Consider the following 72,089-nt stretch of genomic DNA (forward strand, 5'->3'; position numbering starts at 1 on the left):
CAGGATCTGTAGAAAACTTTTTCAAAACCTGGCAGGATCTAATTAATAACATTTTAGAATAAGCATTTAAATTGAGGAAGCAGGTTCTCTCCCTTCTTTCACTCCATTCATCTTTATTCATTTAATAATTTTTTCTATTTTCTTATTTTTACTAGCTTAAAGTTTTACTTTGCTGGCCTAGCTGTCATTCTCAGGGGTGGGGGTTGATTTGTTTCGAACCTTTTTTTGTAAAACTTGAGTTATTTGTATGGAATGCTATTTGATTTTAATAAAATCAATAAAATAAAATAAAAAATAGAAGTGCGAGGTTACAGCATGAATCTAAAAGAGACTGCAAGATGACCAAAACTTCATGAGTCAGAAGAAGAAAGAAGGACAAAGCTAGAGCATGAAGCTGAAAGAAAGCAACTCTGTCACCAAAGTGAAACTGCCAAGGAAAGACAAAACGACAGAAAAACTCGCTTAGCCGCTGATAGATAAGGGGGGCGAACACGTCCGCAAAACGAAACCACCAACTTTGCATTTCAATTTTTTTCTGATGATTTCAATAGTTTCTAGGTTTCCTGGGTGTTTAATAGCATGGGCTTACACAGCTAGTGTTTAATATTATCTGTTGTTGATAATTGATTGAGTTATTTCATCTACTGATACCTTTTATACTGAAATATGCTGAATGTCATGGCACATTGCTGAATTTGAACACTTACAGTATTTCTAAATAAAGTTTAAATGACAGCATCACAGAAACATGATACTATGAATTTCATATAGTGCTCCTGCCATAATATTAACACACAGTTTAGTTAAACTGTAAAAAAAAGCCACCAGAAAGCATATGCATTGGGCTATTAACAAGGATCTCCAAAACAGAGCACTCTAAATCAGATAGTGACTACTGATAAACAGATTGATTTACATGAAATTGAATTTCCTACAAAACTCACCTAAAACATTTGTGAAATAAATCGTGTTTCGGTTTCAGTGAAGTTTGTGCAATTAACACAAGAAAAAAAGGTGTAAGATCCTGCCTGGAGTTGTTTTCATGCATTAATTCTACATATCGTTTAGTATTTAAATAACAATTTCTACAGAAAAAAAATCACTGGAAGTGTGGATATCTTTAGCTAGGATAAGGTGGTTGGTTGGTAACAGCAGGCGTGGAATAGTGAGGTGGTTGGTATCAGAGACTTGACATGTACTGATGTACTTGACATGTGCACCGTGATGCATTTTACTGTGTCTTTGTGTGGAAAACATTCAGCCTGTCACATTTTTAAAAAAGTGTATTGCACTCCTTTGCTGTGATGTGAACAAGAGGCATAAATCGAATTTATTTTACTGGTTTGGTACAGGTTAATCCTTTATGCAGCTGCAGAAAAGAACACAGATAAACACAGAGGTGTAAATGAGGACTATTCCACCAAAAAAAAAAAACAACTCTAGCAAGTATCACATTTTGCAGTTGTGAAATGCCATATGAATTAAATGTTTGTGTCAGTTTTGTGAAACTGTATGAAAATCAGAACTTGACCATTTTGCTCATCAGTAAACAGTAGCCTTGATTGTTAGTTAATTTTATATCATTTGTTCTTTATTTAACATTGATGCTAAAGTTCCAAGAATATTGACATGATAAAAGGCTACACAGTATCCAATCCAAGAGGAACCCCAAAAATCAAACCCGTATCCCACTGGTCCTTTCATTCCACCCTAACACACTCTCTCTGTTTCTTTCTCTCTCACAAGTCATTAAGTAAATTTTCCCAGTTTTAGAGTTTGAGCCTTTTTAGCCCTCCCTTGATCTCCTTCTGTTGACCACAAACTTCTCATCTGCAATTCACTTCACAGAAGTGAGCCACAATCTCCAACAGCCACTTTGAATTGTAACAGGAGAACTGTGTCACTTGCAAATATGTTACCAACAATATCCTTGCATTTGGTCCATCTGGTAAATGTATTATTAAAGAAAGGGCTTCTTGCCAGTTTAAATTTTACTGCACTTCTTGTAGGACGTTTCTAGGGATTTAGATAGGTGAGCATAGAGACGGCTGGTAGATCATTTCAGGGAGCATGTTCAAGTTGTTAAGATCAAAGAGGTTAAAGAGTCTATTGTAGAACACCAAAGAGAGTTATAGATGTGTAACCCTTTAGGTAGCTAAAGAGTTCACTCTGCAGCTTCAGCTGATGGCTCCTATTTCTCCAAGCTGGTTTGAGAGTTCTTCTTCAAGATAATGTTCCTCTACATATAGACGGGGGTATTGTTGAACTGAAATCACTAAAGTACATTGAGACCAAATTCAGGTATTTAAATAAAAAACAAAGGATTTACTTTATCATTGCCTCTAAACTTTATTCTTTTTTATGGCTGTAGAATCACTGGAAGTCCTTCAATTCATTAAATACAAGGATAGCAAACCCTGTGGCCTGGCGGACATTCCCAAACAAATGTTAAAAACTAGTGGTGAGGAACTTGCTTACAACTTTCAAAATATCATTACCAAAATATGTAATGGTGTAATTAAGATGAAATTCTACCAAAATTTTCAAGAAGGATCCAAATCATAGAGTGAAAAATACTTGTGGCATTGCCTCACTCACCCTCTGGGAAGCAGACCGAAATCTATTGCCAGAAACATTTTCTTGACTTCCATCAATCTTGTTTAATGAATTCAAGTTCAGACGGGGTGGAACGCATGACAGCACGTTTTATATTATGGTTGCCATAATCTAACCACACAGCATCATATCAAATGAGGCAGAGCTAACTCAATTTCCCATCAGTCTGTGGCACCTGACATCTTTTACTTTTGTGCGGGGGCTATTGGATGAAATCTGCTGTGGCACATTATTCACTGTAAATAAGATGATGGCGATGCAAAGGTTTTTTTTTCCGATTTCCCAGAAGCTGCAGCATTATTTCTTTAGGAATTTGAAATACAAAACCCTCCTATTGCTCTTAAGTATTATGGGTCTTTCCAGGATTTCAGGATATCAGGATGGTCATTTGAATTGTCTGCAAAGAAGTTACCATCATGCAGAACATGCTCTTATGAACACAGATCTTCATCGGACATTCTGTTTTACAGTACGATAAATGTATACTATTTCCATAGGGTTGTTTACTTGGGCATTTTCCATACCTCATTGACAATTATTAGTCATCAGCTGGTATCCTGGACTGTGTTTGTGGATTTATTTTGTTTTTGTTGATATTATAAGGGTGGGTGGTAAAATGTTTGCATATATTATATAAATAATTTACTCAATACCATATGGTTGGACTTTCTCCCAGTGTGGTGTATAAATGTGTATATGCCCGGTCAGGCTGTGTGGTGTGTCCTACCAATACATCATAGTAAACAAGTAACTGGGTAAATCAGTACTCGTATTAGTGCCTTTTGGACTACTACAGTGACCAAACCCTTCCAAAAATAATTACATGTAATTGCAAGTATTTTTGAATCAAAATATTACATCTAATAGAGTAGCATGGTGGTGCATTGGTAGCACTGCTGCCTCACAGTAAGGAGACCAGGGTTCACATGCCAGGTCCTCCCCGTTTGGAGTTTGCATGTTCTCATCATGTCAGTGTGGGTATCCTCCAGGCACTCTGATTTCCTCACACAGTTCAAAGACATGTAGTTTAGGTGGATTGGTAATACTAAACAGGCCCTATTGTGTGTTTGGTGAGTGTGTGTATGTTTGCCCTGCAATGGACTGTCACCCTGCCTGGGGTTTGTTTCTGACTTGTACCTTATGCTGTCTGGGATTGGCTATAGCAACCCCTGCGACCCAGTTCAGGACTAAGTTGGTTAGAAAATGGCTGACTATTCCTACTAATATTAATACATTTTAAAATATGTTATGATATACTTTCAGGATAAATATAATATTTTGCTCTATACTCAAATATGTTGTAAAATATGTAAGTTAATGCCAATTTTTGTATTGCAATATATTTTTCAAAATACAGAAATCTATTTCCTGTATATTTACTAGACTAGCAATGAAAATGTCCATTAGGTATCTCAAAAGTGTTTGTTACTTTGTGGCATATGCCAGACAAAATTGCATTGCGACACAGCATGAATTATAAACCCAGCATTAACAGAGTAGAAGTAATTAACACGATTGTAAACTGTAATGTTCTCAGTGCAGTACTCTGCATATTGTAACGAATAGGTAATTTCAAATAATTGTATCTTAAGTGCTTTTTTAATTCTTTAATATGCTAAGCTATAATTTTGACTGCAGTGTGTTGCTTTGTATTCTGATATGCTGATATGCTTAATTTTTCACTAAAATAACTTTTGCATAAGGACTGATCCTCTAGTATTCTAGGAACTAATTTTTAAGAGATACACATTTAACAAAATTTCTGCCAACTGCTTCAACAATTTTTTTATCCCATAGTAAAACCCATTGAAGCTCAACCTGTGTCCCTTTAGAGTATCCATCCATTTTCTAACGTGCTGAATCCGAACACAGGGTCATGGGGGTCTGCTGGAGCCAATCCCAGCCAACACAGGGCACAAGGCAGGGTGCCAACCCACCGCAGGACACACACCCACCCACCAAGCACACACTAGGGCCAATTTAGAATCGCCAATCCACCTAACCTGCATGTCTTTGGACTGGGGGAGAAAACCGGAGTACCCGGAGGAAACCCACGCAGACATGGGGAGAACATGCAAGCTCCATGCAGGGAGGCTAACCCGGGTCTCCTAACTGTGAGGCAGCAGCGCTACCACTGTGCCACTGTGCTGCCCCCTTTTTGTTTGATTGTTTCAGTGTTGAATAAATAGCAGACTACTGGATATGCTGGGGCAGATACCTACGTGAATGACTTTAAAAAATCAATTAAATCCATTGCAAAGACTTTACTTTTTTTCAGGTATACAGGTATGCAAAATATTTAAAAATATCTTTGTTACAATATATTACTTGAAATATATGATTAATCAGTTTCAGATGTTACCTTAAAAAGATTTATTTAAACTTACATATATTTTATTTTACAATAAAATATATGACAATGTATTTTTTGGGTAATTGCAATATGTTTCATTTTTGTAAGGGAAAACCACTAAATGGTAGCGCTCATAGGAATAAGCAGACAAAACACTGGTGCCCAAAAGGAAATAAACACTGAAAATTGCATTAACGTCACCAAAATGACAATGAATAATACAAACAAATGAAAGCAAAATGAATAGCTCAAGCAAACAAAAGCAAAGGTAGTAAACAAATTAATAATGCAATTCCGGAACTACAAACATGAGTTTTGAAGCTCAGCAGATTCTAAGAGAAATACCAGGAGCAGCTATACATTTCTTTCATTGACCCGACAAAGACCTTAAACTTCATCAGTTGGGAAGCCATCTGGAAGATTCTGTCTCGGCTTGAATGTCCTACCAAATGTATCACTATCGTGAGGCTTCTGCATGGCCACATGATGACAACTGTCCTTTACAACGGGATGAAAAGAGACTCTTTTGCCACTCAAGCAGGTGGTGTGACGGGGTTGTCTCTTAACACTGGAACATTTTATAATTTACCTCAATATTATTCTGCTTCTAATTGCCAACCACTTCACCTGTGGCACCTTTTATGACTTTCCCATTAAAGTGAGCAAAAAGGTATTATTTTACTAGAGCAATGTAGAGATTTGATTAAGCAGATCCAGAGGATGAGTAGTCTGGATAGATCAGAGAGTTCTAAAGGCTAAGAAATCAGAAAGTAAAATAAATGATGCAAGCAAGTGCAACTTAATAAACAAGACCAAAAGGTATCAAAAACTACCTTGAAAAGAAATTACCATGGAAATATTTTTTCTGCAAGCCTGTCCTTTTAAATAAAATTCAGAGAAAGACCATGCATTACATGGTTTCATATACACAAATATGCAAAAACGATACACCCCTAGTGATGTGTGGCATCACAGAAAGCAAGTATAAAATACTATAGCAGAAGATGTCATAATTGTGTGCCGGCAAACATGTAAGCCATTATAAATAAATAGTAAAAATAACATTTAAATGAAAGAATGGCAGGATACAGGACTGAACAAAACTTTGATGGAAAGCGCTACTACCTATATATACTTACGACTAAGTCTAAATTGACTAACATAGTATTCATCTACCTTCAGTATATAAATTACTGTACCATTTTTGACCACTTCACGGATGAAATCTAGGCCATTCTGAGTCTCTTCACTGAGGCTTACAAGAATCTAGGACTTTCTCTCAATATAGGGAAACCATGATCCTGGTTTCGCTCAGTGTTCTTGGTCAGGTAAGAGAGCCCACAGTGTTCAGCATCTTTTGGGATACCCTGAGAGTTGTTAATCATTATCAGTACTTTAGCAAGCAAATGTCCAGAATAGAAGGAGGAATTCAACATTGCACCATTTGCACCACCATATAAACAAAGCTCATACAGACACAGAACAAAAATGCAAACTCAATCCAGAATGAGGCCATGCCAGCTAATAAATGCTAAATTTAAAATAAAGTGCTATTTTTGTAAAATTTTCATTCAGAAAGCACTCAGTGAGTAGTGTGCACGATACTGCATAATAGATCTGCTGTATGCAGGACTCTGAATGAACTGTGTGAAGCATATGACACACTATTCTCTAATTGTATTTTTCTTTGTTAGAAAAAAAAACAACAGTGATAAAAATACCAAAGGAGGGAAGGGAGGATGAAAATGCTGTTCCTTTTCTTTGCCCTTTTCCTTCCTCTGACCTCTTCCTTGACGCGAATAGGAATACTGCATTAGGTTCCCGCGGTAAAAAAGCATGCAACGTCTCCCGTCTGAGATGGTATCTGTCAGGAGCAGCGCTCTAAGCTGATATCTTCCTTGATCTCACTCAATCCAGGGTCACTTATTCTCTTCCCAGCTGTTTACAGAGTAGCACCGCAGGAGCCATCTGATCAGGGCAAATCACAAGGCTGCTGATGGACCGTCGTACAGGGCAGGCTTCTGGGCCAAGTCTCAGCACTATCAAGGCAAGACAGAGTGGAGCCAAAATACTGATAGAGATATGCACACTGCAGATAAAAATAATGAAATAATCCAAATATGCCATTGTGCCCTGTGTATAATGCAAAAAGCGATAGATTAGCATGAAATTGTCTTTTTTTCAGTACCAGAAATGTGTTTTCATAATGATTACAGCATAGAAATAATTGTTAAGATTGTTAAATTTAATTCTTTGGGTGTAGCAGCTATGAGTTCTCAAAAGTATCTGTAATGAACTGAAAAGTATTTTCTTCACCTACTATTACATTTGATAAATCCCATATTGACATCATTCTAGTTTCAGTCAGTATTTAAACTATGTTTACCTTTTTATTTTACCTTGTCAGGAGGATGAAAATTGGTTTGTGTATATAACATTTTTTAGATTGGATTCAGTCACATAATACTAATATGAAAATGTCATCAAGCAAGTCTAATGGCCAATCTGTCATGAGCCCAAACACAGCCAACTGCACCTGTTACATCTCTGCAGTTTGCCCACTTTCGGAGCGTGGGAGTATTGGAGAGGAGATTGCTGGGGGTGGTGGTGTGCGCCTGGAAAGGATATTTTAGGAAATCATATTAGGTTTCACCTAGTCAGTCTATAAGCAGGGAAAATTGTCTTCATGAACACTGGACTGACAGCAAATTACAGCCATGAATAGGTGACCTTAAGCCTCTTACTAGTTTAAAATGCACAAAAAAAATGTATGTTACTTTTTTGTAAATATGTATAAATTGATTACAGGATATTATAAACCTGTATTTCTTTTTTGAATGTGCCTCTTCCAATACAGGGCAATACAGAGCTATAGTTAGAACTGAGCAAAAGGCACTAACCATTCTGGATGAAGTGCCAGACCATTTCAGAGCATATTAACAAACTCAAATACCCAAAGGGCCAGTATAAAATAGTTAATTCATCTAACCTGAAACTCTTTGGAATTTGTGAGACTGGAAGAAATTGGAATATTTTATAAAGGGAATAATAAAATTTGGAATAAACCAGGAAAGTTCATACAGACACCTGCAATTTGATTTTAAAGTTATGGCTCTGGAGAAACAGCAGAGCTATTCACTGCATACAGGGTCATGGGGGTCTGCTGGAGCCAATCCCAGCCAACACAGGGCGCAAGGCAGGAAATAAACACCGGGCAGGGCGCCAGCCCACGGCAGAGCACATACACACACACGCACACACATGCACACACACAAAGCACACATTAGGGACAATTTAAGATCATCAATGCACCTAACCTGCATGTCTTTATACTGTGGGAGAAAACCGGAGCATCCAGAGAAAACCCACGCATTTCAGGTGTGAAATGGTACTGCTAATTGTTTCCCTCCCTGTACTGTTCTACAAGTAAGTAATCTTTGAATTTTCTGTGCCTGCTATAATATTATCCTGAAATTCTGTATGTACAGTATTTTGTGTTGAATTTCCCAGTCCCTATTTTCCTGATTTTTGGCGCACTATTTGGAAGACCTGCTGCTCAGTTCTGATGAAAACACAATTAATACTGAGTAGATATGAGTGAAATGATTCACATTAAATTTAATTTGTGGTGATGTGTGTTGTGGTTGTCAGATATGTATTGTGTTTGTATTGCTAAGAAGATGCTCATTTTGCCAATTACAATGACAGTCTTGGCCACACAATCTTAAAGATGCATTGGAGACAGAAATGAAATTCAAAGCTCTAAGACATCCTCATCTGCAGGAGTCAAGAAATAGGAGTGGGCAGTTGATAGGTAAGGGTTGGGGACAAGTGCTATAGTGAGTGTTATTGTGCTCTTTCTCAGGTGGTTAAAGGAGTTTTAGGGTGTCATAGGATACAGCAATTCTCTTCTAAAGTTCCAATACTGAAAGTACTTTGGTTTGTATCAACTGAGGACTGAGTGGCATGCACTTCAAAAACAACCAATTAGATTAGATTAGATCACAATTTTGGATGATCCGCTGTGGCAAACCCTAATGGGAGCAGCCGAAAAAAGAAGAAGAAGAAGATCAACTTTATTAATCCCATATAGCATATAGCAGCAGAAACCTAAAAACAAGTATAGAGACTCACAGGACAAATAAGACAACCAATCAATTAATCAATAAATAAATACATACATAAATATACAAATGTTAATTGTGCAGAAATTGTAAAATTAACATAACGAGTACTTCGGGTGGGAGCATTGAATTGCTGGATAGAAGCAGGTGGAAGAGATCCCCAGAGTCACACTGTGACAGAACGAGTCTTTGGCTAAAATTGTTCCAAGAAAGCACGTCCTGGAGGGGACTTTTCATGATGGTATCCAATTTTGCCAACATCCTCTTTTCCACAATAGCTCCCGTTGTATCCTGGGTTAGCCCTGTGATGGAACAGGCTTTAATGATAATTACCTCCCCAGTCCACTTTAGTAGACTCAAACATAAAGTCATCAAGATTTTTTCTGGTCCATCAAACCCGGCTTATCCTCTAAAAAATGGCTCAGGTCAGTCAGGAGTACAACTACCATAATAGCACTTAGTGACGACCTGTCAACTGCAAGAACTTAATGCCTCAGTGGCTAACAATGATTAGTTGAATGGATCTAATTATTTTTGTGAAAATTACTGTTTTTTAGGACTTTTTCAATACATATGCGTTTGTATGGATTTCAACAAATCAGATTCCTTGCAAGTGATGTTGTTAAGTCAATATTCACTTTTATTAAAGGATGCAGGGCTAATATTTGGTGAAATTATGAGCATACAGGAACCAGTTGAAGAAGCTGAATTAAGAATCTGTCTTCTGTTTATATAGAATTTTTTTTTTTTTATTAATTTTATTGCAATCCATACAAAGCAATCAAGTTTTTACAAATAGAAAAACTGAATTAAGAACAGATCGATCCCCACCCCTGAGAGAGAGAGCAAGCCAAACGCGTGAAATTTAAGGCTTGTAAACATACCTAAATTAATAAATTCTCTGTGCTTTATGAGCTTATTTTAAAATATTACTGATTAATTCCTGCCATGTTTTGAAAAAAGTCTGCACAGATCCTCTAACTGAGTATTTGATTTTTCCAATTTCAAATAATATAACACATCGGTTTCCCACTGACTTAAAGAGGAGAGTTTGGGTTCTTCCAGTTTATCAGAATAAGTCTGCGTGCCAAAGTGTAGCGAATGCAATCACAATTTGTTTGTCTTTCTCCACTTTAAGCCCCTCTGGAAGAACCCCAAACACAGCTGCTAATGGGTTAGGAGGGACTGTGAGTCCAAGGCTATCTGTAAAGTAATTAAAAAATTTTGTCCAGAATAATGTTAATTTGGTGCAGGCCCAGAACATGTGACCCAGTGAGGCTGGGACTTGGTTGCAACGTTCGCAGGTTGGATCATGCCCTGGAAACATTTTGGAGAGTTTTAGTCGAGACAGATGTGCTCGATATATAATTTTGAGTTGTATAATTGTATGCTTTGCGCATATGGAGCTTGAGTGAATTCTCTGCATTGCTACTTTCCACTCCTTTTCTGATATATTAATTGAGAGATCTTTTTCCCAGTGTCCTCTTGGATCTTTGAAAGGAGGGATTGTAAAATGATTGTATATATTGTAGAGATGGAGTCTAAGTCCTTGAGATTGAGCAATATTTTTCCAGCATGGATGAGGGTGCAAGATGAGGAAAATCTGGAAGGTTCTGTTTAACAAAGTTCCTGATTTGAAGATAGTGAAAGAAATGTGTAGCTGGAATGTTAAATTTGGAATGTAATTGTTCATAGGATGCAAAGACGTTGTCTATATAAAGATCTCTAAGCAAGTTAATTCCAAATTTTTCCAGATATTAAAACTGCATATGTTTGTGAAGGTTGAAAGAGGTGGTTCTCTTGCAGAGGTGCCACAGATAGAAGCTTCTCCGTCTTAAAATGCTTTCTACATTGGTTCCAGATTCTAAGTGAGTGGAGCACAATTGGGTTATTTGTATATTGCCGATAACGTGTGTTTATTGGAGCACAGAGCAAGGAATACAAAGAAGTACTGCAGGATTTTACTTCTATTGCGGTCCAAGCCTGTGTATGTTCTTCTATTTGTGTCCAGGTTCTTATCACCTGTATATTTGCTGCCCAGTAATAAAACTGGAAGTTAGGTAGAGCCATGCGCCTTCTGCCTTTTGTCTTTGTAGGGTCGCTCTTTTGATGCGTGGATGTTTTGAATTCCAAATAAATGAGGTTATTGTTGAATCTAATTGCTTAAAGAATGATTTATTAATGTATATTGGGATGTTTTGAAATAAAAAAGGAGCTTAGGAAGAATATTCATCTTAACAGTGTTAATTCTTCCAGCTAGTGTGAGATGAAGGGTTGACCATCTATGCAAGTCTTGTTTAATTTTTTCCATGCAGACGGCGAAATTTTGTTGATAAAGAGCTTTATGTTTACTTGTGATGTTTACCCCTAGGTATTTAAACTGTTCTGCAATGATAAAAGGTAGGGTATCTAATCTAATATTATATGCTTGAGAATTCACTGGAAAGAGTACACTTTTATTCAGATTAATTCTGAGACCAGAGATCTTTTGAAATTCTGTGAGTGCTGCTAAGACTGCAGGCACAGAATTTTCTGGGTCCGAAATATACAGTACCATATCATCTGCATATAATGAGATTTTCTGTTCCAGTCCTTCTCTGCTAATCCCCTTTATCTGATCAGTATTTCGACAATGTATTGCCAGTGGTTCAATGGCAATCGCAAACAGCAGTGGTGACAAGGGCATCCTTGTCTAGTGCCACGCTCTAGTTTAAAGTAGTCTGAGCAAATGTTGTTGATGCAAACTGAAGCTTCTGGCTTAGTATACAGTAATTTAATCCATGCACAAATGTTCAGGCCAAACCCAAACTTCTTCAATGTAGTAAAAGGTATTTCCATTCAATCATGTCGAATGCTTTTTCTGCATCCAATGATAATAATATTTCTGGGGTGTTTGATTTAGTTGGTGAGTATATTACATTAAACAGGCGTCGAAGATTTGAAGATAAGTGTAGGCCCCTAATAAATCCAGTTTGGTCTTGTGATATTACCGAGGGATGCACTTTCTCCATCCTTCTAGCTATGATTTTAGAGAGTATTTTAACGTCGTTATTCAGAAGTGAAATTGGTCTGTATGATGCACATTGTAATAAGTCCTTATTTTGTTTTGGAAAACAGTGATTAGTGCTTGGCGAAAGGTTTGTGGAAGAGATTGGTTATCTCTGGCTTCTGTAAATGTTGCTAATAGGAGGGGAGCTAGCTGAGCAGAGAATTTCTTGTAAAATTCTGCAGGGTAGCCATCAGGGCCTGCTGCTTTCCACCTTGGAGTGACTTTATAGCATCTAGTAATTCTGATAACGCCAGAGGTTTATCAAGTTCCTCCACACTAAAAGCGTCTATTTGTGGTATCTGTAATGTATCCAGAAATGCATTAGATTGTGTATTGTCTTCTTTAAACTCAGTAGTATATAGGGATTTATAGTAGTCTCTGAAAGTGTGCATTATATTTTTGTGTTTGACGATTTTATCTCCATTCGTGTTGGTGATTACCGAGATTGCGTTGCGCACTTCTTGCTTGTGAATTTGTTGAGCTAAAAGCTTATTAGCTTTCTCTCCATGTTCATAGTAATGATGTCTGGATTTGTAGATTAGTTGTCAAGAGGTTTAATTCCGAATGTAGAGCCTGCCTATAGAATTATTTTGATTATTGTTAAACATGTGTAATTCAGTTTAGGTCAAAGTATACGGTGCAAGGCAGGAATCAACCTGGGATGAGGCATCATGAAACTTTCCCACTGTCACTTATATGAAGCCAAATTAGGGTCACTGTCTCTGGTATTCACTTTTTCTTTTATAATATTTAATTGTTTTATTGAGATTTACAGTAGCTACTGCTGTTTTCCTAAATCATTATTTAAAATGTTTCTATGTTATTTTCTTTTGTTGATATATTGGTGACCCTACTTTTAATTATATGTTAAATTAATTAAGTTTCATAATGGATGTGAAATCTATATATCTGCTCCATAAGACTTTTTCTCACATGGACAAAGCTGGCTGCATTGAAAGAGTTATGTTTTTGATTTCTCCAGTGTTTTCAATGACATCCAGCCATCTCTGTTAAGGAAGTGTGGTCAGAGATAAGCAGGTGGATGAGCCTACAGTGACATGGATAATGGAAAATCTGTGCGGCAGACGGCAGTTTGTGAAGAAGGACTGTGTCTCTGTGTGTGTGACACTGGAGCACCACAGGGAACAGTCCCGTCTCCTTTTCTCTTCAGTTTGTACACATGAGTCTATAAATATAGTACCAGTCATGTCATTTGCAGAAATTCTCAGATGATTCTTAACTTATGGGGTTTATCAATAAGGGGAGGGGGTTGAAGCAGAGTATAGGAGTCCGGTGGAAAATGTTGTTTCTTGGATGCAGAAAGAATTTTCTACATCTCAACATCAGCAAAAGCATGGAATTAACTATTGACTTTTAACCATACCAAAGACCTCTACACCTGGTTGCTGTTCTGGGAGTCGAGGTAGAGGTGGTGTGCTTGGGATAACACATCAATAACAGGTTGAACTCGTCTCATAGCACAGAGAAACTATATAAGAAAGGGCAGAACAAACTGTTTTTCCTTAGGATACTGTCATCTTTTAAGGTGGGTAATAACATCCTTCACATCTTCTAAAACTGTGATGGCCAGTGTGATTTTCTACACTGGTTTGGGATGCACCAGTAATATTACTCAACAGAGGCCCTCTAAATCAACAAGCTAATTAAAAGGGCAAGCTCAGTTATGGGATGCAGTCTGGACCCCCTGGAGGTAGAAGCAGAGTGTGTATAACTGGACAGTGTTAAGTCCAGTTATAGGCATCGGGTCTTCGAAATCGTAAACTTGATAAGCAGAAGATCATGAGATGGAGGGTTTAGAAAAGGAACTATTAATGATTACTGTATATGATTATATCAATAGAATAGGGCTCTACCCAGCCACACTGAATTAAAGCATGCTGACTTTGAACACGAATCAATGAAAATATTATTTTGCTAAGCCTTGGTGTATTTTTTAGTTTAAGTAGAAGTCTTAACTTGCATTTGCATATTTAAAAATGTAATTTAAAAATTTAAAGTTTTTTTGAGTGTGCACTTTTCGAGTACGATGGAGGTCATACTACAAATCATCAACCCCGATTTATCAAATTCTGTGCTTTGTGTAGTGTTTAATGTAATATTTATTAGTGATTAAAATAAAAAATGCACACTAAGTACAGAAATATTTCTTACATTCTGAGAATGTTAATACTGCTCGTAACAACGAAGTCTGCGATGACTACAATTACACTGATACTTTTAAATGTATATTGTATTGATATGATTTACTTTTTAGGTAAATGATATTTAAAAAATATTAGCTGTTAATGCATGCCATTTTAAAATAGTTTAAACATTAATGCTCATGATTTATCTATCTATCTATCTATCTATCTATCTATCTATCTATCTATCTATCTATCTATCTATCTATCTATCTATCTATCTATCTATCTAATGACCTTATGTAAAAAGCCAGGTTTTGCCCTGGGAACAAATAAAGTTCTGTCTAATCCAATCTATCTATTCAATCTTATATAAAAAACAAAATAGGAGTTCTGAAAGACTTACTACCATATTGGTAAAGTGAGTCATTTTTGTTGATTAGCTGATCACTGGTGTCTACTAGTCACACTGGTCTTGACTGGCGCAACAGACAAGAGTGGACAAGAGGCAAGTCAGAGGCATGTGCACTGTTGTTCTTCTATGACATTTTAATTCCTAGAGATGAAAAGAACAAACAGGTAAGCTGCTGTGCAACTTTCATATCTGTATATCATTTTTTTGTAGTTACTACTTTAGTTATGTATTAGAGAATTTATAATAAGACAACTTTTTGGTGTTCTAAACAACTACAGACTGCGCCACTCCTATTCAAATGTCCATTTTCAACACCTGATGTACCCCAGTTAGCTAAAGAAACATAGAGCTGCACACTATGGCAAGTCACTAACTGTTCCTAGAACTCGCCTGTACTCCGTGGGAGGAAGCCAAAACCCAAAAAGGGAAACGAGCAAACACAAGATAATCAGGCAAGTTTAAGCCTGCCTAGAGTCAAAATTGAGCCAGAGATAGTATGAGGCAGCTGCTGCATTTCTTCGTTAATATTTCAATCATTTGCACAACTTTCTTGTTTTTATCTCCTAGGTTTACAGATGAAAAAATACTAAGCTCATTTATTCTACAGCTGGGCTCATGAAAGGCACATACAAATCTGCTGAATGTGGCAGTGCCTCCCTTTTTACACTCTAAAATATCTCAACCACTGATAAGCGTCCCAATGCACTTACTTGACCCTGCACCCCAGCTCAATTTGACTGTCAGCTGCTACAATAATTATCACCAAGGGCATATAATAAATATAAGAATGTGACAACACCAGGGTCAACTCCTGTTATCAGCACCACAGACCTCTGGAAAGCAGGCCAGACTCCTCAATCAGGTATCATTTACACGTCCACTGCTGCTTCTAGACACTTCATGTGGGAAACTGGGGCAGAGTTGTGATTGCTGTGCCCCAGGCCTGGAAAATACCTGTCATCAGGGCCTTCCTAGTTGCCTGAAGAATTTAATTTCTTTTTGCCTGACTAATTAAAGTAAAAAAAAAAATTGGAGGTTTATTTGAAATTTATGAATGACGGTATAATGATTTATGACTCACTACATAGGCATTTTACTTAGAAAGTGCCCCCCACCCCCAATGTTAAAATAAGTATAAAACACCAATAGCTTAACACTGAAATACAGTAAATATTTAATGATTGCTCTGTTTGAATTAAAAAATACAGTAATGAGTATTGTGTTGCCATTTGAGGTGAATTTAGTTTATAAAATCCATAATTTCCCAAAATAATCCACCTTTGATATGCAATTATTCAATAATGACTGATTTTCAACTGATTTCACACCTGTCAGAAATTGCTTGAATTCAAGGAACACTGAAGTAAGTCAATAAATGTAAAGAAAAGAGGGATTTAATTATCAGGAAAGAACATACTGAACAACAAAATGAAAAATCACAAAAATGAAAAATCACAAAGGTCCTAATGCCACACAGAGTCTTACTACAGTCAATTGCCATGACTCTCACCACTTACCCACAATTCTTCAAGTAATACTCCACTGTTCACTTTACTTTAACACAGATACCTTCACCCCACCCTAATCTTCTGTTTAATCTTGCCAGCTGAGTCACCCCAAGACACTAAATTTAGCAGCTGGGACATGGCTTTTTAAGCACCAGGCACAAACTACATCCAGTTATTTCATGGGAATTACACTGCCAAATCTTAACCATTATTCAATGGTATACCCCACCCAAAAATGATAATGTGTGCTACTCACCACTCATTGTTTGTAGTAATGACAACAACATTTTTTAATCTCACGTTTCCATGGAGAATGGAGATAACAGAATTCCTCAAAGAATGGGCTTCAATGGGAATCCAGCATGATCAACAAGAAACAATATCAAAAACTCCATGAAAAAATCTCAAATTTCTTGTGTCCTAAAATCCAAATGTGCAGTCTCCAGTCAATACTTGCAATGTCCCAAACATGTATTTTTGCTACAATATTGTTAAAGGAGTATTCCACACAAAAATTTGTTATTTTAAAATGTTATTTATCCTATGTAGTTTGTAATGGCGACCAAAACAAAATTTTAATCTAATATTTTCATTGAAGATTCAAGTTGAATGGCACCCAGCGGTGACCAAATGTGGACATCGGCAACCGATGTCTAAAAAGAAAAAAAATTCTTACATAACTTTTGTTGTATAATATACATGTCCATTATCAAGTCCTATGCCCAGAACGTTCAAAATACATGTATTTCTTAATAAAATATTGTTAATGCTTACTTGCAGTAAAAGAAGACACATGTGCTGTATATGTATATATGCAGGTGTGTGCCTGAGTAAGTCCCTAATGAACACTTCTATCAATGTTCCCTTTAAGTAGTTGTAAACCTGCCGCGCAGTCATTTTGTAATCCTGCGATTGTCAATGATTATCAGTGATGTCACCCTGTGAAGTGAGATGAAGGCGGCAGACTGTCATTTACATGCTGGCGTGTGTAAATAACCAGCGAGCCACATTAGCTAGCACATTTTATTTCGTTGAGTGACCAGTCGCTGCACTTTCTAATGTACTTCACTCAGTTCGCTTTCTCTAGACATACAGTACTGTAGTGCGTTAAATTAACAGTTTTCGTGTCGATTTTGTTAAATTAACAGTCTCTATGTCGATATTTTAAAACGTTGAAGTGAAAAACATGTACAACAAGTGGTAAAGAAATGCAAAATAAGAAAGCGCAAGATTCATTTAAGCCTGAATGGTTAAAAGTAAAAGTAACCACAGTTACGCCAGATTCAAGGAATGTTGCGGTTGAATTAGGTTGCATATACGAATACCCAGATGAGAATGGACTTAAGTGTAAGTTCTGTGCTGCAAGTTCAAGTAATGAGGCTAACAAAGACAATGAATATGGCACCGGAAAGCGTTGGGATACATGAAAGCTGTAAAAGACATTTATCGTTACGTATTCACTTAGAAAATGTTGAAATTTTGTACAATCGCTCACATGGAATTGACCTGAAACGTCTACTGGTTGAAACAAGTACTGAGTGAGAAGAACGAATTGAGCATAATGAGCACCAGCGATCAAACGAGGAACAAGTTCGAATCTTAATGGATAAGGTCCTTCTTGCCATCAGGATGAACGCTCCGATGCTGTCAGTGCAAATGATTCATGACCATATGGGAAAATATGTTTCTATACCAGAAAGTTGGCAAAGTAAGAACTACATCTTTGAGTTTGTTGAAGCAATCAACAAAGTGATTGCAAACAACATATTTATAGAACTTCGAGCTGCATCGTTTCACACGCTCATCGTTCATGAAAGTACTAACATAACAGTACATAAAATTGCTAATCCCCTACTTTAAATATCGTCCAACAAATTTGTGTGATTGCAAAACCATTTTTGGTGGGATCATTCAGCTAACAGCATGTGATGCTTCAGCCCTTGAGGCAGCAATAAGACAATACCACACTGATCATCGACTCGATATGAACTGCATGGTTATGATAACGTCAGATGGGGCATCAGTTATGTTAGGCCGTTGGAAGGGATGGTTCCTCATCTTGCTGAACAGCACTGTGTTGCTCACCGAGAAGACTTGGCACTTACTGATTCTTGAAAGGATGTTAGTTTGTTAAAAATATTGAGATTCTGTTGCGTACTGTTTATACTTTATTTAGTCGATCTTCAGTAATTAGTCGATCTTCAGTTAAAAAAGGTGCACTTGAGGAATTGCAAATGTAAATGATATGGATGTCATTTCTTTTCAACCAATTCATCATGTTCGTTGTTTGTCACGTCACTTTGCTGTCAATGCTTTTATTAAAAATCTTGATGTTTTAGCTGTATACTGTGAAGAACAAGTGCAAGATCGCAATGATCCTGTTTGTAATTATGTTTTGAAATCATTACGAGATCCACTGTATCAGATTGCTCTGTATACAGAAAATGATGTTTTAACTGAATTAGCTAATGTATCCATGTTATTACAACGAAGTAATTTATCACCAATTGAAGCACATCAATTTAGCTTTTTTAAAATCTGTAAATTGGAAGCACAATATCTGGGTGAGAATGTTTACTGGAATGATAAAGCCAATCACATTTTGAGGTAAAATGAAGGCATTGACACAAGACAAATCACATAGTTCACACGATCAGTCTGTGACCACTTAAAGGTAAGATTTCCAGTGGATGTACTACAATTTTGGTCAGCTTTTGATCCCATAGGTTTGAAAAACTGTGCTTTTGATTTTGAAGTCAAAGAGATAAAAGAATTGTGCGTAAAGTATAAAGATTTGTTACATACAACAAATGATGAGTTGATTATTACTCAATACAATGACTTCAAATTTCAGATCAAAGAGAAACTGAAATCTGGTAGCATAAATTCACTACCTGAAATTGCAGGAGTAACTTTAAGTGATAAACAATTTAGCTCACTCACAATGTTAAATCGATATTTGCTGTACTTTTCAAACATCCAGTGCTGATTGTGAATGAGGTTTTAGCCTCATGAATAGGGTTAAAGTGAAAACACGAGGCTTGACCTTACTCATTTGGATCATTTTATGCGAATAAAATTATATTTAAATGCTGGAAAGACTGTGGATTTGCACAAAATGTATAACGTGTTGAAGGAATGTAAAATTAGACGTGAAAAGTTGTAATAACCACCTTGTTAATTGTATCAAGCCAGATTTTTAACTGTATCATATATAAAACTGTTGTGTTTTATTGTGTTTCAATACTCTAAGAGCATGGTTGATACTGTATTATCGTTATGTTATTAACAGTGTGATTATTGGTAGTGCCACTGCCACTTAATTGACTTACATTGCGTTAGTTATTATACTACATGACTTGTCTTTGTAGTGTAATACTCAAGTCAGTTATACTGACAGCTTATTGGCTACATGTATTTTGTTTGTATTTATGTTTCTCTATAACTGGGCGGTAAATGAATAAAGCTTCATACATATTATATTAATTTATCACAATATAGGCCTTCATCACATATTTAAATTGCAAGCCTAAAAATACATATTACCTTGCACAAGTCATTTCAGAGCACCACCCACACAAAATATATTTTGCACACATGCCCTTGTTCCTTAGAGGGAACATTGACTGCTGTGCCATTCAAGGTTGCACATGCTGTTCTGGGTTCAATGATGGATGTATATGGAGGAATTAAATAACAGCATGGTGTAAAGTTTCCACAGATATATTACATTTATTTGCTTAGCAGATGCTTTTATACAAAGCAACTTACTAAAGAGGTCAACATAATCAAGTAAACATCACAAGACAGGCTATAAATTGATCTTTACAAGTGAAGGGCTCAGAACAAAATACAGCAACTACAATTCCCAGGTTGCAAAAATCTAACAGTTCAGTTAGACAGAAATTCTCTGAACAAGAGAATCTTCCAATTTTCAATTGTAACTTCTCTCATGTTTTTCTCTCATGTTGTGTTCCAGGTCTCCAGGTAACCTTATTAAGTAATTCATTAAACAGACTTTTGAGTTGTCATTGAGTACTAATTTTTAAATTACTGGAAAAATTCAACTGTCTACATTTAAAATGTCAATACTGCAATTTAAAACTTCCTTACTATCACATTTAAGATAGATTTAATATATGTCACATGATGTGAAAAAACAATGCCCATGCAAGCAGCCTCAATTTGATTTTCAGCCAAATTATAAAGATGTGCTAGATATCTCTTCTGCCTTTGACATGGTCAACCACCAGATCTTCCTTACTGCCTTCTCTGACCTTGGCATCACTAGGACTACCTTCAGGAAGTTTGAGCCCCACCTTTTGGGTAGATCCTACCGTGTGTCATGGTGAAGGAGATATCAAGGGCATACAAGGCAAGCATGGGGGGTGCCTCAAGGATTGGTGCTGTGCCCTTTCCTTTTCTATCATTACACCTCCTCACTAATTACTATAATCTTGTCCGATGGTTTTTCTTATGAGTGCTATGCTAATGATACACAGCTGTACCTCTCGCTCCCTCAGAGAAACACACAATGTCATCTAGAATGTCTGCCTGTCTCACTGATGTTGCGAACTGGATGAAGGAACACAGTCTACAGCTCAACCAGGCAAAGACAGACCTTCTTGTCACCCCAGTTTGTCCATCTATTCAACACCCCATCCCTGTTCAGGTTGGCTCATTATTGCTAACACATACCAAGTCTGTATGCAACCTTAGGGCATAAATCAATAACCACCTGTCCATCAAATGACCATGTTGCCAAAGCCCCTTCATCATCTACAAGATCAGGTCATATTTTACAGAGTATGCAGCACAACACCTGGTTCAGGCTGACTTGTGAAGTCTGGGCTACTGCAACTCTCTATTGGCAAAGTACCAGCATGTGTCACAAGGCTGATGTAGAAAATTCAACCAACCTAGATATAAAATAATAGGTTTGTATCCTTAATGCTTATTTACAAAGTAGTCAAAAAATCAGGTCATTTATATATGGAGACACTTGTGAGGTCCTATTCTTCTTCTTGACAACTTGTTCTGCTGGTGAAAGACTTCTGGTAATGTCACTTCTGAATGGCATCAAATCTCAATCCAGAATCTTTTCATGTGTAACTCCTAGCTGTTGGAACAAGATGCCCACCTCCATTCAAGCGTCTGACTCAATGTGTTTAAGAAGCATTTGAAGACTCTGTTGCTTGCTAAATTTCTGTCTAAGTTAGTTTTTTGTAACCTAAGAATTATAGTAGCTTGTATTTTATGCTGAGCTCTTCACTTGTGATGATGAATTTGAAAACTTGTCCTATAACATTTGATCCTAAACAGTCACCCAGACAGATGTTTACTCGATTATTGTAACCTCTTGTAAATGTGGCACTAAACCATCCTATTATTTAATTTCTCCATCTATTATTCAAGCTGCAGTAGCAGGAGTAACTGTGAAGATAGATAGATAGATAGATAGATAGATAGATAGATAGATAGATAGATAGATAGATAGATAGATAGATAGATAGATAGATACTATATTAATCCAAATGGGATATTCACATAATCCAGCAGCATACTGATACAGAAAACAATATTAAATTAAAGAGTAATAAAAATGCAAGTAAAAACAGACAATAACTTAGAATAATGTTAACGTTTACCCTCCTGGGTGGAATTGAAGAGTCACATAGTGTGGGGGAGGAACGATCTCCTCAGTCTTTCAGTGGAGCAGGACAGTGACAGCAGTCTGTTGCTGAAGCTGCTCCTCTGTCTGGAGATGATATTGTTCAGTGGATGCAGTGGATTCTCCATGACTGACAGGAGCCTGCTCAGCACCCGTTGCTCTGCCACGGATGTCAACCTGTCCAGCTCCATGACTACAATAGAGCCTGCCTTCCTCACCAGTTTGTCCAGGCGTGAGATGTCCTTCTTCTTTATGCTGCTTCCCCAGCACACCACCGCGTAGAAGAGGATGCTCGCCACAACTGTCTGGTTGCAGATGTTGAAGGACGCCAACCTTTCAAGGAAGTATAGTCGGCTCTGACCTTTCTTACATAGAGCTTCAGTATTGGCAGTCCAGCCCAATTTATCATCCAGCTGCACTCCCAGGTATTTATAGGTCTGCACCCTCTGCACACAGTCTCCTCTGTTGATCACGGGGTCCATGAGGGGCCTGGGCCTCCTAAAATCCACCACCAGTTCCTTGGTCTTGCTGGTGTTCCGGTGTAAGTGGTTTGAGTCGCACCATTTAACAAAGTCCTTGATTAGCTTCCTATACTCCTCCTCCTGCCCACTCCTGATGCAGCCCACAATAGCAGTGTCGTCACCGAACTTTTGCACGTGGCAGGACTCTGAGTTGTATTGGAAGTCTAATGTATATAGGTTGAACAGGACTGGAGAAAGTACTGTCCCCTGCGGCGCTCCTGTGTTGCTGACCACAATGTCAGACCTGCAGTTCCCAAGATGCACTTACTGAGGTCTGTCTGTAAGATAGTCCACGATCCATGCCACCAGGTGTGAATCTACTCCCATCTCTGTCAGCTTACCCCTAAGGAGCAGAGGTTGGATGGTGTTGAAGGTGCTAGAGAAGTCCAAAAACATAATTCTTACAGCACCACTGCCTCTGTCCAAGTGGTAGAGGGATCGGTGTAGCATATAGATTATGGCATCCTCCGCCACCACCTTCTCCTGGTATGTGGACTGCAGAGGGTCGAAGCTGCAGTGGACCTGTGGCTTCAGGTGGTGAAACAGCAGCCGCTCCATGGTCTTCATCACATGTGAGGTCAGAGCGACAGGCCGGAAGTCATTCAGCTCACTAGGACATGATACCTTTGGGACTGGGGTGATACAAGATGTTTTCCAAAGCCTCGGGGCTCTCCCCAGTTCCAGTGCACAGGCCTTCAGCAGTTGTGGCAATACTCCATCTGGGCCCGCTGCTTTGCTGGCACAAAGTCTCCTCACCTCTCTGCTCACCTGCACTGCTTTAATTGTGGGTGGGGATGTCTCTCCTATGCTGGTATCAGCAGAAGGATGGTTGGAGGATGCAGTACTCTGAGGTGAAAGTGGGTTAGGGTGGTCAAACCTGTTAAAGAAGTTGTTCATTTGGTTTGCTCTCTCCACGTCTCTCTTGATGGCGGCACCCCGCTTTGAGCTGCAGCCAGTGATGATCTTCATCCCATCCCACACTTCCTTCATGCTGTTATTCTGAAACTTCTGCTCCAGCTTTCTCCTGTACTGCTCATTCGCCGCCCTGAGCTGGACTCAGAGTTCCTTCTGCACACGCTTCAGCTCATGCTGATCACCGCCTTTAAAAGCCCTTTTCTTCTGGTTCAAAAGGTCCTTGATGTCACTTGTAATCCATGGCTTGTTGTTAGCATAGCAGCGTACTGTTCTTACTGGAACTACAATGTCTGTACAGAAGTTGATGTAATCAGTAGTGCAGTCAACAACCTCCTCAATGTTCTCACTATGTGATCCTTGCAGGATATCCCAGTCCGTAGTTCCAAAGCAGTCTCTCAGAGCCTGCTCTGCCTCAGGAAACCACTTCCTGAATGAGCGTGTAGTTGTAGGTAGCTCCCTCACTCTTGGTTTATAGTGAGGCTGAAGCAGAACCAGGTTATGATCTGCTTTCCCAAGCGTAGGCAGCAAGGTGGCGCTGTATGCATCTTTAACGTTTGCGTACAGTAGGTCGATAGTTCTATTTCCCCGGGTGTTACAATCCACATACTGGGAGAAGGCAGGTAATGTTTTGTCCAGTGTTACATGGTTAAAGTCTCCAGCAATTAGCACAAGTGCCTCAGGGTGCTGTGTTTGTAACTTAGGAATGACATGGAAGACGTCACTTGCTATCTCCACGTTCACTTGAGGGGGGATGTAAACAATAACAACAATCACATGTCCAAACTCTCTGGGCAAGTAATAGGGACGCAAACTTACGGACAACAGTTCGATGTCCCTGTTGAAAGTGGAGATTTTAACGTTTACATGTCCAGAGTTGCACCATCTTGTATTGACATAGAGAGTGACACCCCCTCTTTTCTGCTTCCTGCAGGTACTTGCGTCTCTGTCCGCTCTAACTGTGCTAAACCCGGGTAGCTCCACGTTAGCATCTGGGATGTTAGTTGTTAGCCACGTTTCACTAAAACACAGCAAACTGCATTCTCTGTAGATCCTGACATTTTTTACCAGTGCAGCCAGTTCTTCGATCTTATTTGGTAGTGAGTTCACATTTCCAAGAATCACAGAAGGCACCAAAGGTTTGTAGTGCCACTTTCTTGCTAGACGCTTGGCTTTTATCTTAGCACCAGCTCTGCTGCCCCGATACCGCCTTCTCACCTCGTCAGGTAAATAGGGAACCACACCGGCGTGCGCATTTCATCACAGCGCTTGAAGTTGACTACTTGAATAGACAAGTCTCAGTGTGTAAAATTATCTCCAAGTAGTAAAAAGTGTCCATAACAGTCTATCAAGGGGCTCACTAAAGCATAAATCCACATTGACTCATACTGGACCAAATTAAATTTATTGGTTAATGTAACATCTGGAGAGAAAATGGGAGTATAATACATGCTGAAAATGTAAGAACATACCGACTCTACACAATGATTGAATTAAATTACCATTCCATAGCTCAGTTATTTATATTACTTTTACTATCTGAAGTTATTTATGTTAACTGATGAACTGTACCTGTTTCTATCAATATTTATTAAGATCCATTTATGTTAGTCAATTTTAAACTGCTTTGTTTAACTTAGCATCTCGTATTATATGTGAACATTATGTGATTTGTAAAAAAAATGTAATTGTATTTTACCTGTAAATATGTTACAACTCTCAGAGGCTATAGTCAGTGAAGAGTACTATACAAAACTATACTGAATAAAATTCCTGTCCATTGATCTTGTAATCAGAAAAGCAGCATAAAAAAGTGAATAGAAAGTTCTAAAAGGGAAAACGTTTTCACCAGTCACATACTGCAGAAGCCCCTTTATTATTTCTTTGTCTCAGATTACCACCCTTTTCAAACTATAATTTTTGCATCTGTGATTGCAACTAACAGCTTTCTTCATTCCAAATTTCATTGCAAAGCACAAGGTAATCTAAATGGCTTTCTGAGCCAGAAAAATCCCTTCATTAGCTTCAAAGAGCAAGGTTTGGTGGAGCCACCCATTTTAGCATTGCCACAACGTTAAAGTACCGCAAAACCTGCAATGAACTGATAAATGCACTTGGCTATGGATAAATGAGTTACATAAATCAGCCCATCTTTAGTTTAGTTTTTTTTTTTTTGTAAGATATACAGTATATATTTCTTAGATAACAGAACATTTTACTTTTATTAGGATTTCTGATTATAAAAACAGCAGTGCGAAAATGGTAGATCATGTCTGTTTATTAATACCCTCAATAAACAACAGGAGTGCTAAGGCAAATCGTATTCACTTTTTAAAAACTCTTTTTCAATTAAAGGGTGACAGAGTTCTAACATCAATATTGTCAGCATTATGAACAAGATATACTGTAGATGGGACAGCAGAGATCATAGTATCACAAAACCAGACCAGGAATTGAATGAACATTCTTCGGGCTGTGCTGTAACAATGCTAACCACTGCACCATTTCTCATGCTACAAACACTACACAATATTAAATTGAATTAAAACAGAATTACAACTCACACTGCACCCAACTTCCTTGGCCCCTACCATAGGTGGTGAGCCCATGGGAAGGAGGATCCATGTTACCTCTTTGGGCTGTGCCCGATCGAGCCCCACCTCCAGGCCTGGCTCCAGAGGTGGCCCCGGTGACCCGCGTCCGGGCAAGGGAGAACATTGTCCAGAGTTTTTGCTCATCTTTGGAGGTTTAATGAACCGCTCTTTGTCTCATCCCTCACCTAGGACCAGTTTGCCTTGGGTGGTCCTACCAGGGTCATAAAGCCCCGGACAACATAGCTCCTAGGATCATTGGGACACGCAAACCCCTCCACCACGATATGGTGACGGTTCAAGGAGGGGAAGTCGAGCCCATTTCCAGTGAGAGTTAGACTCCGCCAGGGCTGCCCTTTGTCACCGATTCTGTTCATAACTTTTATGGACAGAATTTCTAGGCGCAGCCAGGGTGTTGAAGGGGTCCGGTTTGGTGGACTCAAGATTGGGTCACTGCTTTTTGCAGATGATGTTGTCCTGTTTGCTTCATCAGGCCGTGATCTTCAGCTCTCTCTGGAACGGTTCGCAGCTGAGTGTGAAGCGGCTGGGATGAGAATCAGCAGCTCCAAATCCGAGAGCATGGTCCTCAGCCGGAAAAGGGTGGAGTGCCCTCTCAGGCTTGGGGGAGAGATCCTGTCCCAAGTGGAGGAGTTCAAGTATCTTGGGGTCTTGTTCACAAGTGAGGGAAGAATGGACTGTGAGATCGACAGGCGGATCGGTGCGGCATCCGCAGTGATGCAGGCTCTGCATCGGTCTGTCATGGTGGAAAAAGAGCTGAGCCGTAAGGCAAAGTTCTCAATTTACCAGTCGATCTACGTTCCTACCCTCACCTATGGTCATGAGCTATGGGTAGTGACTGAAAGAATGAAATCGTGAATACAAGCGGCTGAAATGAGTTTCCTCCGCAGGGTGTCTGGGCTTTCCCTTAAAGATAGGGTGAGAAGCTCAGTCATCCAGGAGGGGCTCAGAGTAGAGCCGCTGCTCCTCCCCATCGAGAGGAGTCAGATGAGGTGGCTCGGGCATCTGATCAGGATGCCTCCTGGACGCCTCCCTGGTGAGGTGTTCCGGGCACGTCCAACCGGAAGGAGGCCCCGGGGAAGACCCAGGACACGCTGGAGGGACTATGTCTCCCGGCTGGCCTGGGAACGCCTCGGGATTCTCCCGGAAGAGCTGGAAGAAGTGGCCGGGGAGAGGGAAGTCTAGGCCTCTCTGCTTAAGCTGCTGCCCCCGTGACCCAACCCCGAATAAGTGGAAGAGGATGGATGGGATGGATGGATAAAACAGAATTATTCATGTTGTATAGTTCCCTTTGAATCTACTAAATATATATTCGCACATCCATTCATTTTCTGAGTCTCCTTCAGTACATTATTGTGAGAAACAGAAGCATTATTAATGGGACATAGATTCATAGATAGTATTCTGAAAGCATCAGGCTCAATGAAGGAAAAAAAAAAACATAGTGAAGGTTTATTGCAGGACACACTTACACTACCCAACCTTCGCTTATAATGGCCCAGTCTAGGGTTGCCAATCGATCTTAACTAAAATGGAAGAGGAAGGGGACTGGAATACCCAAAGAAGAAAGCAGACAGACTGAGGGAACTTGCAGACTTCACACAGATAGCACCCTTGAATTATCTCTGAAGTTAGGACTCCAACTATTACAAAGCAGCACTAACATCTGTACTGCCATGGTCCCCAGAATAAATCACATTTAATTTAATAATTTGTTTTCTTGCTCTGCAGAGATTGACAATCAGAAAATATTTTTTAAAGATAATAACAATCTATATGCTTTAGTAGCATGCTATATATACCTGTGTATATATATATATATATATATATATATATATATATATATATATATATATATATATATATATATATATATATATAGTATGTGGCAGATAGCCAGAGTCCCTACCCAGCCGGGACACCCCTTCACTGTATATTCAGGGGGAGCAGCCCTGGATGGTACAATACCTCCCCTGGACGCTCCCCTGGGTTGAAGTGGTGCCTCGGTTTCCCGCAGGGCTCCATGGGAATCGGAGTTGGGTACAGCCCTGTTGGGTCCCACAGGCACCGCCAGGGGGTGCTGCAGCTGGGACTCCTGAGCCCATATGGGCAGCATATTCGCCACACCAGGAAGTTCAGCCATCACTCGGCAAACAACCACCTGGAGCACTTCCTGGCGGACTATAAAGGGGCACAGCAACCACCACTCAAGGGCCAGAGTCGGGAGGAGGAGGACGAAGCTTGACGGAGGAGTGGTGGAGGAAAAGAAGAGTTTGTTGGTGCTTATTTGGTGGTTTGGGACTGTGTTGTGGCTGTGGGATGCAGGGAAGATATGCCCCCCAGCTGAAGAAAAATAAATAATTGCTTTATTTTACGTATGCCTCCGTGTCCAGCTGGGGCGAGGTGGGCACCTTTATAGTGCCTTTTACAATAGATATAAACACATTGTCAAGCACAAGCACTTATCAGACAAGAGAAGAACTCTGATAAGGAGGGCAGAGTAGAAAGGGGGCCTTCTTCACCTGCCATTTAGAAGCTCACCAACCAGCCGACAACTGACCCAGACCTATAAACATCTAACGCGTCTCACAATCTGTTTTTGTTTCGTTAACAACAAAGTTCAGATTAAACAGATTTAATTAATAATATTGCATTAACAAATTTTTTTGCATACTTTTTTACACGTTAATTGTATGTGTTAATTACAATTATCAGCAGCCTTATAATATATATTTATATATTTATATTGTCATGCATGTGTGTCAGAGGATCATCTTCCAGACTCATCTGAGGTATACGATATCCCACTGAGACAGGTTGGAGGCTGTTACTAATGGTCTTGTTTTCTTTTGTTTCCCTCACAGTGCAATTAAGACAGAGAAGCCCAGCCCTTTCTGACATGAACAGTATAAAAAGCAAACATCCCTGAAAGGTGGTGTCACCTTTTTGGAGCAGAGCAATGATCAGTGCGGAGATCCCCAAAGCCTGACCTTACCTGTAAAGCGAGCAGTTTCAAGGCTGTGTTTTCAAGGCAATTGCCTATATTTCAGTTATTGTACCCTTGAGTACTAATTTCTTTAGTTAAAACTGTTTTGCTCTGTACCTCTCAGATTCAACTCTGCATTTATTTATATACTGTACTGTATGTCTCTTCAGAACATGGACCGTGTGTGAACATGTACTTCTGGTGGAACTTTGAGTTATATACTGCTGGGTCTGGAAGTGACAAGGCTTTGACTGTACCTCGGTCATCCTCAGGGGCTTTCTCTCTTCCACTGTATACCACTGTAAACAGACAGAGCAAAAATTAGAGGCACTGTCACACATAATTCTTTCTCCATATTTGTCCATTACAAACCCATAAAATGCTTAGAGATACCGTACATGGCTTAGAGATCAATACATAATTAGATATAAAGGATACAACATTTAAACTTATGTTAAAAAAATTTCAAAACTAACACTCAAATGTTTTTCCTTTTTGGTGTCTTAACCTTGCACATTTCACAAGTATAACCTTTGTCTCCCAAAATGTCCCATAAACAGGAAAAATTAAAATAATGAGAAATGTTACTTTTTCATTGTAAAGTCAATAGCACGAGTTATCAAAAATGTTCAAACTACGCCTACTTTTCATACTGAGTCTTATTTTCCATCAAAAAATGCAGGCAAATGACATGTGACAGAGCTGGTAGCTTTTTATCTTCTTGCAGGCTTTCTGCACCATTTGAAGATTAATGGGCCCATCGATAAAGCGGAAGCACCCTCTCAACATTTTTTAAGGTATTTGCACTTGTGATGTAAAGTCATTCATTTCAAAGGCCCAGTGTTTACACTGAGAATGGGGTGGAAATTTCAAATGACCAAACACTGAGACATTTAAACGTGCTTCTGGTTTTTATCCATCTTTCCCATCTCATTCTTGTTGTTGATGTGATAGCTAGCTACTTCCATGAAACGCCTGAAATGTGAGTGGACCCACCTTATTTTTTTTTTTCTTTCTTGGCAAAGAGCTGAAATCTGACAACACACTTGATGGTGACAGGAGGACATGCTTCAGATGCACTAGTAAAAGTTAATAGCAGACTGTGTAATTGTAAACAGGAATCAGTTGTTGGTAATAAGGTGCTTTGGCTCTTGTTTCCTTTTAGATCAAAATAATAGCAACTTTTTAAATGCTCACATTAGCCACACAGGGCTCGCAGGTGTCTATGTTTACATCACAAACACAGCCCAACTCTTTTATGTAGGGTGGATCATAGACCATCTACCTCATTATTATCAAGGCAGTGTGTCATTAACAAGAAACATGATAATGCAACATTGTCATACTTTCGATGTGACTTTTCCTTGAACTTTAATTAAAAGTCACCTTTAAAGTGAAGGCAAATTCCTTTTTACATGTGGCAAATGTTCCCACTTCCTGCAGTTTACGCTCAAATGGAAGATGGAAGCAGACCAAACAGAAGGAAAACTTTTTAAAGACCTGAGTTGGCACTGATATGCTGTTTTTATTCAAATTGTCATCTTCCTGGAAGAACTTAGCAGTAATAATGATAAAAATGACTGTTTATGTTTCTGGAGACGTTTCATCTTAGAATATGTTCCACAGAACAAGGCAGTCATTTATGACTTGGTGTTCTCTTAGGATTAGAGATTTGTTGAAATTATTTATTTATTTTTTGTGGATTTGGGATATCTTAGGGAAACATCTTGTATCGGGTTGCAGTCACTTCCATACCATAAGGCTTGTGGATGACAGATTTGCTTTTCTTGAACCAAAAATGAACACCAACAATGGCAAAGACAGATAGATAGAACTTTCAGGGCAGGGTGCGAACCCACCGCAGGACACACACAAACACACCCACACACCAAGCACACACCAGGGCCAATTTAAAATCGCCAATCCACCTAACCTGCATGTCTTTGGACTGTGGGAGGAAACCCACGCAGACACGGGGAGAACCTGCAAACTCCACACAGGGAGGACCCAAGTTCAGCACCTTAGCCATTAATTCATACTACCTCCTTATGCATTGGTACTTTATTTTTTACAATATAAAATAAGGAAGAAAACTTGAAAGAACAAAACCTTGATGAAACTACTTAATATAATGTACAGCATAAACCATATTTTGACTGCAATATGCTGAAACTAGAAAACAATTATGCCATACATATCTTTATAATTTGTAATTTATACATTTACACATAGACTAAAATATTTACTTGTATTATTTAACAAAAATGCATTAATATCTCTAAAAACTCATACTTTTCATCATTTTTATTTATTACACTGTGCAACAAAATGGTCATAAAGGTCGAGGTTTCCAGGACTGTGACTTTATTTTTGATTTTCTCTTTTACAATTCTAATATCCTCTTTTGTCAACTAGCCATAGTTCATCAGTTAATTAATGGACAGATATTATTGGTTTCCATTTATGTGTAATCAGTTTCTAACTTATTCTTTGTACATTTTAACAAATCTGCAATTATATTTGTACCAGTTCTGTATTTAGTAATTAGTATAATCTATACTTGTATTTTAACTGAGAATTGTTCACAGAGCTCTGCACCTGCACTCTGCGAAAAATGCTACAAAAACCAAGTTACATTGTATGGTTGTATAAAAAGACTGAGCAACCTAAGTGATTCTTGTATATTTGGCAGATTGTAACTTGCAAAGAAAATCAAAAAAACAATAATGGTACTGTCCTCTCCAGACAGTCAAAACATCCATCCATCTATTATCCAACCCACTACATCCTAACTACAGGGTCACGGGGGTCTGCTGGAGCCAATCCCAGCCAACACAGGGCACAAGGCAGGAAACAAACCCCGGGCAGGGCGCCAGCCCACCGCAGCAGTCAAAACATGATTGCCCCAAGATGGCATTGTTTCAGTTTCATTGCTTAATTAGAAACTAATTCTTGCCAATCACAGATCATATTTAATTTTATTGCTTGTTGGTGTTTTCATTCTGCCATGTCAAAGGTCTATTCCAGAAAGCAAAATTATTGCAAAATCCGGTTGAAATAAATTGGGTTTCACAGTAATCCAAATATAAATTTCTGGAACAAATTAAGTCAGAATCATGTGATCCGTGAGACCAAAGATGCAAATAACTCACTAATACTGCTTTTTGGAACAGACTCGGCATTTGCCTGTTCCAGAAAGAAAGATTCGACGAAATCTAGCTCAGTTAAGGGGCAACCAATGCTTTGAAACTAACCTGCAAAAGAAAAGGTTTACCATGTAAGGATTAAAGTTTTTCAGCTTCAATAGTTAAGGACCAGAGTATCTTTGATCATAGGATCAAAGTCTGTAAATATCTTGTCAGAAATGTTGATTCCATCTGCAATATTTAGGAAAGAGAGAAAGCTATCAAATGTTGAAAATGCCATGCACTACCTGAACGAAAAATCGATGCAGAAACAACAACTCCTTCATAAAATTCTGCCCATTAAAAAGTAATCAGTCCGTGATCAGTCATTCTGGCATGCCCAGAGGAGGGTCTGCATGAAAGTCATATGACATGACTGCATGAAATTAATATAACATGTTCAGTGACACACATTGTGACTTTGAGCTGACATCAATGTAAATCATCAACTTTTTCTTTTGTTTGTTTTCTTTTTCTTTTTCTTTTGTAAAGGGAAGTTTTCTTCACAACATTGGAGATGCCACACGTACTGGCAAGGCAATCGCAAACTGAGTTTAACTTGTGGTGTCTACTCAAACATACACACAGGGTCTGAATTTTTGAGACAAAAATAAATAACCAGCATCAAAGGGGAATTCCACAGAACCACAGGTAAGGAATTTAAGCAACTGTGGCAATTTTCTGAGCAATAATAACTGATAATAGACTTACTGGTGGAATAAGCTGCCCAATTTTATCCCTTCTGTTCCTCACCCTTTAAGCACATGGCTTTAGAGACTCTCCACTTCAGCAGATACGTATACCCAATATGCTTATCAATGCAGTTTCAGTTTGGGATTCTATAAAGAATAATGCAACAGTATTATTTCTGCATTGCATTGTAGTTCATTTACCTAATTGTTTTTATGAATAATGCACAATTATGTATATCAAAAACCCAGTACAAATATCAATGTGTCTTCTTATTCATTCTTAAAATAATATGACATGCCGCGCATATAATTATTCTACAGATATTAAGGACAAATATCTGAGGACTCATGTTTGAACAGGGTAAGTTATGAATTGAAGAGTGAGCTCTGTAAGTCTTCCATTGTTGGTTTGTGCAGTAATTAACCTTTGGTTTCTTTTGTCACAATTACTGGACAATACAGGATTCAGTGCTGGCACATTTGACATCTCTCGCAATAAAACTAGATCAGCTCTTATGTAAGCTGGAACCATAAATGGCTTTAGTCTTATTTACACTTTTTGATGATATTAAAATTGCAAAAATGGAATACAATGCTTACTTGAGGACATATAACAGTTCAAGTAAAGTAATATCACCAGAGGTACATGTAACACAATACAACAATTTACCATACAATGTTTACACAGATTTCACTGATTAACTGTTTTACGCTTTTACTTTTTTAGTGGTATTCCTTCATGCCATCGTCCTTTCCTTAGCTGCTGTGTTGCTCCTATATTGTCGGATGTGCAGGTAATCTTCATCGCATTGCCACTAGCATGTCTTGCTCTGCTCACATGTGGTTGATTGACTTGTAATTTTTGCCATGAATGTGCGTTAATCAAGATCAACCTATCTGGGATTGTGTGAACTAACTGAAATCTAGGGCTCTGGAACCAATTAATCTGCAGGTTCAAAATTACACTGAATAAAGACGGATTTTGTTCTGAGATTCAGGATTATTTAATCGCACTTTCTGGAACAGACCTTAGGTCATTTTTATATTGTAATTTTTTTTTTCAAGAACATCATCCAAATGACTTGTATCCTTAAGTGGATTTGTAGTTCTCAGTCATTCACTTTTTTCTCTTCATTTCCTTCCAAATATTATTAAGCCAAACAGTTCATGGCGAATGCACACAGATGTAAATGGAAACAAGTTAGATGGAGAACTGATAGCTCCTTTGTCATTTGCATCTTATTAGTAATTGTTGTTATTTAAGCCTAACACAAGTAAGCAAATGTGGTGAATCTTAACAAGTGAGAAAACTAAAATAAAGCTTAAAGTGTTGCTTGAGCAATATGTGTTTCAATAGCAGTAAATGAATTCTCATTAAGCAGCTGGGTTGGAACAAAATCCGAATGCCACTATGGCCATACAGGATCAACTTTTAAGACCTCTACACTAAAATAAAATATGAAAATTAAACCAGTTTACCAAAATTAGCACAATACAAAACATTGCAAAGAAAACTGATTAAACAAAAAACAAAAAGGCTAAAGGAAAAATTAGCATCAGAACATATTGTTTCCTCTGCCAAAAGTTATTTCACAAAGGTAATATCTTCTTTCACATTACTGGAATGCTACTGCAATTGTAATACGCACTGCACGTCTCAAAAAGCACAATGCCTCACCTGTCCACACTATTTAGATCTCATGCTCATTTAAGAGCAATCTCCAATAACTACCTTCCTGCTAACTTCATTGCACAATAATGGATGAAGAACATGTGGTACCTCTGAAATAAACTAAAGCTGCTTTCCCTTCTGTTCTGTGATCCAATGTATGAATTATGACTCCCCAGAACTCTCTCCTTAGTGAACTGATATATAACTTTGTTGTCAATTTACTGCACTAATCAATGCCTTTAAAACTGTCTCAGAAACTGAACTAGCTGTTTTATAAAAAGATAGATGGGCGAGTATAATGAAGAAAAATATATTTTTCATTTAATATTTTTCTGCATTTTTTACAAATCTCTAGTTGTCGCTTCTTACATGGAGATCTTCCAGTAGAAGTTGTTGCACAGTATGTTCAATTCATCTTGGACAACCACACCACAATATTTAAGAGTTTTCACTTCCAACTAAGCACTCCGCCGTACTGCTAGACAACAAAGCCTGAAAATGTTACAGATAGCAAGTGTTGACGTGTGAGGACTAGAATCCATTGTTGATGGTTGGTAAGAAGCATGTGTCAGGTGGAAAAGAAATTCTTGGCTTAGTTTAAAAGTCAGTAACAGACACGGGCAAGTTGAGCCAACTGGCAAAACTTGTGCTACAGAGATAACTTGGAATGACTGCAGGCTGGACATATTTTGTATTTGCTATATGTGTTATGATAAAAAGCAGATGTTTTGATATTCAGCTATACAGTGTAATAAAACCCAACAGACAAGGCATTATTTTAAATAAAATATAAAAAAATAATAAAAGTTGAGGCATTTGAAAATGTACATATCTTGTAGAGTAATATATTATTAATGTAGACAATTGCATTGTAAATTTTTAGCAATATATAACATCCCACAATCACCAAAAAAATTGAGATGAGCTACACAGAAAATAAAAACATTACTGTATAGTATATTTGAAAGTGCTGTGTGAAATTATGCAATATTAAATTGAAATTTGTGTGACGGTGCTCTAGAAGAGACACCAAGGTGCGTCACCAGCCACAGCTGCACTCTCTGTCTCTGAATCCTACTTTAACTGTCTTCTCTGTCTGTACAACATGTTCCTTTTATTTTCCTGCATCAGTCAGATAGTTTTTTAGCACAGCTCACATTTTCTGGCCCTACATTTTAAGGGCTTTGTGTTCTTTATGTCTAGTAATAACTTATTGTTGGAGTTTTTCTCTTTCATTTTTTTTTTTGCCATATGCGTTATTTTGTAGTTTAACTGTACTTACTAAGTGAAAAGCACGCCGTTAGTTACATAGTAGTTCTGTTACACCCAGTTAACAGACGGCACAGAAACCCATTGTCTTATTAACCCATTAAACCCATTATTAACTCTATCAGGTGAAGCTGGGTAACACAGCTTGTATAACATAAGATTAAAATAAAATATTATTAATATGATGCAACAATGTTACTTCACCTCTTATATCTACTGTATCCAATATATACAATTGGACAATTCAAAGAGGAAAAATGTATCAATCTAAATATTTGTGACATGAAAATTTAAACATCTGTTGACTGAATAAAGAAGAGTTGACACTCATAATCCGTTCCCAGACACATGTAACGATCAGAAACCTTAAAGTGGCAACAAAAAAGGGCTTAATAAAGAAAACAAAGTAACAGTTACAGGCAGGAAAAAGAGGTACTCAAGCAAGCTGATAAACCAAGACTAAGGCATCAGTTCCGAATTGAACAGAGAAGGTTCCCTTAGTGCCCTGTAGTGTGGCTACTCTACTTACCCACTAACATAACCCTACATTCTTGTGACTTCTGAGCTTCCTTCAGTTAGAAGAACCCTCGTTCAGTTGCTACCTCAAAAAACCAAGATTCCTCAACCAAGGAAAGAATAGCCTTTTAATTTGCAGTACCTACCTCTCCTAGGTCCCCTACAAAAAACACTTCTGGGTTTTTCAGATGATAATATTTCCAGGTGTATTATGGGCCGAACTCCTTCTAGTGGCACCAGGTGTCCCTACTGGTTCTCTGAAAGAGAAATACCAGATTGATTGCCCTATCTAGTACGATTTTGAGGCAACAACATTTTACCCTTTAGAAGCATGATGAACTTCCAACATACTAATATGATTTCTTGTATTGTATTGCTGTTCTTTTTAACATTAAATGTATCGATGCCTCAATAAGCTATACATCAGGTAAATATTAGGCATACTATATATATATATATATATACAGTATATATATATATATTGTGAACCCGGACCGGACACAGACAGGCGGACATGTTGATTTCCACCACCACACTTTAATTTCACTTTAATAAAGTCACGTGCACCACAAACCCCAATACACCGTCCTGGCCACACAATGCCTTTTCTTCGGGCTGCCTCCACACTCCTCTCGTGCCTCGTCCTTCTTCCACCCAACTCCAGCCTTGAATGAAGGGAGACGGCCCCTTTTATTCATATCCCGGATGAGCTCCAGGTGTTCCCGACACTCCCCCGTTGGCCACGCCCCCAGCATGACGGAAGTGCTGGTTGTTCTCCCGGCTGCTCACCGGGTGTCCTTTTAAATCTTCCCCCCAGCACTTCCGGGTGTGGTGGAAGGCATTAGGGCACCTCCTGGCGGTGACCACGGGCCCCTGTCAGGTGGGGCTTCCAAGCCCTCAACCTGTGGCCCGCAAAGCAACCAGGGCGGCGGCCCCCACATGATCCAGGGTAGGCGCAGACCCACATCCGGTCCCTCACGGTGTCCCGGCCGGGTCGTTGCCCCTGGCATCCCTGACAATATATATATTATTTTACTTACTTTATAATTGTAATACAAACTAAACAAAGGAGATGCACAAGGGCACAAAAGTGAAATAACTTAAATAGCTATCTTGATTTTCTAGAGGTGATGTCTCTTAGGAGCAGATTAGTGACAGAACCCCCTCTTACCCCAGTAGGGTATCATATATCTTAGATGAGCCCGTAAGCTTTTCCTTTAACATGCATCAATGACATACACATATTTTTCTAGGAAATTCCTACTTGTTGAAACGCATATTGTTCAGATATACATTTTCCTATCTAAATTTCTTTGTTGCAGAAGTTATATTGAAATCATGATTACATAATAAGATCCATGCTTAATAAATAAGGTAGCCACCTCATTAGACCCTACTTTACAGTAGGTGTCTTCTGTTTCCATGTTCTCCTTAGTTTTGTTTGGGTTTGTTTCTACCGTCTTCGGCCAATGCATCTATTACAGCAACCCAGTGTGAATGAGTAGGGGCATCATCTCCCTTACCTGTAACAGTAAAATGTGGAAAAATCTAAAGGGATAAGTGCTTTCACTTTAATTTCATGTTCTATTATAAAGTAAGTCTAACTTCAAGGTAAAGTAGCTATTTCAGAAAAGGAAGACAGAAGTTTTGAGTTTTGAGGGAAAACAGATGTTTCAATGAAAGGTTGTTGTACTCACAGTTCATAGTGGCAGAGAGTGGTGACATGTTGAATGTTGATTAGTATATGCAAGGAAGAATTTCACTAGACTTTGAAGTTGTGACAATAATGACCCTATGAACCTATAAACCTATGAATCTGCTCCTGCTTTGTATTCTTTTATGCTTGCAAATCACTCTGTACTGAAAGAAAAAAAAACTGTTTACAGACTGATTACATTAATTTAACAATTTATTATAATATAATTGTGTACAGCACATTAGTATCTTAAGTGGAATAATTGAAGTGAATTTTGCATTTACCGCTTGTTTCTTTCTTAGGTATTACTGTGGAATTTAATGATCACTCCACTGAAGGATCTTTTGTGACCTTGATTATGTTTATTAGCTTTTAACACAGAAGTAGTTTTTAGAAAAATCTATTACATGTATCAGTGGTGTTGCTTTTATAATATTCTTCCTAAAGGTCTGATTCTTCACAACCATCACACAAAATGTGGTTTTCCTTATGATCATAATATAGTGATGAAATTTTTCTCATGATCAATTTTTTTACTCTTTCAGGCATATTTCTTTTATTTGTTTATAACAGTTTATGGATATGAAAATCTGTTTTTTTATTTTTAAAAGTGATAATTATTCACTTTTTCAGTCCATCTGTATATAACACACCTCAGGAGAACAGAATGAGGTACAGTGTTTTAATTATTAGGAAATTGTTTGGGATTTTATTGGTAAGAAGCAACTTACATTTGTTTGATAAACTTTCAAGACACACAAAAAAACAACAAATATGAAGGTGAGCCGTGCAGAGCGGAAGAACAATTTTTATACTTTATATCTGTTAAAGATAATTTTTCTTATTTGTAGAAATCTTCTGGGTGTTTTTCCTGTTGTCTCTTAGCCTTTTTTCTTTTATCAGTGTAACTCTTTCATAACTTTTTGTTCTTACCTACTGCATCTGAGATAATAAAGACTACTTAACCTAACCTAATGCTTACCTAATTTATTACAGACATCCATCCTGCAGTTAGTTGTTACCATTTACTGATACCTAAGAAAGACATCAATCAGTTGTAGTTAGTCCAGAATGCAGCAGCACATCTCACCAGTTTCAACATCATTGCATTGGTTACCTTTGTCCTTTAGAACTGATTTTAAAATACTACTAATGGTATATAAATCCTTCTTATATTTTGGAGTGCCTGTACCCCTCCATTCCAAGTCGTTACTTTAGATCTTCTAATAGTGGGCTGCTTATCATTCCAACAGCCAAGCATAAAAGAAGTTGTGAGGCTGCCATTTGTTGTCATGCACCAAAAATATTAAATACTTTACAACTAGAGATATGCCCGGAATCACTGGAGATCAATAAAAAACTAAAAAGCCCAATTTTTTAATTCGTCTTTTTTTGTAGCTACATTTCAGTTCAGCACTTAATGAGCTAGATATAGTTAAAATTAGCATACTCTTCAATAAATCTGCAATTATTATTAAGCGTTACTTTTCTCTGTTTTCTTTTTCAGTTCTTCTGTGACACCACCACCTGATTAAAGTCCTGTGCAGTCACCTGTGATGTATGAATGTTTGAATAAAAGCGCTTACCCCAACCTGCCTCTAGACCCACTGCATGAAATTCTTTAAGACGAAGCCTACAAAAATACAGTAAAGAACTTCTCAATAACATTTATGTTAGGTTGAATGACCAGTGGGTGATCTTTTGGCCTGCAACCTCTAGAGATTTTGTTTTCTTCTCCAGCTTAACTGGAGATTTTTTTTTATTTTTTCCCTCTGTCCTGGCCACCTGATCTTATCATTGGACTCAAATTTAGAGACTGGAAAAAACAGTTTTAAATTTTAGGACTATTCTTCTCTTAATTATATATTTATCTTATATAAATTTGCATTATTTATTTTTTGGATACTTTTTGTTCATTATTATTCTTATCCAATTTAAATTGCTTTTTTCTTTTCTTGTAACAATTTCTTTGACATCTTGTAATGCATGTTGAACTACATCCTTTGTGTCAAAATGTAGAATAAATGTTGTTGTTTCTTATAACTGTTTCTTCTTTTCATTTTATGGGATACCTGCTTAGTGTTACTTTTTGCTTATTATTAATCTTAAATTCCTATATACACCCCATTCATTATAATCAGCCTATCCTGGCAGGGCTGAGTATTGTTTAGCATGTTTAGATGTTGTACTGTTGTTGTTTTTTTTACATTTTTTTTTAAAGTTTCACATCTTTATATTTTTTCTGTTGATTTCATCTTGTATATGATTTTGTAATAGTGTACCATAGTGTTATTAAATGCAACAACTTCTTTGCTCTTTCAGGGTAGAGCCCCAAGAGGCAAAAACCAGCCTAATGGCACCAGTCCTGGGTCCTCCCGATTTAAACTGAGTGCTACAGCCTAGGAGTGGGAACCATTATTTTTCGTTGAAGCCATGCATGCGTTTTGTGTTATTCTGTTTTGGATTTTATTATCTTTTCAGTTTTTTCTGATCTGTTTAAAGAAGTATGATCACTGGACTCTGTTTTGGGAATTTGTTTGCTTTATGCAATTCCTTTGTGCCTTATTTGCTTTTTTGAGCTGTTCTTTGAATTTTTGAAATTTATTGTTAACTGTTGTGATCTATGAGATCGAAAGTATGTAACTCCTAAAAGTACGAAAAGCATGTCCAATAAGGCCCATTGGGGGTAAACACAGTCAAAGGTGAAAAGTCTCTGGCTAGACACAAAAAGGGCATAGAACAATCTTTATAAAATAAAAATGTATTTTTAATTAAATGATATGAACAAAACTATTAAGCTCCAAAGAGAACAAAGAGCATACAATGCCTACAAAGACAATTCCTAATGCAAACAAAGTTCTAATACATGATCCAATGTTAAAGGGCAAAATCAGAGCAATGTTTCATAAGTACAGAAAATCACAGAAAAAGCACAAAACTCACAGCAAAAAACACAATGCCTAACACACCCCAGAGTGTATTGACAAAGAACTGCCAGAAACTATGGGAAATATGGTTTAAAGGGTTGAGGGCAGTTACTGGCGGTGACTGGCAGGTGGCCCTGCCTCTTAGGGGACCACCCACAAAACACATGGAACATAACCAAGGTATAATACACAACACAGATAATACACAAAAGAAACATTAACATAAATACATGATTCAAATGTCAACAAAAACAACAGTTATGCAAGCTGAAGGTTAATGGTTACCCTTCTTTATGTGATTGTGTCATAGTTTTTGAGATTTTCATCATTGTTTTGCCAGCTACTCATTTTTGCTTTGTGGCCTCGCTGAAATCTAATGTTCCCCTGTTGGGCAGAAGAGGCAGGATTCTGGCCTGTTGTGTTCTTAAGGATGAAGGAAATACACACTCAGAAGTGTGTTTCGAATGCTGTTTATTCACTAACCCCATTCAACTAACTTCACGTACAGCGTTCAATATTCGCATCCTCCTCTGAAGACTTCTAAAAGACGCAGACTGATCATAAAACTGAACATAAAATAATTGACAAAAACTCATACAACATGGCTTGCCCTCTAAGCTTCTTGTTGTGGGTCTCATTTTATTTCACTTTGGAGGAAACTACAAATCTTAACTTAGTACAGGAAAGAATGAACCCATGAATGAGACACCAGACCATGGCAGGACATACCCACTCACTCATTTCTGCATCGAATTACAGTTGCCAGTTAATGTAATACGTTTTTGGGATGAGAGACTAAATTATAGTAATACTAAGACTAGTCTAATTAAAGATTATCCATATATTACAGATTCCCTACAGGCTTGCTGAAAAAGCCTACTGGACAAGGAATGTTCCAGTTTTTGTTTTATTTGCCGAACCTACTTGTTGTAAGGAGTCAGATATTACCCAGAAAACATGAGAGCAGGGACCAAATCTAAATATGATAATACTTCATCTCAGATCATACTCACACACACACACACAATAGTATTTGTTCCAGGCCAGTTTTGGAATCTCTTGTCCTGTATGTCTTTGGGATGTAAGAATTAAAAAAGGAAAGTGAAAATAACTTAAATAAATAAAGGAGACCATGGATACTCCCTTGCCTATGAATTGAAAGCTGTTCCATAGAGCTATGAGACAATGTGCCAACATGCCATCCTTGTCAACAACAATTTGCAAAAATTTGGAAAGAATTTAAAATGTGCCTGAAATGAATTATCCTAAACTAATTAAAGTCTGAATTTTGTAAACATTTGCATGCTTTACTATATGTGATACCAAATTGATGAGAATTTTTGTTCTTCCCTGCAGTTCTTTTCAAGCCCACTTTCATTATCTTCTGATTAAAGACCTGAGTGATGATTACTTTATAATACCTTACCCTAACACTATGTTGCAAGTATTATTGCAATCAAAACAGTTGAGGTATTTTGCTGGGATTGCATGCATTGCTGATTCAAAATTATTTCATTTATTATATGAGCTGTATATATATAAAAGTGTACTCAATTTATATCAAATACTTCAGTACTTAGATGGAACTGGAAAAATGAACTTCTGCAATAAAATTGCATTGCACCCCTTTGTTTTGTTTAACGTATTGGCCTTAAATGATATACAAGGCACACAAAAACATATGGAAACTGGGAGCTCTCAGGTTCTGTTTTTTTCCCCCATAAATTTCTATATAATGTAATAACAAATAATATGTGTGAGATTTTCATTGCCCCACTAATGTTCACATTTCACATATTGTGTAGTTCATTTGGTTTTACTCGACTTTCGTTATTGCCTTATCACACTCCACCAGACATCTTGTGAAGCCATTTTTATTGGAAGGATGGTGCCAAATGATCCTTGTTCCCATTCCACTAGTTAGCTGGTTCATCCTGTCATTGCTTCCTCATACCGTACCTCCCATTTCCCTCCTACTCTTATCACAGTCTGTGTCAGAGAACAATGGCAATCATTTTCTACCACTCCACCACACACAGTTAGGCAGATACAGCCACAGAGCACCAAATAGCTTACATTTACACATTGCAGATAATGATGTTTGAATTTGGTTAAAATTGCAGGCACAAAATGATTTTTCTCTGTACTCTGTATAACAATAAACATTCCACCATGCTTATAGAACCATTCCAAGTTATGCATATTTATATGTAATTACAGCACACTCCCAAAAACCACTTATTCACTTTCTGATGCCATGTTTCCATTAAAAGAGTCAATGATAGACTGACACCAGATGCCACTCTATCAAAGGGAACACTTTGGCACACACCCACACTACCCCACAGACATCACTCCAATTTAAAGCCATCAGTTCACCTAACATGTCTGTCTTTAGGAAGGAGAATCCAGAAAGACATTCAGTCTGTAAACACGAGATGCAAACTGGAAATCAAACCCAGGGGACTTGAGTTGAGCAACATCAACAGTGCAAATCACCATGCCACAATAAATGATAACCACAGCATGAGATTAAATTATAAGATGCCAATGTTTACAATACAATGCTGAGGACTGCATTAATAAATCATAAATGACACACATTTCCTACATTTTGTTTATTTGTTAAGGATGAGACTTCTTAATGTAATCAATAGTAAATTCTGTATGATCAGTAGGAGATTAAAGTCATAGATTAGTAATTGGAAATAAAGTGGCCAGGTTCAAACAATTGAAAGGAAAATGAAAAGTGTTATAGCTAATTTTGTTAAGAACATTTTAATAATTCATCAAAAATTTTGGGCACATCGCAGCTCTAATACATCAGCTCCTGGTTTGAAGGCTGTCTAATGTAACCACGTTTCAGACTGACAACAAGGTGCTAAAAAGAAAGGAGGCATCAATCAACAAAATAGAAAATTTGTCTTGCCAAAATTACTTGGGGAAAGCCCCCATACTGCTGGTACAAGAGGCCCTTCAGATACAGTATAAGTGTTCATAGGGTGTTGTGTTCTGTGTCTATGTGATGGCACCATTGCAAGCAACAGACAAAAGAAAATTGAGTTGCAATCTGGGTAAAATGCTTTGTCAGGAAGGGGCAGGTAGTCTAGCAGCATCTGACAGTATTTTATTCTTTCTGACTTAGTACAGTATTGCCTAATTTTAGGGTTTCTTCATCTTGTAAAGCACTTTGAGCTACATACTTTGCATGAAAATTTGCTACTATATAAATAAATGTTGCTGTTGATGATAGTATCTTTATCTTACCTTCCGCAAGCACTTTGCCACAGGTCTGGTTTCATATTAAAACTGTCACTTCTATCAGGCAAATATCCCTGGCATATTTTTACATGTGATTTGGAAATTTCCACTCGTTTCTGCATTTTAGTCTTCTATTTACCAATTTCTTTCAGCTATCCTTTGTATGAACATCCTTTTTATCTTCAAATTTAGCTTCTGTTGGGTCTCTCCTCTCTATCTTTCTCACTTACTCAGTCGAACTTACGTTTTCTGGGCATGATTGCAATTTTAGCATCTTGCTGGTAATCATCTAATTATTTTTACCTCTGGAAGGCATCTGTAGTAAATATAACACTTCTTGAGCTCTTGGTTACTATTGGCAATAAAATTGTTCAATTACATTTATTGTGTAGTTAGTACATGGATTGCCACTTTTCTTCTTTATCATCTCAACATTGGTGCTTGCTCACTGTTTGGGTCTTCTACGTGGTGTGTCATGGCATCATTGGCCTATATCTTCTCCTTCCCTGCTGCTCAGGGATATTATAAGGGGGTGAATGGGTGGGAGATGATAGTGAGTAGGGTATTCTGTTTTTATTTTCATTGTTAATTTTTTTCCTTTACATTATTGACAGAGTAGGATTTATGATCAAATATTCATTTCTGTAAACCGTGCATCATTTCCTATTAAGCTTCAATAAATATCTGGTCTTAAAATAAATAAATAAAAGAATGATACCTTGGAAAAGGTTAAGTCCTTCTTCCTCTTATCCTAAGGGTGCCAAGCCCTTTAAATTGTCTTTGGGCCACAGAGTTGCATGGACACCCCTGAAGAGCTCTGGAGTGAAGGCCACATAACTTTCTAGAGAAGATTCCTGGCAGCAGAAGTGGTTCTAGGGATTGTCTCACAATTGACTCAAATTACAGTATAATACCATGTACAGTACGTCTTTGAATTTAAAACTGGGAGATGAATTGGGAAAAGGATCTAACTATAGGTGAGACCGGGTTGTCAAAGGCTAAGAAGAAAAAGAAGTTTATTGTCGGACAGATGCCTGGGAGAGTGGTTTGGTGCTTTGTCACATATGCGTGCCAGCGGGTTATCTTCCAGGCTCACATTAGGTATGTGGTACCACCCTGGGATGAGAGGGTGCTAACAGTCTTGTCTCCTTTTTCCCTCACAGCGCAGAGAAACCGACCACTGAGAGCAATAGAGCCAGAGAGACCCTGCCCCTTCCGCTTCCAACTGATATAAAAGGGAAATGTCCCAAGAAGGTGGCATCTCATTTGGACCTGAGAGCCTAAATCTCGGGGGATGACTCCAAACTAGCCCTTCTTAGCAATGCCATTAGTGGGCAATAAGAGTCTATTAACCGATAGTACATGCACTCATTTTTGTGAGTATGTTAAGTTCTTTTTTCTTTTTTTAATTAAATGGGATTTTCCTGGTAGGCATCCAAACTATTTTTGACTTCTGCCTTATCTCTTGCCCCACTACAGCTTTTTGTACTGCTGTTTTATTAGTGAGCGATTGCACAAACCCACTCTACCTTATACTGTTGACATGGACTCAGCCTTGTGTAGCCAGGCAGTAAGAGGTAGCTGAATTTGTTTTTTTTTTATCTTGTCGTTACTTTATTTTTTTCCCTTTTGGTACACAGTAGAAAAATAGTGTAAATAGCAGGAGTTTGGATTTTGTATAATAAAGAACATTTTTTTTAAGAGCTTGGTTTTTGGCACTCTTTTCCCTGGTCAGTGTGGTACATGAGATTCTCCCATCATACTGTGTGAAGTTTGTAAGTTCTGCAGGTCGTTGTGTGAATTTTTTTCTGGGAATTCCATTTCCCCCTCAATTATCTTATATATAAACGTCTATGCGTGGAAGAGTGTGTGTGTTTGTGCGGCCCAGAAGTGCAAGGCTACAGAATGAAGCTCAAAAAATTCAATTCTGTCGCCAAAGTGAAACCGTGGAGAAAAGAGAAACTCGCTTAGTTGCTAATACACTAGCGAGGCAAGCACATTGGCAAAATGAAACCTCCGAGAAGAGAGAAACTTGCTTAGCTGCTGATAGAAAACGGAGGTGAGCACATTGGAAAAATGAAACTGCAGAGCAAAGAGAACCTCACTTAGCCACTAATGCATAACCGATGCGATTGATTGATTGAAATGCCAGAATCCATGGTTTCTAGGAGCCTTTTTACAGCATGGGCTTACACAGCTAGTTCAGTATAAAAGTGTATGTCAATGTACACTGTGATGAGCAGCCTGGTTTGCTCTTGTCTTGTACGACTCCAGATAGACTCCAGCTTTGCACATTCCTAGGCTGAATAAAGTGAACAAAAATTCTTAAAAGTCTGAATTAGCATAAGCGTAAGCAGGCCTGTGTCAAGATGTTAATAAGAAATATATTGATTTACTTTATGAGGTAGAGGTATATAATAAACAAGAACAGCTGAATCAGATGTTTAAAATATTAAAGTATGTGTTTCAGTTTAGATGTTTAAAGTCTAAATATTCTCAGTTCTTATAGAAAATTATTATTTAGAGGACTAAGTCCCTAGTAAAGCATCAAAAAAAAAAAAAAACACACACACACATCATATTTGTAATCACCAACCTTGAAATAGTCTAAAACGGTATCTTACATCGTTATGTTTAAAATCTGTCATTTTTAACCTTCTGGGAGTTGCTTTTCAAGGACCACTGATAAAGAATCAAATATAAAAAAATTTGTATTTGTGATCAGATACCATGAAATAGTATAAAACTGCACTTCAAGTGCCTATATTACTTATCCCAAATATTTTGGAAATTTTGTAAAATGGAGTTACTTTGACCTTGCATATCCCAACCATGGGATAGGCTGATGTGACATGCACAACTTCAGGTCTTCATAATCGTTTTTGCTGAAGACACCGGCTGATTTACTCTTTATCATAACGGTGTAATTTCCTGCCTAAAATATGGTCCAGAATGACTTACAAACTAGGAATTTTCAGAATTTGGGAACCAAAAAAGCTTGTTGTCTTGCATAACTAAAAATTAAAATGTGTGGAACATTACAAAAATATGTGCAGGTTTTCTCGTACAGGTGAGTCAAGTGGTGCCTGACAAACTGACAAAAAAAACCTCAAGTGATTTTAAAGTGTTCATAAATAATTCTTATAAACATAATAGATGTATGTATATTTTAATTAGGGTGGCGCAGTGGTAGCGCTGCTGACTCGCAGATAGGAGACCCGGGTTCGCTTCCCGGGTCCTCCCTGCGTGGAGTTTGCATGTTCTCCCCGTGTCTGCGTGGGTTTCCTCCCACAATCCAAAGACATGCAGGTTAGGTGGATTGGCGATTCTAAATTGGCCCTAGTGTGTGCTTGGTGTGTTTGTGTGTGTCCTGCGGTAGGTTGGCGCCCTGCCCAGGATTGGTTCCTGCCTTGTGCCCTGGGATTGGCTCCAGCAGACCCCCGCGACCCTGTATTTGGATTCAGCGGGTTAGAAAATGGATGGATGGATGGATATTTTAATTATATTTAAAATAATCATCCCTTGCTGAAACTTGCCATGATTTTAATTAATATGGCAAGATGTTATGTTTGTTTCAGTAACTGTTAGGATGGTAATTAGCACAAGTCATTTACTTTATATGAAAAAAAAAATCACATTTTGTTCAACAACAGCGCCTTCTGCAACATAGTTGTAAATCTTTCAACCCACATTGCAACAAAGCTACCAAAAATGATAATTACAGGTTTTATAAACACAGTACCCTGCAATGACTCAAATATTAAACTAACTCTTTATCTAAACTTGATTATTATCTTTTATATTACAGCCTCAAAGAATAATCCAACTAATGCCAGAGGAATCTGTCGTAAATTGAATCTGACTGCCAGAATTCCAAATTGGGTTGGGTAAAGGGTTGAGGAACTCCCATGAGGTTATTAAGAGTTTTCCAAGGTACTGTACTAGAGGGAGCTGCAGGCTAGTTTTATGTAGTGTGTAGGCTACTCAACCTGTCTGGATCCCACTAGAACATTTTTAGTCTGGGACAGCAGAAGCTGCTGGTGCCATTAGAGAGCATTCATCTGGTTTGGCACCAGAGCTTCTATTTGTCCTCTGTGACACCAGAAGTGATCCCTGCACATAACTGGATGTACCCTTGAATTGAGTTTTTAAAAATTTGATTATCTAGAAATAGAAAGAACCATGAAATTTATTGGTAAATTGAGTGACGGCAGAAGAAGGAAGGAAAGATAGATTAGAAGAGGAAAACACCTGTTTGGTAAAGTAATTTGGAGGTAGAGTATTTCATGTACATGGTGGATAAGCAGATCATCAGCCACACAAAAGCTTAAAGCTATTATGGCATAAAGTTGTATAGGATGGGGAATTTATTGGTTTACCCTTTTTGGTTCTTTATCGTTTAAGTTTGTGTAATTATGTATTACTTGTACTTCTGTGTTGTTAGTACTTGGCTTCCCTGGGTGTATTTTGAGTTTAGAGGCTGCTCAGGATTGTCCTGTTACAATATTTTTTAATATGCTAAACATACAGTTGGTGATCAAAATGTTTTTAATCTGACCTATTAAGAGAAACACTGATTATAAATTGTACTATTTAATAAAAACCTGTAAATACTAGTAAATTTTTGTTAACTTTATCAAAGCTTTTCTGTGCCACCCATAAAACATTTTTCTTGCTTACTCTATGTGCTTGGATAATAATGGGAGACCTCTTAGAAGTCCCACAAAGTAGACCAGATATGACCTTTCTCTTGCCAGTCCACAACTAACACCTGCAGGCTTCAGCATTCCTAGGCCCAAAATGGGGAGCTGGCTTTAAAACTTAAAAAAATAAGTTAATTGCCCCCAAAATATGTAATTAATTCCCATTAAGAGAGAAGTACTGTCAAATCCTCATGCTTGAGTGATATGTCCAAAAATAATCTTTATAAAAGAAGTAATTTCTTTGTCAAGATTAAATGCAAAAGGGGCAAAAGGACAACTGACTACAAAGAAATAAAAACTCAAAGCAATAAACCCAGGAACCAGAAAATCAATACTTTCAAGAAACTCAAAACAACTCACGATGAACCATTGCTGGGATCCTTTCTCTCACCTCAATACAAAGGCAGAAAGACACCATTGGAAGTGATATCAAAATAGAGCATTTAAAGATGCAGTATATGACCTAAACACTAAAGAATAAACTAAATAAACAAACATATGAAAAAGCCTTAAAACACAACAATAAAAAGGAAAATAAGCACAACCTAGAGAATAAACCCTGGTTTCAACAGAAGACAGCGGAGACATTGTTATGAAGAAAAATGGGGATGGTCAACATCTTTCCTCACCAGTTTTCCCTGCTTGACTGCCAAAAGCAAATTATCAGTATATATTATTTGAACATTGTCTGGTTATGTTTGCACTTCACTATTTACATCATAAAAAATATGCAGGTGATCTTGGCTAAAAAAATGTATTTCTTTGTTTGTTGAAGTAGCACCAAGTTTATGTTGTTTTTCTTTTGTTCTTTGGACTCTTGGTCACAGTGATGGATACAACTTTTATTCCTAGTTATGAAATGATTATTACATTTCTCTCAGTCCATATTCTCTGGTTATGAATATTCTTTCATTTTTAATGCATTGAAGTTTAACTTCAGAAAGTCAGCACTGTGGCCAACCAACATAAACAAACCTTACTAATGTTTAATTGTTAATGGAGAGTGGTTTCTACAGACCTATAGTTTCTAACCCCTGTAGTTTCTGTTATTTTCACTCTTTCATTCGTCAAAATAATTTACTCCATCAAGCCAACATTTTTTTTCTCTCCTTGATGTTGAAGACTGGCCAGATCTTAGGTTATCTCAGAAGAACATCTTGCTATGATATAATCCTACAGTTCATATTTTGCCTTAGTTATACTGTATAACACAGGTCCTGGTACAAGGTTAATTAGGAAAAATAATGAAACTCATACTGTTTTCTGGCATTAGAAATTCAATGATTTTAGCTGTTTTCTGAACTCATTACATGTATTAGCTTAGCAGATGCTTTTATCCTTGGTGACAATATAATTGAATAAACATCAGTCTGGGGATGCTTTGGGAACATGTGTCACATGACAAGGTTACAAAATTGATCACCACAAGTGTTGAGCTCAGAACAAAATGCAAGTGAGCTACAATTGCTAGGTTACAAAAGCCTAACAGCCAGTATCAATTAGACAGAAATTCAGGTTAATTTAATTGTAAATGAAAAAGGAAACCTACACTATAAACAACAAACGCTAGATACTTGTAATTTAAAATATTTTAGTATGTAGGAGTTAATTTTGGATGCCCTCAATAGGAGCATTGTTGAATACACACATTCGGGCTCAGGCTACGAACTTCTTGATCATCTTTCATATACATATATATGTTTCTGCATATCGAATAATGTTTCTTTTCTCTTTTGTACAATAGATAGATAGATAGATAGATAGATAGATAGATAGATAGATAGATAGATAGATAGATAGATAGATAGATAGATAGATAGATAGATAGATAGATAGATAGATAGATAGATAGTGTGACTGCTAGGGCCACCTGGTCTAATAAGGATTCTATTTCAAACCAGGCATACAGTATTTATTTTAAGTCTTTTTACTGGGTAAGTGACCTTCTCCTGAACTGAGTATTTCTTTCTGGATGCCTAAAGAATTCTCTCAAGCATAGTTTAGTTGGGGTGCAAAAACTGTCTTTAAAACCCATACTTTTATTAACTCTATCTTTACCACAATTTTATATTTTTATTTGGGTTGTAAAGGGAAGGGAAGATTTGTCGACTTTTCTGGATGGTGTTACATCTCTGATGCTTCCAGTTGTTCTTCATGGGAGAGTCCTGGTCAACACATTTTTGGATTCTTCCCATGAAGAGGTCAGGCCCTGAGGCATCTGTGGTTCTCAATTACTTTTGTCATGGTCCTCCTTGTGTCCTTGTCATGTTCAGAATCCGGAGAAGGAGCAAGCTGTCACTATATTTTCTGTATTTAGATAAGTGTAATTATTCAAACATTTATCATATTGTGAAATGTAAATAGTTGTAATGTATCCTCTAATTTGAGTTTATTGTATGTGTTCCTATGTAATAAAACAATAATTCACTTATATTTTAACATAAATTTAAAGAAAAAATACAGAATAATAATTACACATATTGTATAAAACATGATATTTGTACAAGTACTGTATGGTAAATTGTATTATGAGTATTTAGAATAGGTGTCATATGTATTTATTGGGATTTGGAAAATTTATCTATCTATCTATCTATCTATCTATCTATCTATCTATCTATCTATCTATCTATCTATCTATCTATCTATCTATGTATGTCCCACGAGTCATTTTGTGTGTCTGGGTTCTAGTCTGCCAAGGCTTCTGCCTTTGATCGCCTCCTAGGTCATAGATAGATAGATAGATAGATAGATAGATAGATAGATAGATAGATAGATAGATAGATAGATAGATAGATAGATATTGCACCCAGTCCCTATTCCTCATGTAGGTGGTGGGCCCAAAGAAAGCCCAACCAGGGCCCGTGGCAGGCCTACATCCAGGAGGAGGCCCTGGTAACCACATACATGCTTGAGGATTATATTAGATGGTCTGGGAATGCCTAAGGATAAACAAACAATATGAGTTGGAAAGTGTGGCTGAGGAAAGGGATGTATGGGCCTCACTGCTAAGACTGTTGCTCCCACAATCCAGTTTCGGATAAGCAGTGGAAAATGAATTACTATCTATCTATCTATCTATCTATCTATCTATCTATCTATCTATCTATCTATCTATCTATCTGATTTAGAAATGTGAACTTAATGTTACAGTTCTCTACTCAGAGAATGATATTTTTCTCACAGAATGAACTATATATCTTTTGGCAGTATATGACCTTAATATGTAACAAATTAAAATGTTAGAAAATAGATGCATTGGTTTTTCAGTATGCATTTCCAATAATATCATCTTTACTGATCTTTGGTTAAAAAGTTATATTTCCTGTCACAGTCAATAGACTTGCTACTTGGTCGACTGACGACTCCAGGTGTCCTGTCCAGAAATGGTTCCTGCCATGTGCCATTGTTGCTGAGATAGCCTGGATGCATGGAAGGAAATCTCAGCTGTCAGCACAAATTTTACATTTCTAAACAACACCTTCTTGTTTTGCCAATGGACTCAGAATCAAAGAAAATGGTCAGACTCACTGTCTTGTAAAAGAAAAAAAAAACTTAAGAAAAACAGCAAGTCATGGTGCATACTGTAAAAATACATTGTTTATAGCAGCTAACAGTACATATTTTTTTGTCTATTTTTGCAAACTGATAGCCTACTCCTTCAATATACCATAAAATAGTAAATGTTTGTTATGAAGTAAATACTGTTTATGCCAGAAATGGCCTACTTTACAGATGCCCTAAGCAGACCAGAAATAAATGGCTTATATATATATATGTATATTTGTACTTTGAGACACTTGATTCAAACTTCAGTTACTTTTGTAAATTTTTGTTCAGTCAAAACAGTTCCAGGCAATAATTTAAGACTAAACCATGATATCAGTAGCCTCCAGTTATGAATTAAATCTTCAAATTCTTAATAGAATGAAACAGCAGTGTTGAATCTAATATTACTGCTGATACAGCTGTACAGTCTCTGAAAAAAACAATTCAGACAAACACACATAAATAAATAAATACTTACAGACACATACACTATGGAGAGAGCTGAAATAACATAATAGGAAAAACCCATAAAAGAATAATTTGAAATTAAAGAAAAAGATATAAAATGTTATGGCTGGTGACAAGAGTTATAATGTGTTCAAAAGTTTCCATCTCAAGCCACAAGCACTTTCTTCACCCTAACACAACTGAATGGCTCGTGTGGTCTACTTATGTGTGAATATTTCTTAATCTCCGTGTCGAACGGAAGCTGAAAATGATAAAGTTCTTACAGAGCTGTGCCAATACAAAGGCTGAGATGTACTGAAGACTGATGTGTGACAAATGTTCAATGGCCCTCATTAGTTATTGTTTGTAAGCTTCAGTAGCCTATGTTAGATATGAAGATATGGATAAACAAAGAATTGTAGCATAATATAATTTTTACATATAAGGAACAGTAGGTTTTCTTTGGAAACAACAAAAATTTCAGATCTGACTGATATTAATGTGAAGAACGAACATTACCGGTAGGGCACACAAACACACAATTCAGAATATTTATGAAAATACATGCAAACATGGTAAGTCATATTCCTTTTAATTTTAATGGATTCAACTAATAAATGCAATTCCAAATAAATCAGTATGAAATGATGAAAAGGAGCACATTTCATCTGTTATTTATTCTACTGTGGCTACAACCTACCTGCACTGTGTTTCATGCAATTCTAACTAAAGATGTAAAAAAGCAGCATGGCAAAAATATAACCAACACTGCTCATGTATTCCTTTAACTGGTAAAATAAGTGATATGAAGTTTTCCAAGAAAATTTCAGTATCTCAAGGTGGAAATATTATCATTAAAAAAGCATTATTAGTAGTATATACAGGTATGTAAACTGGGATATAATTTTCAGCAGTGCCCTGTTATTATGTTTAGTGGCATGTCTATATTAAGGGCTGGTGGACCTCAGCCACATAAGAACATTGTGCAAAATAAGTAATTTAACTTAACTTAAAACGTTTATAATAACCTTCTCCTTAATCTTCTTAAGCAAAATGTGTCCACTTTTTCAACATATGTTCAATGTAATTTCTTATCTAGAAAATACAGTATTACTTTTTGTAATGAGCTTGTCTTTGAGCATTGTGCTATGAGCCTGTTTCGAGTTGATGAGGATCGCTCTGTTGGGCCTACAATGTCTTATGTTTACTTTCGGGTCTGTGTGCAAATGTTCAATCTAGTAGGGAGTGGGGCTGGAATGCTATAGCCAATTATTCTTAGTATTAAAATAAGGACAGTTTTTTTTTTTTTGATCTTATTAAACATGCATTTGCTGTTCTGGTTCAAGCTTTTCCCAGTTATTACAGTTAAGGTTATAAGGTATAGTATTATTCATGCCATTAAAGGTTTCAAGAGATCAATATCAGGACAACTTTAAGCACCGATCAAAACAGTAGCATCTTGATCTTCAGTCACTGCTGAGAAGGACCATCTCATGGTGCTACATTTGAAAGAAACGACAATGAAGCCTTAAATGTTGTGGAAAAGAAGTCAGTGTGATGCCCTTGCTTGAAAGAAGTATAGAAAGAATATGTAAGTAAAAATCATTATTTTCAATTGTTTGGCAGTCTCACAGTGGATATCTGGCTGCATTGTTATTAGCAGTGCTGCCTGAGAGTCCCAAAATCTTGTGTTTGAGTCAGGCTGTGTGTGTAGTGTGCTACTGTGTCTTGTCTTTTTATGTCAAAAATTGATTCCAAACTTTAGGTGTTGCAGTTTCAATTTAGGTAGTGCATAGCCAATATATTTCCCTGGCAGTAGCTGGTTATGAGGATCTCTGTTTACTTAATGTTTAAATCTATGTGGCTTTATTTTATCAGATGAAAACAATGTCAAAGGTTATCACAATGATTTGATACCAATTCAAGGCAAACTGGGCAGAAGCATCCCATTGATTTAATGATTTTTTTTGGTGGGAGTCGTGCTTGAATTTGCATGTCTTGCTAGTCATTAGCGAAAGCGAAACAGTTTTTACTAGTCAGGTATGTTATGTTAATGTTAGAGATGTCTGCATACAACAAAGAAATTTCTGGTACAGCCCAAAAGAATGTAATGCCCAACAATGCCACTGAAGATATACATATTGTCCTTGTGGTAAATGTTAAGTGTGTGTGTTGATTCCACAACATATTATCACAGTACTCTGGATTGAATAATATTTTATTTTATGAAATGTTTTGCAATATAAGTTTCCTTTTTTATTACAAAATGATTTAATTACAAGAATATATTTATTTTTTATTACAGAAAGGTAAAATTAATATATCATTTGTAATCAGAAATAATTGAGACCAACAAAGTCAAAAAGAGCTGGGAAATCCAGCGGACATTAAGAAAATTGAATTGAAAAATGATCAAAAACCAAAGCATTTAACAAATTACAGTTGTGAGAAGGAGATACCTATACAAAAATGGTAAGCGCATATGATATGACAGGAAGTGACGTGAAAACTGTAGGACTGAAGTGACGTCATCATGAAGGGATTGGATGTGATGTCACCATGAAGGAGCTGGAAGTGACATCATCATTGGGGAATCGGAAGTGACATCGTCAGTTTGGGGGGGGCTGGGGCAAAGTGACCTTATCATCAGGAGCCGGAAAAACGGAAGTGACGTTGGGCGGCCATTTTGTCAATCCGAAAATGGTAAAGGTCAGTAAATGGAACTGTTACTTTTCTTCTTTAATTCTGATGAGACAGATAAAGAGATGTTAGTACAAGAAATCTTGCGATAGATCACTCACCTTATGGCTTGTTGACTGCTTCCTAAACGCACGCATGTGACACCTTTAAGGTAAAAAGGTACCTATCTACTACATTTAATAAGAAATGCCTTTCAGTCAACTGATCCGTCTGTTGTTATTGACATGCATTTTATTTATCTAAGGATTAAAACTCCAAATAATTATTTGCGATACCTAACATAAACATCATTTACCTTGAGTTCTGGTTGAGTCCTTATGCAATAATAATATATTTGTAGTAAGAGCTATCAGCCATAAATGAAGAATAGACATTTCATTTTTTAAAATATTACTGTAGTTTAGAACTTAGTTTAAAGTATTAGTTTAGTATATATGAAAATCCATTAAATTTCACAATAAAGAACACATTAAACATTCATACACAAATAAAATTTGTTAAAAAACATTCAGTTTGAATGTTAGAATAAGAAAAAAGCCATTTTAATTAACTATGGCTTTTTAAAAAAAATTTGCCTGTTTTCATGGAACTTAATTTTAGCTTATAACAGGTTCTTGAGTCATGGAGATGACCTTTCGGCTAATGGGTTCAGGGTAAAGAAAAATCAACAGGATGGGACGGGTAATTTCAGCAGAGGTCTTTTCTACAATAGTAGTAATAGTAGAGGTGCTTTGTGTGTGTGAAAGTAGAAGCAATGCAATCTTGTCATGCATGCAGAAAAAAATGAATTTCTTCTAGATTCTCATAGATGGCGTAAAATAGGCCAAAATCTTAACATTTGTTCTTGGTAATTTGATGAAAAATCCTACAAAAAACTGGCGAAACTGAATTTTTTAGATTTTTTGCTAATACATGGTTTTCTAAAGGAAAAAGATGCTAGTGAAGCAGATCAGGTGTTATACAGACTCACTCCATGACTATGATATGCAAGGAAAAAAATTAATGGTTGCAGTGAAACTATAAAAAACTTCTAGAGCTTGGCAGCACAATGATTAAGACAATTTCCACATCCCTAGGAGATAGTGTTCAAATCCCAGACTGTTGACTAACTGTATGGAGTTTGTACATTCACTCTGCAAATGTGTGTTTTTTCTCCAGGTACTCCTTTTTTTTATACGTTAGCCTTGTGTGTACATGAGTGTGTCATAGAATGGATTGACACCTTGTCCAGGATCGTTTCCTGACAATCAAAGTCAATGGGCTCTTGTCCAGGAACTGTGTGACTGGATCAAGAGATTTATAAAGTGGATGGTTGGACTGACAATGGTCAACAGATGCCCTGGCTATGCCATGAAGTACACCTTAAAGTGATATTTTATATTAGTCCAGTAGGCAAAAATAGTATTGCTGCCACAAATTTTAAGAGTCATGTTGTCAGTTCTATTCAAGTCAGTGTCTAAGGGAAATCTACATGTTCTCCAATATTCTCATGGGTTCTTTTCATAGGTACATTTCTTTCTTTCTATATTTCATATGTATAAATGTTAGGTTGACTGACAAGTTTCAATGAGTGTTTCCTTTTGACTGCAGTCACATTGTTCTTTCCTGTGTTGTAGCTGATGGACTAGTTCCCTATTCCCTGAACTTAATCAAATGGTTTGAAAATGAATAAATGATTGTCCAGTAGAATTCAACGCAACTTACACTGATAAAAAAAATTAGTAGAAATAAGCAATATAAAAATTGAAGATAAAAATGCACAAAAAAAAGAAAACAAAAATTACAGAAAGCACAGCAGGAAATACAGGAGAATAAAAAAAATCTGACTCAATAAAACCTGAAAGAAGAGTCTGATTAAATATTAACTGTGATAAAATGTACATATGCTGTAATTGTCATTGCCAAGAAACAGTAAAAAGACAGGTTTAGCAGTAGTCATGGATGGTTTGAGAAACTACAATTATTCATCCAAGATTTGGATTTACAAAATAGAAAATTTTAATATGTTTCTTATTGTTAGTTTCTGAGTTACCAATTATGACAACTTTTTTTGCCGTCTGAATAAGAATTAGTTCTTGCATCTTTCTTTGGCTCTGGTTATGTCTACACTATTTTTGGTTTAGGAATTACTACTCTGATCTTTGATCATGATTTTGGCTTCACATTGTAATCTTTGTCTATTTAAATTATTTAAATATTCTTCCCTTGTTTGAATTGTGATCTGTCCGTGCCATCTCATGATTCCATTCTCTCTCACTCGTAAACTACTGTAGTTCCGTTCAGTCAGTACAAAACCCAAGACTAATAGGGATCACTGTCTATCTAGTGCTGTCAAGAAGGTTACCCCAGTTTGACTGATGCAAAAACATGTTTTTCCTACACCCTTTTCCCAGTGCCTATTGGTATTAAACCAGTGTTATCTTATTTTTTTGGTTGCAATTCTTTATAATTTTGTGTTTCCATATTCAAAATAGTGTGTCTAGTGGTCTAATGAAACCATGAGATGGGTTATATTGTGTACATCTGAAGCATAGTCCCCCAGCCTTTAATTTTTTGCTTAGACAAATTTCATAACTTTAATTGTATCCTTTATTTCTATTCATTGTGGGACAAAACTACAAAGTACAGTATATGTTTTTATTTTACTTTTGTAAAAGGTTCTTTCCGCATAGAAGATGAGATTTTGATTTAATTAGCATGGAGGCTGCAAATTCTTTCCAAAAAGTTCCATTTCAGGTGATTTGAACAGGTAAAACTATCTGCAAGATAGAGCACTTGCATGAATCTCAAACTATAATATACTGTAAGTTGAGGGGAAGATAGCACCTAACAGCCCTCATAAAATTTTTAGGGCTTTATTTACATGAAGCAACATACTGTAGTAACATGACAATAATGTTTAAAGAAGTTATTCAACCTTACTATCCTATTTGTGAAATAGGAATCAGATGAGGCAAAATTTTTGTGTGGACAAATCTCAATTATTGTTATACAATAGTTTATTTATCTTGTAACTGAAAAATGAGAAAAGGTCATCCATCCATCCATTATCCTTCCATCCATCCATTTTCCAACTCGCTGAATCCGAACACAGGGTCACGGGGGTCTGCTGGAGCCAATCCATCCATTATCCAACCCTCTATATCCTAACTACAGGGTCAGGAAACAAACCCCGGGCAGGGCGCCAGCCCACCACAGATGAGCAAAAGTCATAACACAAAAATATACAAATGATAGCAAGCTTGATAGAATTTATTCCATAGATACATGGAACAAATTACCAAGAACTGTGGTGGAGAGTAGGACTTTCGGAACCTTCAAATCTCAACTTGATGTTATTTTGGATAATCTATGTGAATAGGATGGACAAGCTTGTTGGGCTGAATAGCCTTTTCTTCTCACAATTATTCCAATGATATATTGTTCTAATATCAGATATTATTAATATCTGAACTCGCTTTCTTAATTGAAGGTTTGGATGATCTACAGTCAGTCTCAACAGATTGAGATGAATACACATGTTGGGTGAATTTTTAGTATCCTCTCAACCTACCCTGCATATTTTTGGGGTGTGAGAAGATTGGCACAAGGAGAATAAGCTGTGCAGCTGCAGTGATGAACAGTGAACCAATTGGATTGTCCTAATAAATGGTCATCAGTCAGTTTTCTTTATTTCCATCTGACCCGTTTAATTGTGTTCACGATTTCAAAGTATCAGTACCATACATTTATTTTACATTGATTCTGTAATTTGTGGGTGTCAGTGTCTGTTAAGGTAGCATTAGATGGGAACAAACCCTGGGCTAGACTCCAGAGCATCACAGAGCATTTACAAGCACTGTCACATTCATTCACACCAGGACCAATTCAGAGTCTCCAGTTAGCTCAACATACATGTTTTTGAGATGTGTAAGGAGAGCTGAAGATCAGCCTGTGAAGACATGTAGAGAACTTCCAAGCTTTCAAATCCATGCAGCACCCCGGAATTGTGAATGAGTTACTGTAACTACTACACAACTATGCCTACCCACATAGAGTGGGTTAATAAATAATATACAAATAACCATTAAATATGTTATGAATGGAACATATTTAAACCCTTTAATACATTATTTTACAAAGCATGATTTTTTTCACTTCTTATTTGAACGATTAAATCAACAGATAATGTTGTGCACCATAATGTTAACACCATTGATAGTAAAATATTAAAATCTATTGAAGACCATAGGTTCCATTTGCATTTAGTCCTGCTTCTGTTATTTACCTCACGCTCTTGAAATCATGTTTTAATGCAGATAAATGTGCACAATCACATCATTATTGGTAATTATATGCAAGTTCTAAATGGTGTATGTTTCCTGGGAAAGAAATGTGGCTTGCTATCATTAGTGAAAGCCTTTCTAATTATCTGTAACTTACACAGGGAACAATGCTGAAGCGAACACACGCTTGAGACATGCTGCTGGAATGCCCTCCCCGGGGAGACTCTGCAGCGGCTGGGAAGGTGGGCGGCTTGGGGGGTGGTTCATGGTGGCAGCATTGGTTGGAGGGGTTTATCATTAGGCTGTTGGGAAAATAATAGCCCCAGGGTAGGCCACGGCAAACAGGAAGGGTGTGGACAGGATCTGAGTGCAGCTGCTGTGCTGAGCGGCGTCTGTTCCCACAGTCTTTGATCTGTGGGCATACAGCGCTCTGTGCAACGAGATAAACACTCTGGGAGAGCTGGTTTGTTTGTGTTACACATAACTTCTTAATGAGATGTGCCCAGGCCAGGCGCTGGGAGTCTGTGAGAAAGTCAGCGCGAGAGAGGCAGCACACAAGCAGCGGGAAACACACAGGGACGCTGTCACCATGTGCTAATTGATTACTGACAAGAGCAGCATTGATTACACTGCGCTGCCTCTCTTGGCTTTCTACTTCACTAGCTCCTAATAGAGCTCTTAGCCACCGTTGAAAATGCTAGCCTCTGAAAGTTTATTGTGTTTTGAATCCTGACATATTTTACAAAAGCCAATAGTGTTTTTTTTTTATTTTTTTTAACAGAGGGAACAAGAATTATAATTATCCTTACCAGTTTAGACAGTAAAGCTTTCAAGTCTCTGAAGAGCAATATTTATTTTTTTTATTTTATGCTGGATCACATTTCAGGAAAACAGTTTTTAGAGGCTGACAGTTAGGTATAGAGTTATCCAGTTGGGAGGCCTGCCTCTCACAAGACACACTCCCAGTTGGACAACTGATAGTCATCCGTTAGCCTTGGCGCAGTGGAAGGAGACGTGAGCCATGTTGGGAAATGGGAGCTCGTACAAACTCCACAGTGACAGAATCAAACCTTGCTATTTGGAGCTGTAAGACAGCAGCACCAACCCTTGCACTACTATATTCTCGCTTTTTCCAAGGGTAAATACATATGGAAATTATTTTCGTTCATTTTGTAAGCCTGTGTCTGTATTTAAAATTTTATGGAGATCAGGTGCAAGGAAACACCTAACTGGGTAAAATGACGCTCTTTCAGAAGGTACATTTATGCACACACCTATACCAGTCAAATCTAGAGTATTTAATCAAGCGAAGAAAGTGGATCACCTGAAAAATCCAAATCTTTGTGAAAACAAGAACAGCAAATGGCCCAGAAACTGAACCCACGTACTATAACTACATTGCTATCCTCTTTTAAAAGACAAAAAACATGCTACAACTCATTCATCCATTTTTGAGCTTGCTTTTCTAATTGTGTGGCCATGGGTGAAGCAGCTTACCTTGGCAAGAACAGACACAAGTCAGGAATCAATGCCAGGCAGGATGCCAGTATGTTAAAAGGCACACTACAACAATGGATCATCAAATAACTTTTTTTGGGTGACACGGTGGCTCAAAGCTTCTGAATCCTAGGTTTATATCCCCATCCATTACTTGCCTGTGTGCATTTTGCATGTTCTCCACATGTTCTGTAGAGTTTTTCTCCCATAACCAAAATAAATGTACTTTGGGTTAACTGACAACTCCAAACTGATCCCACTGTATTTGAATGTGATCTGCAATGGACTGGTACTACTCCTGTTTTGGTTTAGGTCTTGATTCTAATCCTTCTGGGAAAATTTCTTGACCTCTGCAACCCAGAACTGGGTTATCGATGTGAACTGCATGTCTTTGGAATGTGACTAAAGACTAGAAGATGAAGAGAAAAGTGCATGAGGACATATTGTAAATGAATCAGTTCTGCATGGATAGTAACCAGATAGGGAATGAAATTCAGGTTCTCATCGCAATCACTACTTGCCGTTTAATGGCCTTCTTTCCAGGTTAGTAAAAATGTAATAATGTAAAACAATATAACTGTATAGTCCATTGAACAGTATTTTTTGTTTATCTGTATATAGGTCTAAAGATGTTAAGACTCTGATAAGATACATATTTGATTATTTAAATTTATTAATAAATTTAAAATAAATTTTTAATATTTACGGTACAACTGCCAACTCAAAGCCAGCATGCTGTGCACTAATCCTTCACATAGTTGCTTACTATGTCAAATTTACACATTCTTAATTTCTTCCTCATATTTTCATTTTTCTCCCACATCAAAAGTCATGTGTGTTAAACTGATTTGTAATTCTAAATTGTCCTGGTATGTGTATAAATGGATGCTGTGAATGACTGGTGCCCTACCCAGGGCTGTTTCCTGCATGTCGCCCAATGTCACTTCAATAGTCTCCTGACCTTTGTGACATTATATATTGTAACAAACAGGTCTGAGAATATTATTTTACGATACAATAAATGGTACTAGGTAAATCCAGGGTCAGCAGACAAAGTTTTGATTACCACATTTGATGTCAGTCCATGTTTCGCCTCTCAACCTACTCTCTCACAAAATTTCCCATTTGTAAATTTCAGCTTTTTCATATTATTTAGCTCAGGGAAATGTGCCCTTTCTTGATGTAATTCCATTATATTGACCAGTCTCTTTTTATGTTTCAAAGTTAACACTGTTAAAATTAGGAACAAATACTGCAATAAGGTAGGCAATAATAAGCTAGCTTACTAATAACAAGGTAACCAATAGCAAATCATCTAACCAAAGACTAGGCAGGCAATAGTAAACCAGCAAATTAAAAATAAGACAGCCAATAGTAATCCAGCTTACTAATTACAAAGCAGCCAATAGTAAATCAGATAACTAATAACAAGGACACCAATAGTAAACCATCTACGTAAAAACAAGGCAGGCAATCGTAAGCTAGCTAACAATAATGAAGCCAGTAGTAAACCAACTAAATAAAAATAAGGCAGTCAATGGAAAAAAAAACTACCTAAAAACAAAGTTGACAATAGTAAACAAGCTAAGCTAAATAATAACAAGGCAGCCAGTAAAGTTCACATCTAATAACAAAGTAGCCAATAGTAAACCAGCTACTGTATCTAACAACAGCCAATAATAAACCAGTGTGACAGACAGCATGTATGGGCTTGCGTCCCTGTCAGGATGGGTTCTGATCCATTATGTGACTGTGAGTGAGTGGGCTGGAAGAAGGGCAGGATATTCCTTACCCTTGCCAGAAGATCATTAAAAGATGCCAATATGCAGGTGGTTATGTTAGCATAATGGCAGGGATGGACTGGTCCCTTACCTAGCTGGTGTGATAGAAGGACACGGGACGATAACCTGGTAGGGCTACATGCTTCCCTAACACTCTAGGTGGTAGCATCCCTGGGTAACATTACCTCTACAAACTCCAGCAAAGCATGCCGGGAACTTCACTCAAAAGAGCAGACTTGTCAGGTTCCGTGGGTGCTGCAATGATCTGTAATCCCTAGTTAGGGGCGGCGGCTTCTGTTTGACCCAGAAGTGCTTCCAATGGGCTATGCCCTAGCACAGGAAGTACTCCCGGGTCTAAGGAAAAAGAAGCCACTCAACCTTGTTTGAGTGGGTTGGAGTCATGTGTGGAGGACAGACAAAGCTTGCCTGGGAAGAGCAGAAGAGAAGAAAGAGTGAGAAGAAAGAATTGTGATTGTGACAACATTGTTGAGAAGCCTTTTGTAAGGTATTGGATAAGATAAACCTTGTAATTGAACCAGGACTTGTGTCTGTGCAATTGTGTCTGGAGTTTGGGATGCTGTAACACTACCTGGTGGTCACACCAGCTAACTATAAGCAAGTTGGCCAACAGTAAACTATCTAAGTAATAACCACACAGCCAATAGTAAAATCAGCATAATGATGATAAAGAAGCCAATAAACCTAACCAATTATCACATACAAAGCAGGAACAATTCCTGGACGATACTCCAGTCCATCACAGGAAGAAATAACACACATTACAATTTTTGGTTCCAACTCTTTATCATTTTGTGTTTCCGTATTCACAATAGTGAGTCTAATTGAGACCATGGGAAGGAATATACTGTAAATCTGAAGGATGACCTCCCCTTTAATTTTTTACTTATTAGCATAAGTTTTATTGTATCACAAACATGCACAGACACACACAGTAGGGTCAATTTATCATGACCTATTCACCTAACTTGCCTTTCTTTTGACTACAGGAGAGAGAGCCTGCAAATGAAACATTGGAAGCACCTAGAACAAGAACCCCAATCTCATTATTGTAAGGCAGAAGCACTACTACTATTGCCAAGAGTAAACCAGCTAATTAATAACAAGACAGTCAATAGTAATGCAACTAAACAATAATGAACCAGCCAATAGCAAACCAGCTAACTAATAACAAGGAAGCCAATAGCAAACCAGTTAACACAGTAAAAGGTTCACCTTTGGCTATCACTAAAATGGCAATTTAATAATATGTTTGCAAAGAAAGGGTAGGAAAAAAGCAGACTGGGCAGTACTAATCACTGAACTAGATGTACTGAGTTCAAGAATAGTTGAAGCATATTAGTCCACTCCTACCCAGAGAATACTTTGTTTGGAGAGTAAAATATGTACTGGCAGAGATTAAGCAGTGGCAGAAGAATAGCACAATCAAGCAGCCGTAGCTTCCGTTAGCAGCTAGAATCAGCTTCTAATTATGGAAGTAGAATGGACCAAAAACGTGAAGCCAGCACAGCACTGCAGGACCTGATTGTCACACTGACTAAGTTACAACCACAAAACAGGTGGATATATCTTGCTGTCTAGCTTGGTCATTTCTGGGCAATATTTGAAACAAATAAATCAAAAATGTTTATTAAATCGAAGAACAAGATTTATTTGAGATGAAATGCAAAGGAAACTATAAAATCAAAGATATGGAACAAAGAGCAAATAGCAAAATGACCACAACCTGGAATAGAGTTAAAATGTTCCATAAAAAAGAACAAATAGACACTGAAGAAAGGATCTGAACCTTTAACTGGCTTTAAGTTTTGTCTGTTGATGTCCGCCTATCCAGTGCTGCCCTCTGCACACATTGGTGTTTAAACTTCCAACTTTTCATTGCCTGGGAAATAGACTTCCTGCAATCTGAGACAGTTTTACTGTTTTGGATACAGAAACACTCAGTAATGTTTGGAAGCTTGTCAGATTAAGAGAGCCTGGAATGAAAGTGAACTGAAGCAGGTTGAAGTAGCACAAAAATGCCTTGACTACAAATGGTAAAAAGCAGAAAACTGAGACTGGTGGGGGGCTGGTGCAGTGGTTAGTGCTGTTGCCTCACATCTTCAAGCACATGTGTTCAAATTCTTAGCCAGTCAACATGCACATTGTTTAATTGTCTACATGGTTATTCTCCAGATACACCTACATGCTAAATACATGTGTCTAATAATGGAGTAGCATCCCATCCACAGTAGGCTTCTGCTTTGCACCCAGCATGTACTGTACAGGATAACCAGCACTTCCCCATGACCTTATAAAAAGTGCATTCTGAAAATTGAATTTGAATATATACTATTTTAGACTAATATATAAATAGACTGAAACCTGCTAGCATCGCCTTTACTGCTAACATCACTACTAATTAGTGCTGTACTGTTGGGATATTTAAGTGTTCTGTCAAGATTTTTTGTAAAAATTAAATCAAAAATGTATTCAAAGAGGGGCGTTGCATTCATAATCATCAAAAAAAGTCTTTCTTTCTAAATAAGTAACTTGTGTTAGTTGTACACTAGCATAATGCATAGTTTCAGGAATGGAGGAAGACTTGATCTGCAAATAGTGTCAGCTCCTCCAATATCTCAGGGTTAAAGTCAGTGAACTCAATAACACAATGAGAAGAGCTCATCTACATATCCAGCCTGGGTGAAACTGTGTTGTATGGTCTATGCTTAACACAGGAGAAAAATCCTGTCCATAGCAGCAGAGGAAGAAAGGTTATCATAGGGAATGAGGGATGCAACATGAACAGCAGCAAACACCATATTACATATATATATATATATAAAGGGCCTGAATAATAGTAATTCCACATTCAACCAGGGGGCGGCGAGGTGCACTGACTGTCAATTTCTTGCAGACCATTCTCGGGAAATCCCGCCGGGTTCCAGCTCCTTAGATGACCTCACTTCCGGTTCTGGTGCCTTCGATGATGTCACTTCTGGTTCTGGGGCATTTGATGACATCACTTCCGGTTCTGGCACCACAGATGGTGTCACTCCTGGTTCTGGCACCTAAGATGACGTCACTTCCAGTGCCAAGATATAAAGACGGCATCTTTGCTTGCATGAGTCAGTCCAGTTGTTGACTCCAATCTATCAAGATCTATGCTTATTTCAACCTTTTTGCAGCCATGCCCCTGACCCTGTAGTTAGGATATAGCGGATTGGATAATAGATGGATAGATGACATAATATACGGGTGGCTGCCCCAAACCTTCATGATGTCTCTGTATAATCATTGTAACTATATATATATATATATATATATATATATATATATATATATATATATATATATATATATATAGCATTATCTATATAGACCATTACCTCCCCTGAAGTGCTAGGTGACAGCCCCACTGGGTTGCAGTGGTGCCTCTGACTCCCGCAGGGCTCCATGGGAACTGGACTTTGGTGCAGCTCTGTTGGGTTCCATGGTCACTGCCAGGGGGTGCTGCAGCTGCTGCTGACCCCTTAATTTCAGCACTTCCGCCACACCCGGAAGTGCTGACAGGTTTAGATCAACAAGCACCTGGAGCACCTACCTTATAACAGGAGCCAGCAGAAACTACTCTGAGAAACAGAGTCGGGTGGTAGAAGACAAAGCTTGCCAGAAAGAGTGGAGGAAAACAGAATAGAAAAAAGTGTGATTTGTGTTTTGTGCTTTGCTGGGACTGAGCTGTACACATGGGAAATGTTGGAATATGTAACTTTCCTTGCAAGTGTTGAATAAAGCTTTTTATATACAATATATCTTCTCATTTTGCTATTTATATTTTGCTATATTTATAGTCACAAATACAGGCCATATTGTAATTCCAATTTTTTCTAAGATGTAATATTTTTTCTAGTTTCCTGCCTTGCGCTCTGTGTTGGCTGAGATTGGCTCCGGCAGACCCCTGTGACCTTGTAGTTGGGATATAGCAGGTTGGATAATGGATGGATGGATGGATCCTAATAAGGAATTTGCTATTTAGTTATTTAAATTATGGCATAAATAATTCTGTTTTTTTCTTTTCCTTGAATTCATCTTTATTCAAGCTATTTAATTCAGTTTGGGGTTATGGGACCTGGAGCCTTTTCCACAAGTATGACATGTAAGGAAGGAGTCAACACAGTCAATACAGGGTCTCCATTGTCTTTAGGACGAGGTATAAACAACACAGAATCTGAAGAAAAATCCACACAGACATAAGAAAATGTGCAGACTCCAAAAAGACAGTGACAAACCTAAATCTAAACCAGTATTTTTTAGTTTCTGTCATGCCATCAATCAATCCATCATCTTCATGATCTTTCGCTTGTCCAAACTTCAAAATGCATCTGATTGTGGGCTCTGAGTGTAATGTTCTTTCCGTTGAAGTAGTGACACACTCAGAATAACATTTCAAATGCTGTTTATTTTGCAATCAATACCTGAACAAGCGACAAAAGCATTATTGAACAATCTTATACAACACTGAGAGCTGGCTTGGGTGAGTTGACCAAACCATTTGATCCTCTGGTTTTGGATGTGCTGATTTTGCCCCTGCCATTTCTCTGATCTTTTCCTTCTTGATTATAACTCTTCATTGTTAAGTTTCAGATCTCAAGAGGCATCACATTTCACAGGTGGTTATGCACTTTCCCAAGGCTTTTGTTAAAGTCCATGTACGGCACTGGAAGATCAGAGATGGCAAAGAAAACCGTGTTAATCGGCTGAGTCTTGGTTTGCATTGGAATGTTGGGATTTTGTTGGCTTTTTGAGTTCTTGCCTCTTGCCTATTTTTCTGTCGGGTTTGCCATTCTTCAGAAGATCAGACACAAATATATACTTTTTTTTCTGTTGTAGATGTACTCCATTTAATGTATATTGGCGTTCATTTTACTTGGTATTCTGCTTACTTCTTCTTCTATTTCAGTAGCATTTCACATTTTCATATGGGGTAGCTATTTTTTGCAAAGACTTCACTGACATGACCTATATTTTTTACAATATTGTTGTTCATGATATAGTCATCACAGTTTCTCTTCAAGGTGGTCTCCAGCTTTTGCAGAAATTTCCTTTCTTCATTTAGCAGCCATTGCTTGTCAGTAAACAGCATCTCTTTCAGCATTTCCATTTCAAGATTTGCTTCTCTCATGAACTGGTTTCTGTTGAGAAAACACAATTTAGATGTAAGGTCAAACCAGGTAGTCAATATGCTAGCGGTACACAGTCAAATTGTCACAGACCTCTAAAACTGTATGAAGTGATAAGGCTTTACATAACTATGAACTGCTATACTTAAAAAAAAATAAGGGTAAAATCAACCCAGTACTTAGTAAAATGTACCCAACTACCCATTCAAAAAGAACCAATTACCACAGAAAAAGTTTGAATTCAGGTGACATGGTGGCGCAGTGGGAAGCACTGCGGCCTAGCAGTTAGGAGACCTGGGTTCACTTCCTGGGTCCTCACTGTGTGGTTTTTGCATGTTCTCCCCATGTCTGCGTGGGTTTCCTCTGGGTACTCTGGTTTCCTCCCACAGTCCAAAGACATACAGGTTTGGTGCATTGGCGATTCTAAATTTGTCCCGCATGCCCTGCGGTAGGCTGGCGCCCTGCCTGGGGTTTATTTCCTGCCTTGTTCCCTGTGTTGACTGGGATTGGTTCCAGCAGACTAATCCTGTAGATAGGATATAGCGGGTTGGATAATGGATAGCTGGATGGAAGTTTGAATTCTAATTATATTGTCAAAACCCTCAAACACAAAACTATACTTACATGGTCCCAAAACATCAGTTATTCTAAAAATTATCAATAACTGTTGAAGATGGTGGCTTGTTTCCTCTGGCAAAAGAGTTTTCCCCCCAAAAAAATGTTCTCTTCAGATACATCCTGAAGTTTGGTCCTATTCAGAGATACGCAGAAGAAGAGCACTGATGAACAGATAAAGCAATATTGATTGCACTCCACTGTTCCATTTTGATTGTAGCAAATGGACAAATTATTTGCCACTGAAACGTTTTTTTCCAAGTTGGAAAACATGGACTAAATACCCACAACATTCCACAATTACTTGCTTAAAGATACAGACTGCTACTACTTGTCTTAGTGTTTAACAGTAAACACAAACCTTAAGACAGAATTTTCTGATATTAAATAAACCTTATATGCAATACTCCAAAGTAACAATTCTATGACAACATAATCTTCCAAGATTCTCTAGAAATTATATCTATTAATACCCTTAAATCTTTCTTTTTATCCACAAATAAGAATGGTCAAAATAGAAGATTGCTGGTATTTGGAATATGTATGGCATGGAATTAGCATTATCCATCAATAAATAAGGGACTTTAGTACAGGTAAGATACAGCAGAACATTTAATATGCACCTCTGAGTATAACTACAATCTGATTTGTTCAATTCATCTGCTTTGCAGATAACACTGATATTGCGTTGGTTTCAGCTGAGCTACTTTTCTGCATTCATATTCAGAAAAAAGACATCACTTGTTTCTATTAGCAATCTGCGTAACTGGGAAAGTACTTAAACTTTAATAACAAGCTTGAGTGTTGTAACGTCTGCCAGTAGCTCCACAATGCAGGCAAAGTGGGAAGGAGGAAACTGCTCTGAGGAGCTCCCTTCCCTTTTCTGCAATGGGCTTCCTTGATTTTCAGCAGCTGCTAATGAAGATAGGAAGACAATAAAAAGAGGGTGCTTGTAGAGTTCTACTCCTGAAGAAGTGTGAATGACTCAGACTAACAATAAAGTTGGAAAATGAAAGAGATAAGGACAAAGATGAGGATTGGGGGTAGCATAGGTCATAGGCGCACTGAAGTTTTTTAATTAATTTGATAGGAGCAGAGAAAGAAGTGGCTGTGATTTCTTTTGGTTTCCATTTCCATGTTATTCATGGTCAGTCATTTACCTTATCAGCTTTAAAGTTATCAGACAAGGCAAATTGTGAGAAGGCATGGCAATATTGGTATATAAATAAAATGCATCAATTTTTGTCCCAATGCCAAACCACTCAAACAATTCAATAGAAGATCAATATTACAACAGTAAAGCTTAATTTGAAGAAATATATGGCAAGGATTATAGGAGATCATGTATGGGTTTCTACAGTTTGTTACAGTGGTGAGAAGTGCTTGCAAGAATTTAACTGGCTTTCTACAAAAACAGTGCCTATAAAAAGTATTCACCACCTTGGAAATTTTCACATGTTATGGTTGTGCAACGTTGAATCCCAGTGGATTTAATTTTGCTTTTTTGATCGACAAAAAAAAGAATCCCTAATGTCAAAGTGAACACAGATCTCTGCAAAGTGGCCTAATTTAATTACATTTATAAAACACAAAATAGCTGACTGCATAAGTAATCATTAATAGGACACATAGATAGATAGATAGATAGATAGATAGATAGATAGATAGATAGATAGATAGATAGATAGATAGATAGATAGATAGATAGATAGATAGATAGATAGATAGATAGATAGATAGATAGATAGTCTCATGCATTTGCATCAGTGGATCATCCTCTGGACTCTGAAATATGTACTTCTACCCTAAGTCAAGAAGGGGTACTGGTGCTAACCTTCTCCTTCTCTGTTTTTCCCTACACAGTGCCATTGAGCGTGACTGATTCCGCCCCTTCCACATCTCCCGCATACAGCGGTTCCCAGAAGGAGGCATCACCCATTATGAGAATGCAACGCAGGACGGAGCTCCTTCCCAACGTGACTCAGAGGCTTTACCAACGAAGAAAGGTTCCGTATGCTAGGACCCTGAATTTTCCTTGTTTAGTGCTAGTGTATCTCCAAAGCGAATTTGTTGAGTTCACTCTTGTTTGTTGTATTACTGATAAATTCGGATGGGTTTAGGAGATTTTTTTTTTAATACAAGTGCCCCCTAATGTTTTGCACAGACAGTTTGGACAGCCTTCAGCATGACTTCAAAAAATAGAATGAGCCAGCGATTTCAAACATGACACGCCATTTTGAATTTTCTGCCTTTAAAAGACCTTTGTATTTGTTCTGACTTTTGACTACTATTTTGGCACTTCTGCTTAGTTTTGATGAAATACATGATTTCTTCTTTGATCTCACTGTAACAGTGTTTGGCACTGCTGCCACACAGCTCAGGTCACCTTTTAGGTCTCAATAATGAAACAAACACAGCATAAATAACAAACTATCTCTGCTTGTGAAGGTATAATGTATTATAATAAACAGCTATGATTTTAAAATGTTACTTATATTAATTGCAAGTATCCAAAGTGCTTGGCTAGATCACTGCATAGAGGAGGTGCACCTACTTTTTTTAGTTCCAGCTGACATCTTTGAATTACCATACGTCAACAGGGCTTGTGAGCCACTGGTATGATGATTTTTAAATGGGCCTGACATTATCAAATACTAGAGAATAAAACCATCTCACTGAGAAATGTTAAAAGCCAATGTGCAAATACAAGTTGTTACCAGAACCAAGATCCTAAAACCATATGTCAAGTTGATCAATGCAATGCTATGAGTCATCAATCAGAAATTTTGTTCCAGGTTTTTTGTCAATGTGCAAGTCGATCTTCAGTGTAAGAGAAGGAGGTGCATGACCTATGCATGCATAATTAGCCACATGGAGATAAAAAAACAAACTTTAAAGAAGCTTGATGCCCATCCATAAATACAGGAGACTCTATGAAATAATAATAATGACAATAATAATAATTAAAGATGCATTACTAATTACGAAATGTTTTTTCCGCTGGTTTCCGGATTTCTGCGGACAGTGGGTCTTTCAATTTATGTTACATGCTTCCTCAGTTTGTTTGCCCAGTTGATTTCATGCAAGGGACGCTATTGGCGCATGGCTGAGAAGCTACCCAATTAGAGCACGTATTACATATTAAATAAAACTCCTCAATGATATACGATATGCTTCCCGCGTGCTGCTTCGCACACTTAAAAGCTCTAATAGCCCGTATTGATTTTTC

At 37.5% G+C, this 72,089-nt stretch overlaps 1 long non-coding RNA gene across 2 annotated transcripts; it reads left to right on the forward strand.

Annotated features, from left to right (window-relative positions):
* The first annotated feature begins 14,778 nt into the window (after positions 1 to 14,778).
* LOC120526864 lies at positions 14,779 to 39,645 on the forward strand. 2 transcript variants are annotated; one of them, XR_005633204.1, is made up of 5 exons: positions 14,779 to 14,865; positions 29,636 to 29,705; positions 32,586 to 32,744; positions 33,513 to 33,579; positions 39,446 to 39,645. It is a non-coding gene; the product is annotated as an uncharacterized LOC120526864 (long non-coding RNA). The 2 variants fall into 2 exon arrangements; XR_005633205.1 differs by lacking the exon at positions 29,636 to 29,705 and having other exon boundaries at positions 14,805 to 14,865.
* The last annotated feature ends 32,444 nt before the right edge of the window (positions 39,646 to 72,089 follow it).

Source organism: Polypterus senegalus, chromosome 3 (genome assembly GCF_016835505.1).
Source record: "Polypterus senegalus isolate Bchr_013 chromosome 3, ASM1683550v1, whole genome shotgun sequence".
Classification (NCBI taxonomy): Eukaryota; Metazoa; Chordata; class Cladistia; order Polypteriformes; family Polypteridae; genus Polypterus; species Polypterus senegalus.